Raw genomic sequence first — 72,089 nt, forward strand, 5'->3', positions numbered from 1 at the left:
AACTGACACTTTTTAAAAGGTCACAAAAATACGTTCAATCGTACTCCAGTAAAGGGTAGGCATAGAAAGTGGAGTCATTTCTCAGACAGAAGTGTTAGACTTAAATATGCACCAATTTTATCAAGCTGTGTACGACATTTGATAAATTTTGCCCAAATTACAGAGACACAGATGCAAAACTGACTTTAAAAGTTCCACTCGTGACCAATTCTCTCCTCCCCTCCAAATATTTTGCACCAGACAGGAATAATTTTTAATTATAGGGCAACTGTCTGAAATTCATCTTAATAATTGGGGGTCATTTCCAAAGGCTTCCAAGGTTTCTTATTCTTGTTGCCTTTTTACTAAGACTGGAGTGTGAAACGCCAATCTTTAGTAAATGACCCCCATTGTGTTCCTAATCATAATTTTCTTAGTATAATGTTCTACACTGACCAAAATTCTCTGAAACGCCTTTGGAGACAGCTTATGGTAGAGAAATGAACATTCATTGCACGGGCAACAGCTCTGGTAGACATTTCTGCAGTCAGCATGCCAATTGCACGCTCCCTAAAACATTGCGACATCTGTGGCATTGTTCTGTGTGATCAAACTGCACATTTCAGAGTGGTCTTTTATTGTGGGCAGTCTAAGGCACACCTGTGCAATATTCATGCTGTCTAATCAGCACCTTGATACGCCACACCTGTGAGGTGGGATATATTATCTCGGCAAAGGAGAAGTGCTCACTAACACAGATTTAGACAGATTTGTGAACAATATTTGAGAGTTATGGGTCTTTTGTGTATGTAACATAGTAACATAGTACATAAGGCCGAAAAAAGACATTTGTCCATCCAGTTCGGCCTGTCATCCTGCAAGTTGATCCAGAGGAAGGCAAAAAAACCCTGTGAGGTAGAAGCCAATTTTCCTCACTTTAGGGGAATAAAAAATTCCTTCCCGACTCCAATCAGGCAATCAGAATAACTCCCTGGATCAATGACCCCTCTCTAGTAGCTATATCCTGTAATATTATTACACTCCAGAAATACATCCAGGCCCCTCTTGAATTCCTTTATTGTACTCACCATCACCACCTCCTCAGGCAGAGAGTTCCATAGTCTCACTGCTCTTACCGTAAAGAATCCTTTTCTATGTTTGTGTACAAACCTTCTTTCCTCCAGACGCAGAGGATGACCCCTCGTCACAGTCACAGTCCTGGGGATAAATAGATGATGGGAGAGATCTCTGTACTGACCCCTGATATATTTATACATAGTAATTAGATCTCCCCTCAGTCGTCTTTTTTCTAACGCGAATAACCCTAATTTTGAAAAGAAAATGTTTCAGATCTTTGAGTTCAGCTCATGCAAAATGGGAGAAAAACCGAAAGTGTTGCGTTTATATTTTTGGTCAGTGTATATTATCTACAGTTTACTGGGATGGCAAGGGGGGAAACATTTACCACCAATTATGCAAAACATTTTGGGAGCTTCAATATATTTTGTACAGTGAAAGTAGAGTCAAGTATTTTATTGGATGGAAAAAGTGTATAGAGAAGGGAGTGTAAATTTGGCAGGAAAAAAAACATACAGAATGTTCTTTTCCATTCTTACTAATGCATGAATAATATAGATTTTACTCTTTACTTCAGGAAAATATTAACCTTTTTCTGTTGCTATATAGGCTTCTTATGTAAAATTTTTGTGTCATGCCACCTAATTGGAATTTATTATGTTGCAGTTATGTATGATAATAACCCATGGTTTAGATGTGGTCTAGAGGGGAAAAATTCAATTATTCACCAAATTGTCCTCCTTTGGAATAAAATATGCTGTACACAAGGCATGAGGTGGTATGAGACAGAAGTGTCTCACATACCTAGTAAAATGTACAAAATTTACTATCTTATATGGACTATTTGTAAATTTGGTAAAATTTGCTATATTTTCACAAATTAGGCAACTACCGTAATTCATGCAGCCTACAAAGGTATTAATAAATCTCTACCATTTTATACCAACTTGACCAAATCTGTCACTGAGAAAATTGACCAATTTGCCAAAGATAGCATATAGCCAGTACAATTATTGTAATACCCGGGGTTATGCTAAGATAGAGGATAAGCGTCTGATCTGTGAAGATCTGACTGCTGGGGCCCCCACCCTTCATGAAAATACTATTTAATGAAACTGTATATAGCAAGTTTGATGTTTCTAATCTTTTATTCAGTGCCTAGGGTTACGACTTTAAGCTTTCTGGTCGAGCATGCATAGTTCCAGCAACCAGGAGTAATATGAAGCTGTAACTAGGAAGTAATGTGAGAGGCTCAGCCAAGGAAATATGGGATAAGAAGAAATGCCTGAAGTAGATATCAGCAATGCCAGACAGGACCAGAAATCTGCTACCCACATGGGATGTGGCTGGAGTCACACCCTTTTGATGCATTGAGGAGAAGCACATAGAAGCAACAGTTGGACAAGAAAATGTAATTATACACCACACACAAAAAACTTTAGAATATTTGGCTTGGTGGTGAAATTTCAGGATGAACTTCTCTAAACTTTTGAATTCACATGTCCCACTGTTCATTGTTTCAGTACTTTTTGCACAACTTGCTGTTCTCTAACAAGGAGCTTAACGGTAAAAATCACAACAGGTGTTTGATCCATGAATCGCCCAATAAATTTCCTGGTTCAATTAGAATTGGTATTTAAACAGTCCTCCTCATCATCCCGTTCACATTTTGACATCAGGAGACCAAGACAACACCTAACAATTGATCAACAGTACCTCACCATTGCAATGCTTCAAGCAGGATGATCTCAGACGGAAGTGGCCACTGAGCTTAGAGTGTCACAGAGTGTCACCAGCAGGTTGCAACAGAGATACAGTGAGACTGGAAGAGTCACAGGCATAGAAGTGGACTTCCTTTGACTACATCCCACACTGATGACCGCTTCATTGTGAACAAAGCCCTGCAGAACTGGATTATGAATGCCACACAACTCCAGGCACATTTAAGGGAGGTGAGAGGCACTCAAGTGTCACATCAGACCATTGAAAACAATTTAAATCGGTGTAGTCTGAGTGCTAGAAAACCTGCAAGGGTACCTGACCACACCACCAGGCACAGTCATCATCGTCTTGCATGGGCCAGGGGGCATCTACGCTGGATAAAGGACCAGTGGGCCTCAGTGCTGTTCACTGATGAAAGTCGATTCACACTGAGCAGAAATTATGTCAGCCAACAATGTTGGAGACGACAAGGAGAGCGCTGTGCATCAGCCACTGTTGTCACCAGATGAGCCTTTGGTGGTGGTGGTGTTACAGTGTGGGCAGGTGTGTCTAGTCAATACATAACTGCCCTATACTTTGTGAATAGTACAGTGACAAGCCTAAACTACTTAAATAACATCATTTATCCAGTCATTGTGCCATGAACAACACAGGCCTAATTTCATCTTCATGGACAAACATGAGCCAGCTCATCGAGGTCGCATCATTAGGGAGCGGCTTCTGGAGACTGGGGTACCTCAAATCAAGTGGCCTGCACTTTCTCCAGACCTGAATCCTATTGAAAACCTATGGATCAGCTGAGTAGCTGTGTAAAGCCTTGTTACTCTGTACCCCAAAACCTCAATGACCTGAGGGCCGCCCTTCAAGAAGAGTGGGATGCCATTTCTCAGCAGACAATAATTCGACTTGTGAACATCATAAGATGTCGTTGTCAAGCTGTAATTGATGCTCAAGGCCACATGACAAGTTATATTAAAACATTGACATTTTGTGTGGGGGTATACCCACCACTGTTGTTGGCTTTTGTTTCAATAAATAGTATGAGATGAGGAAATCACCATTGCTGCTTCTACTTTATACTCTACTTTCATGATATAATATCACTTTAGCGTGAACTTTTTGCGTTTTCCATAAACTTCACCCAAAAGCCAAATATCCCTAACTTTTTGTGAGTAGTGTACCGTATAAAGTGGGGGGAAAATAGCAGTGCGTCTTATGGAGCGAATGCTGCGGCCGCTGCGGGGCCCGGTGCAGTCACTGTATTCTACTACACCGGGCCCCGTTCACAGTAGTATCATCATATCTAACTTGTAGGTATTGTTAAAGGGAACCTGTCACCGGGATTTTGTGTATAGAGCTGAGGACATGGGCTGCTAGATGGCCGCTAGCACATCTGCAATATCCAGACCCCATAGCTCTGTGTGCTTTTATTGTGTCAAAAAACCAATTTGATACGTATGCAAATTAACCTGAGATGAGTCCTGTCCCTGGCTCATCTCACGTACAGGACTCATCTCAGGTTAATTTGCATATGTATCAAATCTGGGTTTTTTTACACAATAAAAGCACACAGAGCTATGGGGACTGGGTATTGCGAATGTGCTACCGGCCATCTAGCAACCCATGTCCTCGGCTCTATACACAAAATCCAGGTGACAGGTTCCCTTTAAACTATTCAAATATCATCTTAAATCCAGCGCTTTACTTACTACTAACTTCGTAGCAGTCAGAAGGCTGGGTGGGCGGCAGCGTAGCTCACTACGTCATGCACCTGCTCCGCCCCACTTTATGAATGAAGCAGGCGACGCAGGTGCGTGACGTAGTGAGTCACGCTGCGAGCGCCCGCCCGGCCTCCTGGCTGCAACAAAGTTAGTAGTAAGTAAAGCGCTGGAATTCAGATGATATTTGAATAGTTTAACAATATCTACAAGTTAGATATGATTATACTACTGTGAGCGGGGCCCGGTGTAGTAGAATAAAGTGACTGCACCCGGCCCCGCTGCCATTACAAAACCAGATGCCGGCCCCCATTCACTACACAGAGACACTGTTATGGGGGATTTGTGGATGACACATTAGATAAGATGCTATATATGTGTCATCCACAGATCCCCCCATAGCAGTGTCATGCCATCCACAGATGCCCCCATAACAGTGCAATCCACAGATGCCCCTATAATGATCCCCCATAACAGTGCCATTCACAGATGCCCTCATAACAGTTCCATCCACAGATGTCCCCATAACAGTTCCATCCACAGATGTCCCCATAACAGTGTCATCCACATATGCCCCCATAACAGTGCCATCCACATATGCCCCAATAACAGTGCCATCCACAGATGCCCCCATAACAGTGCCAGCCCCATAACAGTGCCATCCACAGATGCCCCCATGACAGTGCCATCCACAGATCCCCCATAATAGTGTCATCCACAGACCACCATTAGTTCAAAACCCACCAAAAGCACACCTTTTGGTTCAAAATATTTTTTTTCTTATTTTTCTCCTAGGTGCGTCTTATGGGCCGGTGCATCTTATAGGGCAAAAAATACGGTATATGTTTAGAATGTAGCCTTAGTGTTGGTGCTCTGTGTATAATGACCCTACAGCCTTCACTGAAGTTTATTGGCCATATGGTGAAACACCCCTTTAATTGGGACACTCAGGAAGTATTATAATGTTTTATAGGGCACTCAGGGGGCATTTTTAATTTTTATGGAGCACTCAGTGGTCATTGTTACACTTTAGAGGCACTCATGAGGCATTATTACCTGAAAAATCACATAGAAGGGAGCACTATTATTGTCTAGGGCAATTAAGGGGCATTATTAGGTTCTACGGTACACACAGGGGACATTCATTATTACCTTCTAGAGGGAACAAATAGGTTATTATTGCTGTCCAGAGGGCACCTACGGACATGAATACTACATTCAGGGGACAACAATGGGGATTATTACTGTGTGAGAGTACAAAGGTGTCACTAATACTGTGCGGACACTGATGAGATTGATATTACTATTTGGTTATAAAAGTTAGCGCAATGACTGCTGGGGGCACCAAAAATGGCACTTGTATTGTATGTAGCACTATACCACTATGGGGCATTATCTACAGTACATGGCACCATTGTTTTTGGAGGCACTATGCATTAGCCACTATTATTTTTAGACATGCTGTCTATGTGCCACTATATTTAGGGGGGTAATTGTAGTCATGACAAAATTATTTCTGAAATACAGTATTTGGGGATACTGTGCCTCACAGCAGGTGCAGTAATAGGGTCAAGTGGGGCAGTAACAGTCACAGAATTGGGGGTATTAGCAGGATGGTGAGTTTGTATAGACTGGGGGAAAATAGGGTAGGAGGGAGGGTTGAGGAGCCAAAGATGGCTTTGCTGCAAACCTCATCACTCGCGCCTGGAAGAAGTTGTCATGGTCCACAGGGCTGATGGAAACGATGAGAAAATTGTACAGCTCCAATCGGAGAACACATGTGTCAACTGTAATTCACTGGATTTTACTGCACTATTATCACTTATATATGCATCATCTTGCTCAACCCCCCCCCCAACAAACCTATCTATAACAATCAATGGCTGCACACTCTGACACATGGTCAACCATGTCCACTGCCTTGGAGTAACCCTGGATTCTGCCCTGTCCTTCAATCCATACATCCAAGCCCTTTCCACCACCTGCCACCTCCAACTCAAAAATATCTCCCGCATCCGTGCATTCCTCAACCAAGAGTCAATGCTTGTACGTGCCCTCATCATCTCCCGCCTAGACTACTATAACATCCTCCTCTGTGGCCTTCCATCTAGTACTCTCGCACCCCAACAAACTATCCTCAACTCTGCTGCCCGACTAATCCACCTCTCACCCCGTTACTCCTCTGCCTCTCCCCTCTCTTCACTAGCTCCATTGCCCAGCGAATTCAGTTTAAAATACTAACAACTACATACAAGGCTGTCCACAACTTGTCCCCTCTTTACATCTCTGAGCTACTTTTCCAATATATCCCCACACATAATCTCCGATCCTCACAAGACCTTCTTCTCTTCTCTACTCTTATCACCTCTTCCCACAATTGCCTCCAAGATTTCTGGAACTGGAACTGTCTACCTCAACACATCAGACTCTAACCTACAGTGGAATCCTTTCAAAGAAACCTGAAAACCCACCTCTTCAGACAAGCCTACAACCAGTGACGCTGCTGCTGTTATACCACCATGACCAGCTTTACCCTCACCTACTGTGTCCTTCCTCCATACCAGATTGTAAGCCTTCGCGGATAGAATCCTCTCTCCTTCTGTACCAGTTTGCAACTCGTTCATGCTTAGTGTAATTGTCTGTATTATGTATGTGCACCCCTTATTGTATGTACAGCGCCATGGAATGAATGGCACTTTAATAATAAATAATAATAATGCAGTATCCATGTATACTGAAATATAGTCAATGTATGGTGGTGATTTTGGTCTTTGTTGAGTGTCCAGTTATTATTTAGTGGTATTGGTAGTGGAAATGCAGCTTGGCGATTCCTGTAGTGGGCCAAAGGACTGCCAGTCCGACATTGATTACATTCCTAGACGCAATGTTTCTGTTTAGTATGCGAATCTATTCTAGGTACTGTAAGCTGCATACGGTTATTCTATGTATTGACTAGCTGCATGTATGCATACTTATCAGTGATTACATACTGTATTTGCAATAACTCACAACTGAGACACAACGGTTGTAAAACCTTTTATTTGGAGACCAAAATGAGCAGAGACTGAACCATACAAGGGTCTTGGAACAACATAGTGCATTTCATTAACCCCACAGCAAGTGTCACAACCCATGGAATAATGGTCATAAAATACCATGTTCTTCATTTCCCTGAATATAGCACCAAAACAAAGAAAATTGTTTAACCCTTTACTTTCAGGGTGATTGTCTCAAACCCAGGTTTACATTTAAGATTGCACTGAGAACAAATGGGTTTCTGTAATTCTCTGTTAGTTCGAGGATAAGACATCATGGTCCCCGTGACACCTGTTTTGCTCTGCTTGTGTTTTGCGAAAGTAAAATGAAGGAGACATTGAAACAATATCCGGGTTTATTGGAGCAAAATTAAACCCACATTTGCACTATTTTCTTTAATGTCAATCTGATATTTTCATGTATCGTATATAAGTTTCTTCCAGCCCAGAGATACCATTGTGATTAGTGCAGGGGTGCACTGTATTCTGGTGCCTGGAGGACACAATGGCGCCTCTTCCACTTAAGGCAATATCTGTTCTATAAATGGGACATAATGGTTGGGAGGGTGGCATTACAGATTTCGGTTTGGGGCCAGAAGTGTCAAGTTATGCCGGGTAATTTTTTTTGAGTAATGGCAGAATTTTTGAACAGACCGCCATAACATTAGGAAGAAAATTACATTTCAGAGAGTTGCGGGGATTATAGGGATGTACCACATGAAATTAAACCAATACATGACATACGGTAATCTTCTTTGGTATTATACCGAATCTAGGCAATAAAAAGCAATGTTTTTTTGTTCTATGTTTGATTGTCATTCTTTGTATTATTTTTAAATGTCAAATAAATTGCTTCCACTTCCACAAACTTGTATCAAATGTTATTACTGCTGTGCATCCCTACGGCCTGCCACTACCTTATCTATCAATCTTATCACCTGCATGCTCTTTCTTCGTCTTCTATGGTCATCTATGCCAAAACTTATAAATAATGGGAGACATTTACTAAGATCAGGGATTTAGACATCGGTCTTTTTCCCTGTCTGCTGCAGCTCGGTACACCTAAGTTATGTAGAGGCACCGGCCTCTACATAACTTAGGCGCATGACCCCATGACCGTTCAACAAGACTAAATCTTCACCAGCTGCCTTGCTGGCATAGATATAATTCATTTTCTACTCCAAAAACAGGCATAGAAAATGGTGAATGAGGCACTCGAGAAAAGAGGCGTAAGTGACGTACACAGGGAAAAAGGTACGCAAAAAGTGGTGTATATTTTTTCATAAATGACCCCCAAAGTTTATTAAAACCTTATGTGAATGCCCTAAAATCGATTTTTTTTAATTATACATTATTGATATTTTAATTTTTTTTGCAATCTGTACTCTGGGCATATGGATCCCCCTGCGACATCATTGTACAGGGAGGAGCTCCATAGCACATCTCTGCTCCTGTCTGGAGTTCAGGTGCCAATAGCGCTTAGCAATCAGACCCCTGTGGCCACAAAGAATGCTGTTTAGGCAACAGCTTCACAGTACATTGCTGCACCTGTCTGTACCAGCGATGCTGTCTTAAAGCCTGGCTTTAGGAGAGCAGGCACAGGAAGAGGAGAAATGTGCTACACTGAACTCCTGCTCTGTGCTCCCTCGCTCTGCTAGACCCTGTACCATGCAAGGCTTTAGAAGAGCGGAACAAGCAGGCACAGTGCAGGATCTCAGCGCATCACTCTTCTGCCTGTGCCCACTCTGCTAAAGACTGGCCTAGCACATCTATGGCAGGCTTTAGGAAAGTTGCCCTGTTACAGAAAGGAGCAGTGATGTACTACAAAGCTCTTGTCTATACAGTGCTCTTCGAGGCCGCCGGGGTCTGATTGCAAGGGATATAGGCACCTGAACTCCAGGTGCCTAGATCGCATGGGAAAAAAAAAGAAAAAAAAAAGTGTTTTAGAAAAATCTTTTTAGGGCATATACGGTAGGTTTTCATAAACTTTATAAGTTTAGGTACACTTTAAGAATGCAGCATTTAGGATCAGTAGGAATTGAGTAGGGATAAGTCACATGACATACCGTACAATCCCATAGTCTAATAAGCTTACAAAATGGTCATGTGCATAGGTGACAGATACCTTTCTACAGCGTTGCTTCTTTGCATTTTGTTTTAAGGCACTCTTTGTGATACAGTATAGTGGTCCTATCTATTTAAAGTAGTATTCAAATTTACAGTGCTTCGGATGTCTTCATTTGCTATACAGCTAATTTAATGGCAATCTATAATTTTTTCGACCAAAAATTCACTAAAATATATTTTATTATATGCTGATATTTTCATCATTGGCCTCAACATACTGCTTAACTGTGTTTATGGCTTCTATAACATAGCTGCATTTTAACTTTCTTACAACGGCCTCGAGCCTCCAAACACCCCTAATTCTACTAAGTCAAACATGGCTCGCCATATAACCCTACCTATAGTCATCTAAAGTTGGTCAAAACTGTAGGGGGTCCAAATGTTAAGACTGTAATATGAATGCTAAAATGCTGCCATATTATGGTCATGTGAAGAATTCAATGTACTGCACACATACTTGTGCAGACATATTGCACACATAACACTTGCGGCACACCTCTCATACCTTTTAAAATATTGGAATGGAAATGAGTTTGAAATATCATTGATGTTTTATAATTCTAACTTGATGGCACCTAAGATTTCTCTGGGGTTTCAAAATGTGTGGCTGTTTCATTCCATATCTCTGGTGCAAGATACATCTAAAATATTAAGAGCAATTTGAAAGTGGCACAACTGTGATGATTTACATTTTTGAGAAAAGGTATGAGAGTCTGTGATAGGATTACAATCCAGAATGTAAAGTTGCACCCATTCGTTATTATCTTGGATCACAGCGCATATGGCCGAATGGCAATTCAGGCCTATTGTGTCAGGAAGAGTTGGGCTGTAAATTTACTGGCGTTTCAGAGATACCCTGCGGCTCACGGTCTTGAAGAAGACACCTTTAAGTAGAGAGGAATAATCAGGGATTCTGAACAGGCTTCTTTCACTGAAGGGAGCTCTAGAATCTGCAGAAGCACCAGTTAGCAGCACTCGTAGATTATCCTCATGTGGGCGACTTCCTACTGACAATACTGAGATCTCAATGCCTGCACCTCGAGCATCTTGCACAGCCTTTAGAAGAGTGTCCTCTGCTTGGGTGTTGCCATCTGAGAATAACAGTAGCTTCTTGCTTGATCCAGGTGCTGCATCCTCACGGAAAAGATCTGTTGCCGCACGTAGCGCTGCTCCAACATCTGTACCACCGTTGATGAACTTCATCTTATCGATTGCATCCACAACCTCTGTGTAGTTGGAAAGGAACTGTACCTCAACCTGTTGTTCATTTTGACCACTGTACTGCACCACCGAAAGACGCACAGAGTCAAATGCTGGACTTTCCGCTTCTAGGAAGCGTTTTGCGAGGCGCCTTACAAAGCCTTTGCTCATCTCGAAGTTTCTGCTTCCAACACTGGTAGAACTATCCACAAGAAGAGTGATGTCGGAAGGAACTTCAAATTTAACTATGAAAACAAAGGAAGGACATTATTTATCAGGACTTGACCATGAGAGGATAAGGTGGCCAGATAGGCCCATATCAACCTTTCTGGGAGCACATACTGTATATGCTTTAACCAGGACAAAAGCAGACTGTGTGAATTGTGAAAAATTGTGCACCTTGTATTTCGTAACCCTATGATAGCATAAATAATAAAAATAGGAAATAACATACTTACTGGCACAGGTGTAATCTGGGCATTTCTTTTCTGTAAGAGGAGTAAATACAGTTTTAGCACACATGTATAACTTCTATGGGTGGCACACTGTTTTGGGAGTGATTGGCATACTATACCTTTGCAGATATGAGCAGTGACATTCTGTAGGAAACCATCTTCCAGCAGCTCTGTATAGCTTGTCCTTTGTAAAGATAGTCCCTTTGAATATGTTGTTCCACCGCAAGAAATATCACCCAATTGGTCAGGGTTGGGAGGAGACTGGAAGATGTCTCCTACTCCAAGAGAAACCACCTGTTGAATAGAGAAGATATGAGCAAGGTGCCAAAATACAGCATGAAAACTATGGAGAACACAGATGGCTTCTTACCGGAGTAACATCACACAGGGTATTGAGTGGTGTTCTGTCTCTCAGGATATCAGAGTGACCATCTGTCAACACAAGAGCCACTCTCTTATCAGATGCAAAACGTTTCAGTAGATTATCTTTGGTAAAAGCAAGTGCCTCCCCTGTCCATGTGCCTCCTGCTATCCAGACCAAGTTCTTAATTGCCCTACAAAAAAAGAAAATGTACAAATGTTACAAACATAGATATTTCCTTCAGAGTAAAGGACCCTCGACCTGATTCTTTTTCCATTGCAAGTAAAAAACTGAGATTTATTGTAGAGGTGCATAATCTACAGTATCATCGTCTACATCTATAGTATGTTGTGTAGCATGTTACGATTAAACCTATCACACAGAAAATTTACTGCAGACTGCAGGCAACATGGAATAGAGCAAAAAGAGCTGAGCAGACTGATATACAGCTGTTCAATAGAACTAGTGTTTTATTCATTTAAAGGGGGTGTCCAAGAGTAAGACAGACCTCCAAGAGTGGCTGACACAAGGGGAGCAGGTCACTGCTGCAGCCTGGGTTTGGCTGCAGCGGTTACATGTCCTCCTGTCGAAGGATAATGTTTTCAACAGGGACAGGAAAAGCTGGACCAGGAGCCTTAGACACCAAAACCAGTGTCAGGGACCAGGTGAGTATGATCAGCTTGGGTCAGCCACTCTAGGAAGTCTGTATTAATCTTGGATAACACCTTTAAATCTTGCTCTTTTTATGCTTTAGTCCAGTGGTTGGTCCTAATCCTTACAGGGGATCTGTTGCTACGATCTCAGACTATTATCTGCAGTAATACATGAGCAGTACTGCAAATAAGGTGCCCAACCATTTTTATTTTCCTGCTGCCCCCTTTTTCCCCACTGTGAGCTGCACTGAAATACACAGTCCGGACTGCTGTGCAGTGCTCACGTAATGGAGAGGACTCCTGAGTTTCACTACCGTTTTGAGTGCTAACTCGTTATCTGCAGTACTACTGATGTATTACTGCAGATAATAGTCAAAGACTTCCGTATATGACTGAAAACAAAGGGAGCTGTAAATCACTGTGTAGGACCATCCACTGGGCTCCTAAGCCCAAAATGAGCATAGATTTAAAAGGGTTTTCCAGGATGTCCTTCAATATCTGATTAGCGGAAGTGAATAAGAGTGCTGCAGTAGCCGGTTATGTCTACTATGCAATGGATGGAGCCAGTTTTCAGAGCAAGAGCTACCCCAAAACAATTGATCATTAGGAGTGCTGGATGTCAGACCCCTGCCAATCATTTATTGATGGTCTATCCACCAGTAGTAAAACCATTAATAGTAAAATTCTGGAATACCCTTTTAGGTTATACTGATCTTTTCCAATAAAACTATGTGCTATTAGTTTATTTTATGTGTTAGTAGTTTCATGGGTTATTTTATATGTGTTAGTAGTTTCATGGGTTCATACTGTCTATATCAGGTATCAGCACCCTTCGGCACTCCAGCTGCTCTGAAACTATAACTCCCAGCATGCAAACATGACTGGTTGTTCTTATAACTCCTATAAAAGTGAATGGAGCATTCTGGGAGTTGTAGTTTCAGAACACCTGGAGTGCCACAGGTTGCTGATCCCTGGTCCACAGGAACTTTTATGGTGAGTGTCACTCACTCCTTCAGTTGGCCAATGGTGCTGATGTTGGGGTCTCCCATTGCTACAGATTCTTGAGTATTTCCGTGACTGTACTGTACAACTCCGACTCGAGATTCCCCAGTGTTAAACTGTAATCAGAGAAAATAGAAACTGTTAACACTGTTAGTCATGGAAAGAGTATACAGTGAATACATGAAACCTACTGGATGACTGTAAATTAGGTAATAGTGGAAATATGGAAAATGTTCTAGCCTAGTATATTCTAGTGAGAGCATGGAAACAGTAATCCTGACCATTACACTGCAAGGATCATAAGCACTTCTCCAAGAAACCAGTTCTCTAACCTTGACGTGTTCATCTCTGCTCAGTCGATCGATGACCTTTATGATAAACTCCTTGGCTATCTGGAAATTTGAACTTCCAATACTCTCAGAACTGTCAACAACGAAGAGGACATCAATGGGACCACAGGTGCATTCTGCAGGAGACATTTGTAGAGAAAGACAGTCAAATTCCATTAGGGAAGGGGTTGTCTCTGAATGAGAAATATGAGCCATCGATTATGTGCAATGTAAATTACAGTAGTATATCTAGCAGGGGCGGACATACCGCCTGTGCAGCTGGATCAGCTTACACTTAAAGGGAACAAGCGTACAGCTTAAAGGGAACCTGTCAGCACAAAAATGGACCATATACCGCCAGTACTGCCTTAAAGCTCTTGACATCTAACGATGTCTTTGTGTAAGATGTAGGAGGCCCATGATCGCTGTAAAACAAATTTTATTACCCCACAGGTCATAAGCAAATGAGGTTCTTGAAGTTAAGGGGGCAGCAGCTTTTACTGTCCTCTTCGCATTTGATTGATGGCCTTTTGGATTCTTTAGGGCGCGATTCCATCCTGAGATTTCGAGCATGCGCCGTACGTTTAAGACGCCTGAACATTGATCCCCAGTGTAGGGTATTTGCTTCATCGAGTCAATGTGCTGGCGCTCCTGATCCTTTGACTGATGCTGATGCAGAGTAATGTTCTCTGAAGCGCTTGCCCACGTGAGTCTGCGCCAGCGCATTGACTTGCTGAAGCCAAGTACACTACAGCGAGGATCAATGCACAGGCTAACTAGATCATACGGCACATGTGTGAAAGCTCAGGATGGAAACGCGCCTGAAAGATTCCAAAAGGCCATTAATCAAATGCGAATCCAAAAGGCCATCAATCACATGTGAAGAGGTGGGAAGGGGGTACGTGAGCTTGACTTAAAGCGTGAAAGCTGCTGCCCCTTTGACTTCAAAAACCTAATTTGCATACGACCTGCGAGGGAATAAAAGGTGTTTTACAGCGATCATGCACCTCGAATATCTTACACAAGATCATAATTAGAAACCTGATGTCAAGAGCTTTAAGGTACTGCTGGCGGTTTATGGTCCATTTTGGTGCTGACAAGTTCCCTTTAAGGACCTTTGATGATGTCATTAATGGGAGGAGCCAGACCAGGAAGACTGTACAGCCAGCATTGGTGTAGGGCAAGGGTACTCAACTGGCGGACCGCGGTCCAAATACGGACCGCGGCCGCCAGTTGTCCGGACTCTGGCCATCCTTCAGAGCGCTGCTCCTCTCCTGCACACTGTGCCGTGCAGGAGGAGGAGCTTACCGGCGCACTTCCACCTGTCCCACAGGTCAGTGAGACAGGGCTTCCTCCACATGTAGCGCTCCTCCTCCTGCACACTCTGGCAGCTCTGCTCAATACAGCGGCGGGCACAGGAGCTGATAGTTCTCAGCAGCGCAGGAGGAGTCTCTCCCTCCCCCCTGTGATGCTGCCGCCGCCGCTGCCAATAAGAAGAGACAGGAGGAGGAGGGGAGGGGCTGTGGCCACTGCGCCACCAATGAAGAAAACTGACCTGTAATACAAATACAGGAGGCGGGTGCCGGAATCAAATAGCCGGCACCCGACCTCTGTGACAGGGAGCTGCGATCAGCTGCAGTTGAGTTAGCCCTTCAGGTGCGGTACCTGAGGGGTTAATTGTAGCTGATCGCAGCTCCCTGTCACAAAGGTCGGGTGCCGGCTATTTGATTCCGGCACCCGCCTCCTGTATTTGTATAAGAAACGTTGGTGGCACAGTGCGCCCCCCCAACACCCCAGTATAAGAAACATTGGTGGCGCAGTGCGCCCCCCCCCCCCCTAGTATAAGAAACATTGGTGGCGCAGTGCCCCCCCCCTAGTATAAGAAACATTGGTGCGCAGTGCGCCCCCCCCCCCCCCCTTCCCCAGTATAAGAAACATTGGTGGCTCAGTGGGAAGTGCCAATGAGGGTTAAAAATAATAAAAGAAAATTAACTCACCTCCTCCAGTTCATCGCATAACTGCCGGTCTCCTGTTCTTACTTCTTTCTTCAGGACCTGTGGTGACGTCACTGAGCTCATCACATGGCCCATTACCATGGTGATGGATCATGTGATGAGCTCAGTGATGTCACCACAGGTCCTGAAGAAAGAAGTAAGAACTGGAGACCGGCAGCTAATCGATCAACTGGAGGAGGTGAGTAAATTATTTTTTAACCCTCATTGGCACTGCCCACTGCGCCACCAATGTTTATTATATTGGGGGCGCGCACTGCGCCACCAATGTTTATTATTTTGAGGGGGGGCGCACTGCGCCACACATGTTTATTATATTGGGGGGCACACTGCGCCACCAATGTTTATTATGTTGGGGGGCACACTGCGCCACCAATGTTTATTATGTTGGGGGGCGCACTGCGCCACCAATGTTTATTATATTGGGGGGCACACTGCGCCACCAATGTTTATTATATTGGGGGGCACACTGCGCCACCAATGTTTATTATTTTGAGGGGGGGCGCACTGCGCCACCAATGTTTATTATTTTGAGGGGGGGCGCACTGCGCCACCATTGTTTATTATATTGAGGGGGCCGCCAGACGAAAAAGTCGGACATGTAGTACTTTTAGTCTGGCGGCCTCTCACCGTGCTGCGCCGTAACTCTGCCCCCATCCCCATTATAGTCGATGGGCACAGAGCAGCGGCACGGCGAAGTAGTGGCAAGATGGATCTGACAGGGTGAGCAGCCTGTCGGATCCATCCTGCTGCAAGTGTGAAAGTACCCTTACTAATGAGCGCTTCCATCATGGAACGCCCATTAGTACAGCCGTTACCTCCACCGCTACTTGTGCTAGTAAAAAAAAATATATATTACGGCAGTGTTTCCCAACCAGTGTGCCTCCAGCTGTTGCAAAACTACAACTCCCAGAATGCCTGGACAGCCTTTGGCTGTGCGGGCATGCTTGGAGTTGTAGTTTTGCAACAGCTGGAGGCACACTGGTTGGGAAACACTGTATTACGGTACCTCCACCTCCATTTGCTCACGCTGTGGAGAACACTCCCTGCTGACTAGAAGCTCAGGACAGGACCTACAAGACGCCATCACGTTGGAGCACCGGTCCTGAGCGTGCAGTCAGCAGCGAATGTTCACCGCAGCCAGGTGAATGCTAATATTTTTTATTTTTTTTGCAAAAGCAGAGAAGGCGGGCACTAATGGGGGCAATACTCTTACTGGGGGCACTAATGGGGACATTATTCTTACTGGGCACTAATGTGGCCATTACTAATTCTGGGACTTACCCGGGGCGCTCCACTATAACGTCAGAGCGCCCCACGCGCATGTATCACATGATCGCATGGCATCTTTACTGTTGGCGTTCAGCTCGGACCTTCACCTGACTGCCGACCCAGGTATGTGGACCTTTAATAAAACTAGTTGAGTACCCCTGGTGTAGGGAGATGTGAATTTTTACTAAAGATGCTAAGTGTGTGTGTATGTAGCAGAGCTGTATGTATATAACTGAACTGTATGTGTGTAGCAGAGCTGCATATGTGTAACTGAACTGTATGTGTGTAGCACAGCTGTATGTGTGTAGCAGAGCTGCATGTGTTTAACTGAATGGTGCAGATAGCAGAGCTGTATGTGTGTAAATCAGAGCTGTATGTGTGTAAATCAGAGCTGTATCTGTGTGTAGCAGAGCTGCATGTGTGTAACTGAATGGTGCAGATAGCATAGCTGTATGTGTGTATAGTATAGCTGTATGTGTGTAAATCAGAGCTGTATCTGTGTGTAGCAGAGCTGTATGTGTATAGCATAGCTGTATCTGTGTGTTTTGAGGTCTGATCTGAAAGGAAGGGATTATGTATTGGTGCACAATATAAGGGGGCATTTTTTGTAAGGAGAATTATTACTACTGGTCGACTACAGGGGAACATGATTACTAGTATGGGCACTATGTGGGCATTATTACTTTCGGGCACAACAGGACATTATTATTGTTGGGGGCACTGTTAACACTGAGTGCACTCTGGCAGATAATGTTTTCTATTGGTGGGACTTTGAGGAGCACTATTACTATGGGGGGTAACCTGGCACAGTAGCAGCTTAGTGCAATTATTTTTGGGAGGCATTATGGATTATGTCAGAAATACTATTTCCTGGGTGCAGTTATTTTTATTTTGCTAGTTTGTTATTTTATTTATGTATCATCTTTTTGTTAAACTCTACAGAGACGACACATGGCTGAAAGAAGTCATCATGACAGTTAGGTCTGAATGGCAAAGATGAGGAAAGAGAATGACAGATAAGACATCACTGGATGTAAGAGGTATGTGGCTCTGTATTACCCTTTATGTTTGTAGTGCTGTATGTAATGGTTTCCAAGTATTTAACAGTAGGGCTGGAGGGAAGGTGCTAAGTTGAGAATTTGGCAAGGGGAGGGTGGCCAGCATTTCAATTTTTGCTTCTGGCAGCAGAAGGGCTAGGTGCACCCATGCCCCTTGCCACAAAGCACTGAGGGCATAGGGAGGGGGTGGCCAGGCACATTGTTTGCAGAGGGTCCATCTGTTGTCTTGTGGATATGAGACTGAATGATCTGAAGCCATTACAAGATGGAGCTGGCATCCAGGACCACTCCCCACTTATCTATAGTTTACATTCCTTAGCTATGCTAATTGCGCAGAAGTGAACATTTATTTTTGTATAATGACCAATGGAACAATGCCAGAGCCTCAGGGGACGCCCCCTCTGATGTACATATATGCTGCTTAACTTCCTCTAATAAACAAGAGAATTCGGCTTTGATCCTCGAGAGGTGTCAGTGTGATTTTCTTCCTTGTGCATGACTCACTAACAACTTGCAATTTGGGGCAGACAGTTGATAAGATAGCACAGCTTGTGTGTATCTATAACAGTCTGTCTCTGCCCCTGACATCTAGTCACTTAGGAGAAAAGATCATGCGAACAAGCAAGAATTTTTGGATGTTAGTATGAGAACTGTATAGTGTCCACATTTTGGAATATGAAAAGATCAGATATGGTTAAGCTTAGAAGAAAAAATGAATATAGATGTATACTCACAGGCATCAATGCATACTTACCACAGCAAGCTGAAAAAAATAAAGTTAAAAGGCAATTAAAATTAGCTCGTCATAAATAACTCCAGCATCAAAGATCCAGATGATAATAAACAGGCCTCCGATCACTTAGACATGAAGTATGCACAGCTACATAAAGAGCAGGACCCTTTGCACTTTTGAAAGACATCTCTTACTGAGAACATCCAGCATCAAAGGGAACAGATGGACATCTGAGGAACATTAGGACAATTCAAAGAACCCTATACATGTCTTTTTCAACTCAATATGTCCAGTGTAATTTTGGTGACTACTCTATCATCCATGCTAACAGTTTTAGAGGTTAGTAATGTGCTTTGTGGATGTCTCCAGTTAATGATAGGGTGGTTCTTTTATTTGCCATACTGAAAGGTTACCTGCTCAAACTTGAAATGATCACTGGCATTAGCAAACGTTAATATCTGATAGATAAATTAACCCTGTATTATATGCAAATTCTAATTTATAAGGCTAATTTGTAAAGCCAATGGTAACTAAAACATCTGATAGAGTAACTCAACCCTATATCAAATGTTATTTTATAACAAAGCTAAGTTCTAATTTGTAGGGCTAAGATTAAAGCCTATGGTAGCTAAAAAAAACATCTGATAAATAACTGAACCCTATTTTATAACAAAGCCAAGGTTGCTTTCACACTTGCACTTTCCCTTTCCGGTATTGAGATCTGTTATAGGATCTCAATAGCAGGGGGAAAACGCTTCAGTTTTGTCCCCATTCATTGTCAATGGGGACAAAAGTGAACGGAACGGAGTGCACCAGAATGTATTCCGTTCTGTTTGGTTGCGTCCCCATCGCGGACAGAATAACGATGCAAGCAGCTTTTTTCTATCCTTGATGTGGTGCGGAGCAAGACGGATCCGTCCTGACACACAATGTAAGTCAATGGGGAAAGATCTGTTTTCCCTGACACAATAGAAAACGGATCCATCCCCCATTGACTTTCAGTGGTGTTCATGAGGGATCCGTCTTGGCTATTTTAAAGATAATACAATCGGATCCGTTCGTAACGGATGCAGGCAGTTGTATTATCAGCTCAGAAGCGTTTTTGCTGATCCATGACGGATCCAGCAAAGATGCTGGTGTGAAAGTAATCTAAGCTGCAGCAAATTAGGCACACAGGAGTCCTATCCAGAACACTAGAGTACTTACTATAGTTAACGTGGAGCTTCTGTAGCCTATCACACGGCAAGGAGGCAACTTAAATGGTCATGGCATCAGATAAATATCCACACATGTCAAACAGAGCCAGGACATTTTCCTGGCTGGAACTCCTGCTTGCCTAATTTGCATAAACAGCAGGGAATACTTTAGAATATTAAATGGGTTATCCTATGAGTAATGTAAAAATGAAAATAATGCAAGTCTACATGACAACCTCTTTCTAACAAAGCTAGAACCAGCCCTGGACCTGACATGGATCCAGAATTCTCACTATTCATTACTCTAATTGTTCTGCAGTTACTCTTATTTCAATAAGCTACTGGCAGTTGAAGGATGGAACTGAGCATGTGCGGCCATTTCAGTGAGCAGGACAAAGAATTTAGAAAAAGAGAAAACAGCACGTGGCGCTATACAGATAGATTTCATTGAATAACTCAGTGGCTATAATACATTTTTAATTTCACGCAATCATGAAAGTATTCAGATCCAGGTGGTGATTTGAAAACTGTAGAATATTATTCATGGGACAACCCCTTTAATTACTCTAGTAAAATGTAACTTTAAATGCACACTATTGTTTCTACAAACTTTGCAATAATTAATAGTACAGGTGGGAGTAAGAAGCTTTGTAATATCTTTTTTTTAAGGAAAAAATGCCTCTTTCTTCACTTACCAGCCAATTCTTCTACTCCCCCCCCCCCCCTTCCTCACTGTCTGAACTGATCATTCACTCTAAATTCATAGCTAAAAATCGAGACAGATTATCAGCTCTCTGAGGAATCAGGTTAAGTGCCGCCCATAAAAGTCTTTGGAAAGGGGATGAGGAGGAAAAGGCAGCTACAGAACAGAAGAGTGGCAAAAAGACACATAACAATGCGTTCTAGGAAGGTTTCTATCTCAGTCCAGTGCTTCATTCATTGCTATACTGTTAATTGTCACTTTATATGTGGTACTTCTGCTTCTAAGGGTGTGCTACGTACTGACAGGAGAGCAACATCTCCTTTTGTGGTTGATTCTTAAATGCACCTATAATGACTGGTGTGCTTTATGTATTGCTTACTAGAATTGCACGCTCCTCAATATTTATTCATAAAATGAAGAAACTAGTCCTTACATAAGGGTCTCTATCTAGATCCCATGCTTGTTGGGTCACCCAGTTTCATGACTTATCCAGAGCCACAATGTTTTAACAAATAATAATTCATGTATTATTTATTCGGGGTCCTTCATTACAGCATGTACTTGAAGACCAATTAATACTTACAACACATTTTCATGATGATGTCCAGAATTTCACACTCCTGTGGATATAACAATAAGATGTTGTTTAAAGTGTAAGTAAATGTATAAAGCAGACATCCAATAAAAATCTCAAACGCTGGATAGCTGCCAGGCTCCTAATTTAGAAGCAGAGTGAGTCACTTGGAATACATGTTTCCTATGTCTTGTCATTTTTTGTATGGGATTTCCTAATGCCAACAACTGGTAAAGTAGGGTATGCAAGCCAAGTCGGAGTGGCTGCTGCAAGTTACTGAAAATCTGGTTACCACAGCCAGTAGTGACAGAATCTGTCTGTACTGGATAAATCATTTTAACATGTATATATGGCTATCATGACTTACATCTGGGCCTGGTGGTCCTGGAGTTCCAGGAGGTCCCTACAAGGAAAGAAAGTAAAAAAAATAACAAAAACAGAATAAAATGTAAATTTAACAAAATTGAAATTGCTGACTAATTGACAGTGTAACACCAAGAAAAACATCCGCACAAATATATGTGACTTACCAGTGGTCCTTCTTGGCCTCTGTATCCTTTTGCTCCCTTGGGCCCTACCACCCCAGGTACAAGATTCTAAATGAAGGAGATAAATAACATTTTCATACTGTTTTTCCTATTTACTTTTACAAAATTATATCATTTTCGAATGATATAAAAGCCATATATAAAATTCATCACAGACTATCAACAGCTCCTTTGCTTTCACATTTGCCTCCACATGGGAGATGTAGTATAGATAGAATGGGGATGGAACAGCGAGAACTGAAGGCAGAGAGGTGGGACAAAGATGGTGCAGAATAAGGAATGGAAAAATTACAGTGGTTAGCAGAACTATACCGTAATACTATGATACAAGTGATGGGGGGGGACTAGACATTTATTTTTTATAAATAGGAGACTTGCTGTCACACTTAATAGTCAGAAGAAAGAGGAGTTATGTTTCATTTTTGAACCATATATTTAACCTCAAAATAACAATCCATCTTGTAAAACTCTAAACAAACACCATTTCAGACTTATCTGTCATCATACTCACATCCGCACCAGGGTCTCCAGCATCCCCCTCATCTCCCTTAGGTCCTGGATACCCTTTTGTTCCCTATAGAAAAAAATAATTAGGAGCTTTAGTATTAAAAGGTTTCTTCCCTGACTCATTGTTCAAAAATAAGACGCTTAGAGTGATAGCTATATGCGTTAGCTTACGTTTACGCCACGATCTCCTCGAGCTCCAGGGTATCCCTAAAAAAGATATGAAACTGTTATTAACAAATTGTTTACATTTGTAAAGATTTCATACATATGGAATACTCTTAAGTAAATAAATGTCTTCTTCAAGTCCCCATCTGAAAATTGTTTGCTTCATAAAGTGTCAAAAGTTGGGTCTAAAACTTACTGACCACCAGCGTACTCTTCTTGATGACTTGTTTAGGCTACGCTGTCAGCCAGAGATATGGACACTACATTTGGGAAATAAACTTACCTGAAAGCCTGGAAAACCATCTGTTCCATTTCCTGGGAGGCCATCTTCACCCTAAGGATAAAATACTATTAGTGTATGATAATAAAATAAATTCAGTTATAGTAACAACCGAGATGATGTCCTGCATCGAGGAAATATTAATTCATAGAGTATGGCTTGTTTAATTTAAGTAAGATGTCTCCAAGCTTTTGCTGTTTGAGAGTAGCATTTAGGGTCCTTTTATACTGGCCAAAGCCTGGTCTAAATGAGCACCGATTGATGATCTAACAAGATGACGCCACTCATTTTAAGGGTTTTTTACACTGCTTGATGCAAACTGTATGGGGACAAACAAGATTGTTTGCATATTGTGCTGTTTACATGGGGAGATGTGCTGCCAAAAACGATGGTTCTTAGGTCAATATAAAAGATGCAATCGGCCCACAAATGAACTGATCGACTGATTCAGCACATGTAAAAGGGTGTTGATACTGGGCCACACTGAACATTAAAAAGCAAGCGCATACCTCTCAACTTTTTGGAAGGTCAAAGAGGGACAGGATGGCTTGGCGTTCATTGTCAGCGAGTTTTGCGGTGCTTTTTTGCAAGTGCGGGCGTTCCCATTTGCATGTCCGATTCAGGATGTTACGACATGCATTCCAAGGTGGAACGCACGCCGCCTAGTCCACGAGAGTGCGCATATTATGAATATCTAGTAGGTTTGGCCTAATTTATTTCACTTGTTTTTAATTTAAATCATTAAGAGGGTATTGAAAGGCAAGGAGCACAGTACTAGGATATCCCCTGAGTAAGCGAGAGTAAAACACGCGTTGGGGCTGAAGCTACTCTGTTCGGTACTTGTGTTTTGTTACCCATTGTGGATGGTGTCTATCTTGTACTTATTAGGTACTCAGTATATGGAGTGTTTCCCCTTGCTGAGCTCGTATCCCCAGAATTCTCTGTTGTTGCACTTGCACTTTACATGTGATAGGGATTTTCAGATAGGCGTATATCTGTGTCTGATGACAACATTGTTTTACCTATGCCATATATGGTGTTATACATAGGAATTACAGTCCTTGTGAGCTTCTGTTTTCTGTACATGCATGCTGCCGTTATTGATTTTTATATTTTTTATTATTTTGCTATGAACTAAAAGGAATACTGTGTGATTTTGATCATAATTGGGGTGTTAGGTTGGATATATGTTTTATAAATTTTTTGAGTCATGGATATAATTTTTGAATCAAGGTTTGTACTGACGGATGGAGGCCATCCCCATTTTGGCTTCAATCCTTGCCTCAATGTGTTCATCTTTATTAACATACACTTACGCATTTTGCCTTTGTGTTTCATAAATGAATATTGATGAACGCAAAGGGGAAGTTCATTAAGTTAAATGTGCCAGAAGTTTGGCTTAATTTGTGGTACAAAAATGAGCATAAATGTATTGAGCTAGATTTATTATTAAGACACTTTTTGCATGTGGCAAGTCAAGGAGTCTTAACATTCCTCAAATTGAGACAATATTGCTCCAAAATCTTGGTGCAAAATGTTGGTTCATTGTAAGCCAACCGAAAGGTGACATGAGGAGCAGTGTCTAACATATCTAGCAATTTGCGTCAAATCTATTCTACAAGGTGCATCACTATGATAAATTTGGCGCTGTGTCTAGTTTAAAGCTACCTAAATTTAAACATACAAGAGTATTAATAAATCTCCCTCAATATGTAAAAATACACTATGATGTGATGGGGGAAACTCCACCTACATTATGTAAGGCTTGAGAACCCAAAATATCTCATTTACCCTCTATAAACATGGACATACATGAAATTACATGACAATTAAGACAATCCTTGTTATGGTGGATTAAACGCCTTCCGTGTTTTTCACTTTCATCTTATAGATACCGTAAAACTGTACCAGATGCAATTTAACTGCAGCCTATGAACACTCCCATACTGCTCTCGCCGGCAGAATTAGCCATCTCCTTTTTACAGTTACGCTCTTACCCTATCGCCTGCCACTCCTGCCTCTCCGGGTAATCCTTTAGCTCCTCTTGGTCCTTTAGGCCCCTGAAGCAATAAAATTATAAAGGCAAAACTAAGAATAAATGAAAGGAAAAAAAAAGAATTTATAGCTAATAGGAAACAGAGGAGACACAGGAAACAGCTGCAAGTGATTGCAGCTTAGTACATATGCTAGAGGGTCCAGCGGGAATCAAAAGCAGCTCATCAATTCTCTTTCTGGACATAGGTCCCTAAAATTCTGGCTGTGGTCATCGACCACTGCTCAGCTTAATGTGGGGGAAACCCAGCATGTGACATGCAGCTAGTATGTAAGGCAATAGCAACAGTCATTCTTTTTATGCCACAGAATTGAGTTGGCTCATTTTCCCAGCACAGTACGATGCAGAGACCATACGTTTCCAATATTTTCTTCAAAGGGTAATCCTTGTCTGCACATGGCAGACATTTTGTGGATGCAGAAAGTATTCAAATGAATGCAGGCTGTGAATTCTCCAGGGACTGGTCACAACATAATGTTGCTAATATCATTACATTTAAAGGGGTTTTCTACACCAGTGCCTCTGTTCAAAGAAGCCATATACCTTGAGCTGCATTGAAGGCATCCCACCCAAGGTAAAAGTCCTCTGCTCTGTACTGATGAGGGGGCGAGAACCCCAAAACGGTGTTGTCTACAGATGGGTGTCTCTGGTTTAACTAGTATAAGCTAAATGTTTTTGGATAAAAGACATCTTGTGCCATTCATCTTTTATTCCTGCTAGAAGTTTATAAATAAAAGTGCAACTGGGTGTTACCAACTGGGATGTGTCCCTGCACAATCTGACACTGTCAGCACTGACTGAATAATGTCAGACACCCCCAACGGTTAACATTCAGAAGTACCTTTACTTCACACAGGAATAATAGAGGAATGGCGCCACATAGAGTCATAAGAATAAATGCCCCAGAATTGTCATTCATAAGGGTCCTCTTTAAGGGAGTTTTTCAGGGCAGCCCTTCCCCACGTGGCCCAACCTGTGGATGTCAGCATATATACCTGCTTCCTATCACTGGCTTCTGGCTCCTTTGCTCCCCTGCCGCCGCTGCCTCACTCCGGTCTTCTGGGCCAACATCCTATTTGAAGGAGGTCATGTATCCGATGCAGCAAATGACTGGCTGCATCTGTGACGTGTCCCCCTAATGCCTCACGTTACTCTGTGACATGACACATGGGGGACTCGTCACCGATTCAGCCAGTCATTGGCTGCAGCGACCACATGACCCCCATCAAATAGGATGTTGACACTCGGGGATCAGAGCAAAGCATCCCTGGTGAGGGAGTGAAGGAGCAGGGACCCAGCATCAGGGAGCAGGTAAGTTTTATATCCCTCCATAGGTCCAGTCACGTGGGGGTTTGGAAGAAAGGCCCCCCAAAAGGTGAACAACCCCTTTAAGGTCTCATACATGTGGTTGTATTACAACTCCATTTGGTATGGGGCCATAGTAAGAGCTTGGATGCTAAGCTTAGTTGATGGCTTACCAATGGGTTTCTCATATATACATCTGATCAGCTGTTCTGTGTAGCTCTGTCGCCAGAAGTCAGGCTGGAGCTACAGAGCATTGTCAACATTCTCTGTAGCTGCGGCTCCAATTTCCAGCAACTGAGCTACACAGAACAGTTGATTGGCCAGGATAAGTCATTACTTAAAAAAAGCTAGACAACCCCTTTAAATCTGGAGAAGTTGTACAATTTAAAGCTATAACATAATGAAAACTTAGTGGGGTGAAATAAAAATGATCTAGGTGAGTTTTAAAGGATTTAATAGGATTTATCTTGACTACATTCTTTAAAAGAGAAGGCCTTATTCTAATATATTCCAGTGGGCGCTATATAAGTAACCTAAAGTCTATAGAGCAGATTTATAAAAATTGTCTTAAAGAGAAACTGTCCTTCTTGCCCATTCAAAATATTTAAAAATATACACACCTCGGGACCGCTTGGTCCTTCATCCCCTCTGTATCCTTTTGCTCCTCCAGGCCCTGATTCACCCTACAAATCAATAAAACGTGAATGTTAATAGACAAGACACTATCACCGAACTTAACTCCACTAGTGAAGAAAGCTTGAGAGTCAAAAATGAATCTGAGAAAAAGGAAACCGCAAGTCAGACTGATAAGATTAGGATCCAAACATTTTTAAGATTCTCTAAGTGTATCTAAAGTCCAATAGCGGTGCAGCGTATAATGGCTAAGAGGTGAAAAGACGATGATCGGAAGTACAAAGCTAGAGAAAAGTGCAAAGTACAAACAAAAAAAAATCCAGAATCCAGAAAATAAGTGTCCTTGGAAGACATTAGTTCTAAGGAGCAACATACCATCTATATCAGAAAAGATAGCCAGAAAATTGTATGTTTTTCTGATCTTAACTGATCCTTCCTGATCCTAACAGAAGAAATCCCTGGTCATTGCCAAGAAATGCAGTCCTAATAGCTTTCAATATATCTTTCAAAAAAGACGTCCAGACCTTTTACATCATTAGAGAGATGTCGGTTTTGGCCTTTGATATATTTATATATAGTGATTAGGTCTCTCAGGTCTTCTTTTTTCCAAAAGACATAACCCCATTTTTTCATTCAATTTATCTCCTCAAGTCTTTTTTTCTATACACTGGAGTCCAAAGCTGTGCACAATACTCCATGTGTGGTCCAATTCAGGGGCGTAGCTATAGGGGAAGTGGCTGCTTTGGGGCCCAGACTCAGAAGGGGCTGACCCAAGAGGAGAAATAAAAGATTTTATTGTCAGGGCCCCCTATATACAGTGACATGACATACAATATATATATGTGTGGGAAACTGACAGGGAGGCTGCTGGGCCTGGTCTGAGAGCGCCATCTTGACTAGCCGCAGGAGTGGGAGTTGCAGGGGAGGAGGGGGTTTCAAAAAAGCTGCTTGTGAGGGACGGGAGTCCGTTCGTTGCTGTGGACCCAGTCATTTCTAGTTACGCCACTGGTCCAATTTGTATAGAGCTATTTTTTTTATCTATGACCCTTTTGATGCATACTATGATCTCATTGCCTTGGCTGCAGCTGCCCGGCACTGGTTTCTACAGCGTTTACCATTCACTTATATCCTCATTTAGCATGTACTGTAATGTTAACATTTGCTTTCCCATCCAAATTGCATAACCACTAGACCAAATTGCATCCCAGAGTATGCTCAGTACCTGTCACCACTGCTCTAGACACCAATTTAAAATGTTTTGGAAAGTAATTATTGCCCTCATGCCATATTCTTCACCTAGTTCATGATTATGAGCGAATTATTGAAAAAAATCTAATCGGCTGCTTCACCGATTTTTACAAAAATTTGCTTTGTGACGAATTAGTTTGTCGCGAAGCGCATTTTTTTGTAAGTAGTGAGTGCAATGACAGGGAGCGGCGATTGCACCGCGCCCCGTCATTGTATCCCTCAGATGCCGCGTTCATACATGATCATGGCAGCTGAGATAAATAATAGAGTGTAAAACTGAAAATAATAAATCATACTTACCTGATCATTTACATATGGATCCAGTAAGTATATATTTTTTGTTTTTTTACACTATTTCAGGTTAAATCGATTCGCTACCACGAAGCACAAGGAAATTCTGCTTTGCGGCCAATGGAATTTATCCTGAAATTCGGATCGAAGTCGCTCAACACTATTTACGATGTCTGGAGTGAAAAAAATCATTGCATATAATGATTGTTCCTCTTCACACATACTATGACTAATTCTAGAAAAGCATCTACCTCTGATCAGTGCTTTATCTCACATATCTACAGCACCTTTGGAAATATTAAGAGAAATCTCACTTTTATACATTTATAGTAAGGAAGTCCTGGCACTATGTAAAAACTTACACTAATGTCACCAATCTCAATCAATGTCTCATATTAAATTTTTTTTCAGAAGTGATAAATGGTGGCTTGTGTGTCTTAAAGGGATTATACCATGATTGATGTAAAAAACGAGAATCAGACATCATATAGCACTTGACAATTTCTTTCTAACAAGGCTACAACCAGCCCTGTACCTCATGTGGATCCATAGCTTTATTGCTCCAATTTCTCTGCTACATTTATTTGAATCTGAGAGCTCATGGGGTGTGTCTTTTTCCCTGTCACAGCTCAGGGGTGTGTCTGTCCTCGGGGGGCGGGGGTGTCCTTTGTGATGCCATTCTCTCCCTGTAACTGTCACAGCTTCTAAAGATAAATACAGCTGGTGGCAGCTGAAGGACAGGACTGAACATGTGCGACCACCTCAGTAGGTGGATGTGCACATTACTATACAGATTAAACTCCGTGAGAACTATTATAATAAAGTAAAGAGAATATCTCACAATCTTTGTAACAGAAAGTAAATGACAAAAGTTGGGGTGCCTGTACAATCTGACATTACCCAATCAGTGCTGTCATTGTCAGACTGTGCAGGTACACCCCCCTAACTGGTTACCCCCCTCTGTACCCTTACTGAAGGCTAATAGCAATTCATTCATAACTTCTAGTAGAAATAATACAGGGACGACACTACATAGAGCCATAAGAATAGATGCTCCAGAATTGTTATTACATGGGGAATGCATGAAGCTATTAAAACAGACATATCAGGGGTGGTGACAGGTCCTCTTTAAGTCCACTCCACTTTTGCAGCAGAACCAGTTTGCTTGTCTTTGTGTGTCTCATTTAGTTCCTGCTCACTCCTTCCCCTCTACATAGACTTGCATTGACACAGGTAATATGTGCTCATATTATGATCATGCTCTGGGCTTGTAGCCAGACTGGGATCACATGACACAGCTAGTATTCCATAATAAAAGGGCTCAAAATATATGGATACAATTGAGCTGGGATGAAACAAACTACTCTGCTAGAATATTGCTGAAAAGTTAGCATTATACAGTTGCAAGAAAAAGTATGTGAACCCTTTGGAATGATATGGATTTCTGCACAAATTGGTCATAAAATGTGATCTGATCTTCATCTAAGTCACAACAATAGACAATCACAGTCTGCTTAAACTAATAACACACAAAGAATTAAATGTTACCATGATTTTATTGAACACACCATGTAAATATTCACAGTGCAGGTGGAAAAAGTATGTGAACCCTTGAATTTAATAACTGGTTGAACTTCCTTTGGCAGCAATAACTTCAACCAAACGTTTCCTTTGGCAGCAATAACTTCAACCAAACGTTTCCTGTAATAACTTTAACCAAACGTTTCCTGTAAGGAGTAATTCTTGACCATTCCTCTTTACAGGACTGTTTCAGTTCAGCAATATTCTTGGGATGTCTGGTGTGAATCGCTTTCTTGAGGTCATGCCACAGCATCTCAATCGGGTTGAGGTCAGAGACTCTGACTGGGCTACTCCAGAAGGCGTATTTTCATCTGTTTAAGCCATTCTGTTGTTGATTTACTTCTATGCTTTGGGTCGTTGTCATGATGCATCACCCATTATCTGTTAAGCTTCAGCTGGTGGACAGATGGCCTTAACTTCTCCTGCAAAATGTCTTAATAAACTTGGGAATTCATTTTTCCTTCGATGATAGCAATCCGTCCAGGCCCTGACGCAGCAAAGCAGCCCCAAACCATGATGCCCCCACCACCATACTTGACAGTTGGGATGAGGTTTTAATGTCGGTGTGCTGTGCCTCTTTTCTCCACACATAGTGTTGTGTGTTTCTTCCAAACAACTCAACTTTGATTTTATCTGTCCACAGAATATTTTGCCAGTACTGCTGTGGAACATCCAGGTGCTCTTGTGTAAACTGTAAACATGCAGCAATGTTTTTTTGGGACAGCAGTGGCTTCCTCTGTGGTATCCTCCCATGAAATCCATTCTCGTTTAGTGTTTTACGCATCGTAGATTCGCTAACAGGGATGTTAGCATATTTCCAGAGACTTTTGTAAGTCTTTAGCTGACACTCTAGGATTCTTCTTCACCTCATCAAGCAGTCTGCGCTGTGCTCTTGCAGTCATCTTTACAGGACGGCCACTCCTAGGGAGAGTAGCAGCAGTGCTGAACTTTCTCCATTTATAGACAATTTGTCTTACCGTGGACTGATGAACAGCAAGGCTTTTGGAGATACTTTTATAACCCTTTCCAGCTTTATGCAAGTCAATAATTCTTAATCGTAGGTCTCCTGAGAGCTCTTTTGTGCGAGGCATCATTCACATCAGGCAATGCTTCTTGTGAAAAGCAAACCCAGAACTGGTGTGTGTTTTTTATAGGGCAGGGCAGCTATAACCAAAACTTCCAATCTCATCTCATTGATTGGACTCCAGTTGGCTGACACCTCGCTCCAATTAGCTCTTGGAGATGTAATTAGTCTAGGGGTTCACATACTTTTTCCACCTACACTGTGAATGTTTACATGGTGTGTTCAATAAAAACATGGTAACATTTAATTATTTGTGTGTTATTAGTTTAAGCAGACTGTGATTGTCTATTGTTGTGACTTAGTTGAAGATCAGATCACATTTTATGACCAATTTGTGCAGAAATCCATATGATTCCAAAGGGTTCACATACTTTTTCTTGCAACTGTATGTCCTCTGAAAATTCCTGAAGCTCATTTTTAACTAAGCTTTATTTTGTCTAGGTGTCTCAAACTAAAGATTGGTAGTTGCAGGAACAAAGCTATGCATACAGAACTAAGGGCCACACAGAACTAACCAATTATCAGTTACTTTATTTAGCTGACACCAAAAGTATACAATGGGGGAAATGTACTATCAAAAATACACCAAAAACTGATGTCCATGCTTTGTACATGCTTTATCAAGTGTTTTAGACATTTTTCTAAAATTTTTACCCCTTATCCGACAGGGGGCATGGCTTTACAGGAAAGAGGTTGTGGCTTAAATGTGCCTCAGGGGGCAAAAATATGCAAAAATTTTGGAGTAAAACAAAGCCAAGTTATAGATGATGTAAACCTAAACTAGGCAGTCTAAATATGCTAAAGATTTATGATCCTGCATCAGCCATTATGATTAATCTGGCGCAGTTTAACAATGCCTAAGTTTACACTGTCGTATTTTTAGACTATATTAGCAAATTTTCCCCATTATTCTGTCTAAATAGTCCCCTCCCATGTCTACAACTCTGGCTGGCTGATCAAAAATGTAGTTTGGTAGATTCCCATTAAGCACAACAGTTTGCAATCCCTTTATTTAAGAAAAGTACAAAAAATAGGCAAATCACTGTGAAATTGATAGCACATTTTTGTAACTATAGTATCAGAACAAAGCACAGTTTACATCTTTAATTCCATTTGGCTAGAAGCACATACCCTCTTTGTTATTATAATGGAAAACCTCCAAATCTTTACTCAGAGCCGTCTGCAGCCACGTCTGACTTATTTTCTGCTTAATTTCTCCTCCATCTTTTGCTGTTACATTTTTTAACTCTAAGTGCAGAGATCTTTTCTGCCAATGTTTATATAAAATAACCTTCACATAAAAATTATAAAGAGGAAATAAAGTCATAGAGAAAGTATTCCATATTGTACAGTAGTGGTGCACAGTATTCATGTAAAACATTATAAAGATATAGCAAACATTCAGCTTGCTTTACACAACTAGGTTTGAAGGGAGCCTAAAGAAGACTGAAACTGCTTAAAATAAAAGCTTTATATATTTTTACTGTTACTGGCAAGGATTGTGGATCCACTGTGCCAACCAACTGGTTTAAATTTGGGCTAGACCTAAGGGTGTTATCCTAGGGGTCCTCTGGTATTCACACTTTAAATGGTCACTAACTTCACACAACTTTGCATAAATCAATAGTGCAAATGACCACAAGAAGTTCTGTAATATTTTTTATCAGTGATAAATGTCTAGTTCTCCTCTATCAGGTGTGTACCAGCTCCCCCTCAAAACAAAATTGCTTTTTAGTATGAAAAATAACTTTTTCCCATCCAAGATGGAATCATCTCTGATGGTAGATCATATTACATATATTAATGCAAGTCTATAGAAAGGGGAGGAGGAACTAAGGAGACACATATAAACAAGCAGGACTGCACAGCTACATAAGAAGCCTATAGCTCATCAAAAGTGCTTCATTCACAAAAATGCAGGTCAGTACTTCTCTGTAATGTCTTCCATTATCCTCGAGCTGTTTCTGACTGTGAGATGGTTAGGAAGGATATTTTCCTCTACTTTCTGTGTGTGCAGTGGATGGCAGCTAGTCTCCACCCACTGTGTCTGAGAGAGGTATAATAACTGATAATAGCTCTTTCAAAGGCTCTAGATAGCTAGAGAGACCTAGCATGATCTGTAGAGGCTAATTGCACAGGCAAGGACTAAAGGAAACAGTCAGGTATATATAAGAGCAGCTGATCAGCAAGTAGACACAATCATGCAGCAGCTCACAGAGCAGGAGAAGATTAACCCTAGCAGTGCTGAAGACAGAGGTACTGTACAATGAATACAGTACAAGACTTAATTCATACACAGGAAGCCAGCACCTGTGCGCACAGGACAGCAGAGGTCATGAACCGCCATTGTGACATTTACATTTTGTATTTTTGTATTTAATATTCTGTAGTCATTTATTTTATAATATTTTTTTTTAAATACACAGAGCTCTCAATCCCCCGTATAGTCATAGACAACTTTATGTCTATTTTTAGCCACTACAAAAAGGAATTGAAATTTCATTTAAAAGTGACCTTCTAGTAAGGAGTTCAAAAATATGTAAGTCGGTACCTACAGGGGATGATTAGCATCTATTTTATGAGGACAGAGCTCTGATTGGGGGTCACAGTGTAGCTACAGTGCCTACAAAAGTCTGATGTAGCCACAGTTCCTGTCTCATTACTGGTCCAGGTTGTAGAGGTCTGAACCAGTAATGAGACAGACATTGTTTTAGACCAGCTCAGTCTCCCTGTAGGTACTGTAGGTAAACATTTTGAAAATGCTGTAAGCTATAAGATATATAGATCTGAGAATAAGTCTAAGCAGTAATATCATCATAAACATTGATTCTTACTGGATCACCAGATGAACCAATAGGTCCATCTCGACCTTGGTCTCCTGCTTGGCCGGGATCTCCCTAGAAACAGAATTGAAAAAACAATAATTTATAACAGATACATAATAAACTAAATGTAGTGTAAGGTTATACATGCTTAAACTGATTGAACCCTAAATATATATGTTTTAAATGTTTTAAACCTTTAGTCTGGGTTAACAAAAGCACCCCTGCAATGTGCTATTGTGCCAAAAATTGGAGCTGTTTTCAGACTGATTGTTAATGACCATGTCATTTGGCAGGTAAACAGCAGATTTACTTGCAATATCACAAAGCCATTAACAACCAATTTGAAAGCCACACCATTTTGCAGAAGGATTGTATATCGGCTCTGTTTTTGTTTTAGCACACCTTAGCCACATTTAGTGTCTCCAAAATGGCTGCCTCCAGGTAAGTTTTTAAAAGTAAATGATAAATAGCTACAACATCTAAAACAACTAACAATGATATTTTTATTCTACATAGTTTGTGATAGAACTCCCCTTTCGTGATATCTACCTTATCTCCTCTGGGTCCCCGTGCACCAGATAGCCCTGGAGGACCACGCTCTCCTTGACCGCCCTGTAAAAAAAAAAAAAAAGATTGGAAAAATTATATAAATTGTTAAGTGTATAGTTCATTTCGGTATAAAACTGTTATCATTCAAGAGCCTATCATGAACGGCTGAATAGGCCATTAATATCAGACCGATGAAGGTCCAACTCTCTGCACTCATGTTGATCCGCTGTTTGAATGGCTTCTTTATGGTTTACATTGTTCCTTAGATCTGCAAGTCAGATACTTAGTAGCGGCAGTGCTGGTATTTCAATCTGTTCTCATATCGATGAATAAGACTCTTTATAGTTTACATCAAGCAGATGAAAATCTTTCCTGATTATGCTACTGTGCGTCAATTGCATAATCATGACATATTTTAAACCCCCTGGGAGCAAAGAATGATACTAGTGATCATCAATAGGCCAAGTTCCCAACATACAGCACGATTTTGGATATTAAAACTTATTGGTTAAATGGTGGCCAAACAAAGTATTAAAGGGGTTATCCCATGACTAATGTAAAAAATGAAAACCAGACCTCATATAGTACATGACAATCTCTTTCTATCAAAATTACAACCAGCCCTGTACCTCACATAGATCCAGAGATCTCCCCATTCATTGCTCTGCTAGATTTATATTAAGGTGACAGCTCAGGAGGAGTGTCTTTTCTGCTGCAGCTAAGGAGGCGTGTCTCAGCTCTACCTATCACAGCTCAGGAGGCAGGTTAAGGATGAAACTGAGCATGTGCGACCTCCTCAGTGAGCAGGACAAAGCAATAAGAAACAAAACAAACAGCAGGTGGAGCTATACAGATACATTTTATTGAATAACTCAGTGGCTATGCTAAATTTTTTATTACATACAATTACAAAAGTATTCAGATCCAGGTGCTGGTTTGAAAACTGTAGAATATTTTTCGTGGGACAACCCCTTTAAGTAGGTGCTAATAACAAACTGTCACTAATTGTATTAGTAGTGAATTATTTTGAATGTCAGGGACAGGGTATATTTACTTAGAGTAATTGTACTTTTACACAAGATCTGTCTGCATCCACCTGGAAAAAGCTGTAAAGTCAAGGCCACTAGGGGTCTCACTTCCACTACCTGTTGTATAAAGTCCATCCCTAGTAACAGATACACAGTAGATGGGAAGTGGGGGCATGTCAGAGCTAGCTGAGCTCCTGAGACTGAGAGAACTGCTTCTACATTGCTTCTGAAGAGCAGAGAAGCTTATGTGTATCTATAAGTCTGACCCACTCCCTCCTTATCAGCTTTCTGAGCCCCTTAGAAGAAAACAAACATAGTGAGAAGTAAGGGAAGTGAGGTCACTGCATAGAGTACTGGCAGATTCCACAGAAGGGAGACATCCCCTGCTTGTGACAGAAATGCATCTAGATGTGCAAGTGACACAGGGAATAATAAGGCTGAAGAAAACAATAGGGAAGCCCAAAAAAGACCTGCTTCTTCACAGTTATGATTCTACAATAAGGCACAGCCATTATACACTACTATATTACATCATAAAAACCTTAGCAAATCCATATGGAAATATGCAACAGTGTTACCACATGGTGTACAAAATTCACAGGCAAATCCATGGATTTTTACGCAAATCTGCAGTATGCTGTACATGTTGCAGATTTATACCAGATGTGTGCCACAAATTTCACTCCTGACTGTGAAAAACACAATCATGAGCATACAGTACCGAAATAAAGTAATAATACTGCATAGATTTGTAGCAGCTCTTACCCGTTCACCTGCTGGCCCATCAGGTCCGGCATCCCCCTGTAAAGACCAAATAAAATATACTCAATTTGTCTAGTAGGGATTTTACATTTATAAGAAATATATTTAATATTTATGGTCACAGGTTCATTTGGTTACTTACCTCATCTCCAGATTCACCTTTCTCACCCGGTTGGCCACCTGCTCCTGGATCTCCCTGTAACATAAGTAATCAACATAAGATACCATAATCCAAAAAAGTAGGTAATAACGTGAGTAGTAATCTATACAGTATATTATAGCTAAAAACGCAGGCTGGTTTCTTTGGTTTCTTCTTCATAGGTACGTTTTTTGGTATTTTTAGATTTATTAGGTAATATTAGTTCAGCTACACACATTATGTTTTCACTTTGCATATGTTTCAAAATAGCAAAATTTTCACCCAAAACATTCACATCATATCAAAACTTTAACTTCATAGTGACCAATAGTTTAAAAAGTTTTGGTCAACAGAATCATCCCTATTACACCAGGCATAGTGTCTGATAGAGTTGATCCTGCAGAGCTTAAGCAAAGCTTTTTAATGCAGACCTGTTGCAATATTAAAGGGGTCTTCCCATCTCAGAAAATGGGGGCATATCGCTAGGATATGTCCCCATTGTCTGATAGGTGGGACACGCACCTACACTGAGAAGGAAGGCCCAAAAGTTGCGGAGGGCGCAATGTGCATGCACAGCCACCCTCCATTTATTCGGTGGACTGAGAATAGCCGAGCGCTGGCTCGCCTATTTTCGTCGACCCCATAGAAATGAATGGGAGCGGTGGCCGCGCAAGTGCGGTGCGCTCCCATTCAGTACTATGGGGAGAGTGCTTGGTGGTGGCCGGACCCAAGGTCCTCCGGCCACCACCTTCCTCGCTTCGTTCTCAGGTTAGATGCGGGTCTCAGAGGTGGGACTCACACTTATCAGAAAATGGGGGCATATCCTACCATTTTGGTTTGTTTCACGTAAGATATTTGTGGTCCATATTTTACCACTTTTTTAGTGCATTGATTTTCATGAATGGGCCATACACCTCCCAGCAGCGATATGTCACTGACTTAAAACCTCATGGTTATCCTTTGTTCAAAACCACAATCAATAATAAAAAGGGTCTTTCAAAATCTTACCTTGTCTCCTATGACACCAGCATTACCAGGTTTCCCTGCAGTGCCAGGACGTCCAGATTCACCCTAAAACATAAATAACATACTGTAGACACCTTTGTACTGTGTGACTAGTGATCATGTAGCAGGTGTCATTAAGATCTGCAAATGATCGCATTTTCAAGCACCTAGCTCCAACCTGTGCATATGGGGAGGGGGGTACATAAACGATTGAAGGACAGATTGAAACCAACGTTTTTTAGCTTTATGAAACCTCAAAAAAATTGGATCAAGTTACATGGGATAACGTGCCAGCTATCACCACTTGGTGGAAACTGAGAGGGACAGTAAACTTGAACTGAGAGAACTTCGTTTATTACAGCAAGAGGTGTACAGAGGCAAACCTTTACATGGATGGATTGTCAGATTAGAAGAATGCCGTGTAGTGATCCCAAGTGAAGTTGGACATCACATCCAAAGCCAAGGGCAGCATACATTGTCTACCCAAACCATCAGAAGGCTCATAGCCATACGTCCAGCTACAGGTGTTTCACTGATCTCACACCACCGCTCTCAAAGGCTATCATGGTGCACAGCAAGATAGCACTGGAGGCTGGAATGGAGGTCTATCCTGATAGACAGAGATTCTTATGGAGACCATCTTGTCAACACCATGAAGAGGCCTTCACAAGGGCAAACTGGTCCTACTTCCCGGATTACGGTGTGTGGTGCCATAATGTACGTTAGCTGGACTCCTCTAGTCTTTAACAGCTCAGCGTTACATTGATTTGCTCATGGAACCAATAGTATGGCCATTTCTTCAAAGTGTACCAAGAGCCACTTTTAAACAGGACAATCCCAGGCCATGTGTTGTTCATACTACTGTGAGCAGAATGTGTGGCCTAAATGTGCTACCATGGCCTGCAGCGTCTCCAGACTTGTCTCCCATTGAGCACATCTGGGACATCATTGTTCAGCAGTTGCAAAGGGAGCTGCTAGCAGCGGATCTTGATGATTTGCGTGCCTAAGTGCATTCAGCATGGTAGAGTGTTCCTCAGACAGCTATTAATAACCTCACTTATAGCATGCCAAGGTGTGTAAGTGTGCATATTCCTGCTCATGGTACTCATAATCAATACTGGATAAATTGAGATGTTTTGAATATCCATTTTTTTATCATTAGCATGTCGATCCTGTGATTTCCATAATTCCTTGACTTGAGGAGTGTATCCTATTGTATTTCATGGAAGAATAAATAGAGTTACCTTATTTCCTTTTGGTCCATATGAGCCAGGATCTCCTTTGGGCCCAGCAGGTCCAGATTCTCCCTATGAGGACAACACATGAGCAGTAATGAGATTAATTGAAGATTTAATCAGGACACACTGGGTTCAACAGGTTTAGTGGCTTAAATATAGCAGAGCTGTGATCTGTGACTCCAGTTTAACCACAATGCCTACAGGGAATCTGAGGTAGTCAGAAACACACCTCTTGCCTCATTATTCGTTCAGATTGCTACCCTTCCTCCTTCGTTCAGCTCTGCCACTTCAGAGCTGTTTTCTATTACAGCAAGGCCAGATTGAATATAATGTAGAGACTACTTACCCATCAGTGAGAAAAAAAGACAACTATCAGGTAACTGCAACACACACACTAAGGGGAAAAAGCTTATGGCTGGCCATGCACATTAGATAGAAGATAGATAGAAGTTGGTTGAAGGCTGAACATCAGTTGAGCAATCATCTGGTGAACGTTTATTTTGCAGACACGGCCATACACATTTTTGTTCATATTGGCCGTTACATTTGTCCAAATTGCTCATACATGTTCAATTAAATCAGGTGATGGATGAAAGATCTTTCTGGGAACATTCTTTCAAAGAAAGCTCTTTCATTCATGAACAATCTTTATTCAAACAAAAGATCTTTCTTCCGACAAACGACAATAGTCTATCATGGGTCAGCTAAAACTATCATTAATTAAATTATAACCGACAAACGTTTGTTTTAGTTGAACTCGTCCATTTTTATCAACTTTAGATTAATGTGTACAGCCACCTAAAGGGGTTGTCCGGGTCCAGAGAGTGAACCCAGACATATCCCCATTTTCACCCAGGCAGCCCCCCTGACTTGAGCATCGGAGCAGTTCATGCTCTGATGTTCTCCTTTGCCATACGCTAAATCGTGCAGGGCAAAGGCATTTTCTGGAGCTCTCCATGGGGCTGCCAGGCGGAGGCTTCCACCCAGCAGTGAGCCCGGTGACGTCACCGGCACTGATGAGCGGGCTTTAGCGCTAAAGCCCACCCATCAGAGCCGGTGACGTCACCAAACACACTGCTGGGCGGAAACTAATCTAGCAATCTAGGGGGGGGGCTGCCTGGGTGAAAATATGGGTATGTCCGGGTTCAGCTCTGAACCCGGACAACCCCTTTAAGTGAGAAGGAGTGTGGAGGGTCACTTTAAGCTTGAATTTATATAAATAACTATTACATCTCTTTGGTACTGACCTCAAAACCAGGTGATCCTTTGCAACCAGCGAATCCATGCTGTCCATCCTCTCCCTGTTGGAAATAATAAAATGTCATGTATGTTACAAAACCCAAATTATTCGCAGATTTCAGTAAAGGACTACCTTTACTAAAAAAAAAGATCAAGAAATTATTTACTACAAAAGACATTATAAAGGAATAGTTGTTTTCTATCTCATTCTCTCCACTCATCTGTAAAATGCTGCCCCCATTGTGATTGACAGAGGGCAGAAGTAAATACTCACTTAAGTGGCCAACATGTTACATTTCCCCTACAGAGGCCAATAATTGGGCTGTTAACAGCTAATTGTTGGAGTCGGCTTTATAAAGGGATTCTCTTGGCGAAACATCCCCCTTTAATAGTTACACTCATTCTTTAAGTAATTTCAAGTTTGGCTAGGTCTTCAAATAAAGGCTTCTGACTGATACTTTATGTTCACTCACCTTTTGTCCATCAATTCCATCGGTTCCTCTTTTGCCTTTGTCACCCTGTGAAATAAAAGAAACATGTTTAAACATGGATAGCTACCGGAGAATGAAAAAAAAAAAATCTTAAATTAGAAGTGTGGTTCATTTAGTCCCTCATAGCGAGACCTCCTTCATAAAGCTGGAAATGAGGGCCGCTACAAAGAGCATCTTCATCTCTGGAAGAACAAGTCTGTCCATATGTTAAATGGACAGCCCATTGATATCAATGGGCACTATGTACTACACTTCTTAATTTACCCTGTGTTTGCACTGTAGGGGAATTTAGCACTTTTTATCAGGCACTAGTGTTGATCGCGAATATTCTAACCGCAAATTTTTATCGCAAATATCGGCACTTCGAGAATTTGCGAAGATGTAGAACATTGTGCTATATATTCATAATCGCAAATGTTCTCGATTTTTTTTCGTCAGTAACCTCCCTTCTTGCTTGTGGGCCAATGAGAAGGCTGCAATGTCTTTGTCTGATCTTAGCAACATCCCTAGCAACCAATAGGAACGTTGCCTACCCCTTACTATATAAGAACCTCCCCAGGAGCTATTTTCTGCAGTTTTTTTTGCAGTTCTGAGAGAGAGCAGTGTCATTGCTGTGCTCTGTGCTTTTATCTGGATCCTATTCCTTATCCAATTACATTAGATAGTTAGCTCATATATATAACACAAATAGTTAGTGGGAGATAGTCAGTGTAGGTTAGATAGTGATACAGTGTAGCTGATAGGCTCCAGTGCAGGGTGTTAGGTAGTGTGATAGGAATTACTGTTTCTCTGCTGTCCATGCATACAGGCTACAGACATAGTGCTGTGATGTCACAACAATACTTAGTGCACCAATCAGTAATATCTACTCAGACCTGATAAAATGTGAAGTTGCATGTATTGCGCAAAAAATATGCGCATCATTAGTGCCGATTTGCGCAATCGCTAAAATAATGACTGGAGATCACGAATTCTAGAATTTGCCAATTTATTGCGAATATTATGCAAAAAAAATTGCAAATTATCACGGAAACGAATATTGCCTATGCCGCTCATCACTATCAGGCACCCTTTAAGATTAAAGCTGATTACTGACAATTCCAGCAGCAGGAAAACAGGTGACTAGTTTATCATTTGGGAATTCTTCTAACAAAAGGTATTGTCTAAATCAGGTCACATTTTTAAGAGGAAAATAGAGTTCTTAGCTATATCTAGTGTGACTATATAGGCAGTTGCTAATGTAGACTGTAAATACAGTTCTAGAACTGGATGTGGATTGAGAATGCACAGATCCAGTTATGTGAAACACAAATAGAAGATTTAAAAAATGTTTCACGTGAGATCAGAAAGCCCATTATATGTTAAGGCCAGACGAGGGCTACATAGAGAGATGGGCATACCTCTTTAAACAATTTTTTCTTAAAACTGCAAAACAACTTACCTTTGCCCCCTTTGCTCCTCTTGCACCCTGCAATAGAAAATCAGATAGTTGTAGCAAGGCAGTTCATAATATTAATGAATAGAGATGGTGAGTTGGCCTCCAAATTTTTTTTACTGCTACCAATGGTTTTCACTAAAAGCATGCACATACCATAGAGACAGTCCCTTGCAGCTGCTTTGGGGTCCTTGGAGAAAAGGGATCTATTTGAGTTGGTCTCATCCCAATTAAAATATGCAGTGAGAACCTGCACAGGGATGTTGTCTCCAAAGCTTAACCTATCCCTTGGTTGAACTTGATGGACTTAGGGACTTTGGGGCCTCTGTTCTCCTTAAACAAACGTCAAGGCTTTTGTTTGAGGCCTCATAGTTTATGATGATAATAATAACAATTAATTATTTCATTAGTTATCGGGGTGGACTGGCCCTAGACTCTACAGGGAAACTTCCCAGTTGGCTGATGCCCAGGGGACCATCTGAGCCCTCTTTACAGCCTCCAGCCTGGTAAGTAATGATCTGGTGCCTGCCTCCTGAACTCAACTCTATGGCAATCCTAAGGCAACTAAAGTAGGAGGACAGAATGTGGCAGCTGGGCTGGCTACCACAGAGGGGCAGTTTTTTGGGGAGATATTTTGTGCTGCTGGGGCATTATTTTGTCATGCACTATGGTATTTGGCTCTGCTAGGGTGGTTTAATCCTGCCTACTTGTGTTGGCCCTGACTTCTGTCAGTTTGGACCTAATGACAAAATGGGGCCACTTAAAAAAAAAATTCAGGGACGCTTTAAGTTCCCAGTCTGCTCCTGTTAGCAATATTTAACTGTTCATAACCGTAGTGCTAATATATTCTAATTCTCTACGATCAAAAGTTACGCAATTACAGGACTTCCAACATGGTCGGAATTCTATCGTAAGTCATCTACTTCCTCAGTAGGAAAATATCAAGTTTCTCCACAACCATCTCATAACAGTTTACTAATATACATTATGTGTGCACCTAGCTCCCTGATACTCCCAAGCCCAGCTAATTTAATACTGAAGAGTTTCTCATGCCTACTTACCTTTTCTCCTCTGGTTCCTTGGTCACCCTATTACGAGAAATAAGAAAAGGCAATTTAAGATCAAGATCAATGTGAACATCAAACAGCACAGTTATCATACCATAGGTAATATGTAAACGTCATCAAATTTACCTTCATTCCCTGATATCCTACAGGTCCAATGTCACCAGTGCGGCCCTGCAAAAGTTAGACATTATTAGCAATGAACACTTGGAAAACTGTGAGAAAAAGTGGCAAAAATGAATCTTATATTTAAAATCGAATAACTGGTAAGTAGAATTGAGGGGGTTTCCTGGGACTTAGATATTGATGACCTATTCCCAGTATATTTGTATTGATATAGTTGAAGATGGGCATTATACGACTGTCATGCACTTAAATCATTATGCATGATTAAGGACGTGTGTGCTTCCAAAATGTCACATGGTGGATTGGATTAATAAATGGAAGAATTTCATAACAAGCTACGAACAAGCGGTGAGTCAGTGTATGAAAAGTCTGCATGTGTGTGCATTATATCGACTGAAGAATGGAGCCTGGTTAGCTCCGAAGCAGGTGTGGGTGGTACTGAATTATGTGGTTAAGATACACAATTGACTGTTTGGATCTATCCTTATAGTAGGTTATCAATATTAGATCAGCTGGGGTCCGACACTCCCACTGATCAGCTGTTTCAGGCAGCCGCTTGCGCCCAAAACTATGCAATGGATGGAAGGTTCCATCTTCTTATAGTTTCCGGTGACAGTGTGCTGCAGCTGAGTTCCCATTCATTTGAATAGGAGCTGAGCTGTAGTACTTCAGCATGGCCACTACACAAAGGATGGAGCCTTCTGCTTCCTTCTTCATCCACTTCCTGAAATGGTTGATCGGTGGGGTGCCAGGTGTCAGACCCCCACTAGTCTGTAACTGATGTCCTATCCTGAGGCCAGGCCATCAATATCTACATCCTGGAAAACCAATTTAATTATGTCATCTAAGCCACAATTCTGCACTAAATTAAATCTAATAATTAAAAATGATTGTGAAAAATTTAGTTTCTGTGATAATTACATCTTTTTTCTCAAAAACTGATAAAAATGTGCAGTAATCCCTCAAAGGTCCTATAATGCCAATTGAATAACTTTGAGGGCAACTGTTCTTGAGTCACTTAGGTTATGCGATCATCTGAGGCCAATGAACTGAAGCCTAACCATGTAATATTGGAGTAAGAGCAACATTTTAATTTATTCTGGATAGTTTTATGTTTCCTACTGCAGTGAACAATCCGCTAACACTGGCAGAAACAGTTTACACAAACCAGGTACTCGAAAAACATGATGAACCTTTTACAAGATAGAAAGTTTACAAGAAGTGGAAAGCACTTTTTGGCAGACCGCCATGATAAAGCTCACTGAATAATTGAGCGGCATGATAAAATGTCACAGGGCTTTCTAATAGTAGCACTGACTTCAAGCAAGTATGACTAAGCCCCCATGGAAGAGTCAGTTAGTCATTTGGTCTAGTCATGAATGGTTTAGTGGAGTGGGTTATTGGGGGTTTCTTCTGCATAAATATATTGCTAATTTAAAGGGTACAGCCAACTGTGGAATAACGTAACTGATGAGAGAGCTCATATGCAAAAGGAAAAATGTAGGTATCCAGAAACCAAGACTGTTGTTCATCTAGTGCTACATTTTCCCATTGTCAGCTTCAGACATGGAAGTCTGCCTGGAGACAGGTCCACCTAGGTGTATGAAAGTGGTGTCACTGCACTAATAGCACCAAGTAACATGCTTGGAGCCAGGCAGCAATGTGTATTGGCTGATTTAGACAACAAGGAAAATGCTGGAAATCATGTGTATAATGTTCTTGTAGTTTTCCTGAATAAATCATAATTTTACCGTAATTATAGGGAATCTGTCACCAGCAACCCCTCTATCAAATTATTTCCATAGACACATAGTAGTGGTCCACCTGATTAAAACACACTTTTTCTTTTGTTGATCCATAACTTTGTTACAAAGTTATGATACTTTTCCTTAATATGTAAATTAAGCCTTTGGTGCAATGAGGGCGTTGCTTTTATTGTACCCAAGCTCTGCTGATTTCTGTGGCCAGCCCCTCCCTGGCTGCTTTGCTACTGCCTAACCCTGTCAATCAAGGCAGCGAAGAAGAGGCTAGCCACAGAAATAGGTAGAGTTTGGGTGTAAGAGCAATGGGGACACCCTCATTGCACCAAGGAAATAATTTGCATATTAAGAAAAAGTATCATAACTTGCGTACGGGGCCTCGGATCACCAAAAGAAAAACAGCATTATAATCAGGTGAACCACAGCCTCAGTATGTGTATATGCACAAACTTTGAATGTGTATATCCTAAGTGTGAATTTAGCCCATGGATCTGATCTAAAAGATGTGTGATGCACAATATTACATATATAACATTTTTGGATGTGGATTTAGCCTACTCACATAATTATTTAGCAGAAATAATGCAATAAAAAAACATGACATCTAATGTTCTCAGCAATTCAAAAGGTGCACTATGCTATTATATAAATGTAATAAAATATTGAATTAAATGTCCACTTTTTAACACAATGATATTTTAGATACTAAATTCTACGCTGATTAATTTCTTATTGTATGTTTAAAGCGGTTGGAACATCAATTTTCTGATACAGAACTCAAAATCATCTGCATGGACAAAGAGTTAAATTATAACTCTATGTGGCCACCACTAGGGGGAGGCTCTTAAATGTTTACTACATACTGTTACATATTAAAATACATAATAAAACATTATGCAGTAAGCTCAGAAGCTCCCTCTAGAGGTGGCTACAAGTAGACAGAGTTACATCATCTGTATGTGTATGTGTAGATTATCTAAAGCTCTGGAAAGTTCTACTCTAGTCACTAATATGATAATGAAATTGTCTTGGAAATTTTAACACTAAAATGGTGTTTTAAGGTGGTGTTTAACCTGCATGTTTAACTAGTTTACATAAATCTTGAATTTACATTTTTTTTATACTCATTATGGCCACAGATGCCTTGTTAATTAAATTCTTCAAGAAAAGTTTACTTACAGGGTCTCCTGGAGGTCCACGATCTCCTGGAAGTCCAGTTTTACCAGTTTCTCCCTATGGTTACATGAAAATTGTCAGACAGAGTTTACTATGTATATCAATTATTTTACTCACCTTATAGCAGCCCTCACCTCATAACCAAGGGGACCAGGAGGACCTGAACTTCCTCGGGGAGGCTAAGGAAAAACAAGAATATAACAGTTAAAGCATTTCATAGAATTATACATTTTTGCAATATTCACAATTTGTGCACATCCCACACTACAGACATCCCTTACCTGACACTCATAGGAGCAGCACTGCAGCATTAAGAGAAGGGAAAGAAAGGGTTAGTAGTGACTCCATACAGCATTGTATAGCAATGACGTCTTCAGGGTTCATTAACATATATGTAATACTCACCCCGTGTTCACCGTTAGCTTTCTGTAATAAAGGAAAATTAAAGTTATAAGCCTGAAACCATTTTAGCAACTCTGTTCATAGAATTACATAGTTAATATGTATAAAAGAAAATGTTTACAAATAGCAGATATCTGACATATTAATAAAACACCATAATTAAGTGTATACATTGTATCAATAGACCTGACGACTAAGCCTGTAAATTTTTGATTCTTGTCTGTATACTACAGACATAAGTCATCTCATTTTCCATTTTACGGTGAGTTGCAGAACTCTTTAAGCCCTTAATATTCAATCGAGGAAAAAAAAGTATATTTGTCACACAGTATCAAACACCTCTATAGAGTGCAAAAATGTATTAAGACTAAATCACCTTAAGTGTTACAATTATATACATATAGTATAAACTTACTTTATCCTGGTAGACTTTTTTAACTACTATTGCCACTTTTAAAACTACTCTACAGTATAGTGTACTGTATGCACTATGAGCTGAAATATCCATTCTTGCCAATGTCCTTGCTGAAAGGACACCTGGGTCGCTAATATAGTTTTTATAATTCGCCATGACTGAGGCATTTTTCCTTACTAAGGCTCTGTTCACACTTGCATTAAAGGAGTTGCCTCAGGTGACAAATGTCTGATCACTGGGACCGCACCCCTGGGCCACCAGTGTTCACTAGAATGGAGGTCTGCATGTCCCTCCCTGTTCCTCCATACTGTATGACCGAGTTTGAACGGAGCAGTGATGTAGCCTGTGCCCTGCCACTCCACTCGATGTCTATGGGGCTGATGGAAACAGCCAAGTACAGTAGATATACATTCTTTTAATTACTCACAATAGTGTCAATTATGGAATCAATTGTGTTTTCTAGTTCCACTTCAGACAAGCCAGCAGCACTGGTGGCTGTGAAGTTCCTCCTGTAGTTTGGATCAGAGGCTATAACACTGAGACGTGGTTCCTGCACATAAGAAAAGAGAAAGCATTAGATTAGATGCGGCTGTGCATTTATTTGCATGTTATCTACATTGAATCAAAGAGATTCCATCTTACCAGGTGGTTTGGTGAAATGGCAACAGAGAAAACTTTAATTCCAAGGTGTCTGGCTTCATTTGCAGCATCTTCCAGACCACCACATGGCTCTTTGTATCCTTCCAAAGGATGACCATCGGTCACCACAACTAGATATTTGTTCTCCCTTTGGTGGGATCCTCTGTAACAGGAAGTCAAGTTATATGACCATAGATAGATCAATGTGATCAATGTAAAGAATTTTGGTGATTGATAAACAAAAAGATAGATAGATAGATAGATAGAATGTATATTATACAAATCATACCAACCCAATCAAGATCTCTTCAATGCCTCTTTTGATGGCACAGTCAGTGTGAGTACCTTTGCCTATGTACTCAACTGTATCAACTCTACTCTTCAAGGTATCACGGTCTTTTTCTAGGTTGAGCAGAGAGCTAATTAAGATGATTTCATCACTATAGTGCAGAGCTCCTGCATTCCATACAAGGTTGCGGTCACACCGGTAATACCTAAAATCAGAGAGATGTTTAGGGCTAAATCTCAGTACAGCTTAAATAAATGCTTATGACGTGACTCTAGAACGTTAGGAGTTATACATTCATCAGAAACATTGTTTTTAAACATTCTTTTAGGTCATTCTGTAGGATTTGTCATGCCAATGCTTTGTTAATGACAGTGGCAGCTAACTGTTTCTCACCCCTTAACCTCTATACAAGGATCTGACCTTGTATAGAGCCACCAGGTTGCCACCTCTTGGAATAATCCTGGGGTGGTTGGCAGCTGACCCACTGGGCACAGAGACTCTGGTGTAAAACTCCTAGGGATCAGGCAATACTCAAAGTCAGGAAACAGACTGAGGTCAGGGCAGGTAGCGTTCATGCAAATCTATAAAACTAATCCATGGTCAAAACAGGTAGTAAAGGGTCAATACTGTAAACAAGTTATGATCAGAGCAGGCAGGGGAGGGTAAGAATCAATAAGCAGGCAAAGGTTGGTACATGGGCAGACAAACAGAAAAGCACACGTTCACTTGTCACTGGTAACTAGAAAACCTCCTAGGGGAAGGTGCCTTTAATAATTAGAAGTGTCCATCCATTAGCTAGATGAAACTAGGAAGCACATACTGGCCCTTTGGGAGTCAGGAAGCATGTGTGTGCCTTAAAGACAGGACAGTAGGCCTTCACTTAGAAGCGCAAGCTGCAGCAGCTATGTGGAACATCAGCATCTGGACTCGCTGCTGGTGGTCAGTGGAGGACAAGCCGGTCTGGAATGCCAGCAGGGAAGAGGATGGCAGGTGAAACACATGACACCTGTGTCCGCTAAAGGGAGCTGGACAGTGGCAGACACGGGCCACCACTGCAACGTGCTTTACATGGATTGTGCACTGATTTTAGCAAGAAGACATTGTACACAGTGGAAAACTTTTTTAACGTCAGCAATTTTTTTTGTGTTTCTGATAGTTAAGGGATTATATACATTGCAAGTGAAAAATAAAAACTTTGCAAAGGTGCCCATAGACTACCAATGAAGACTAAAACTGCATGAAGCAAATTAATGCATAAAAAAAATCTATGAAACATATTAATAGGCTTTAAATACAAATGTTATTAGGATCATGACAGCATAAATATACAGTACTTAAATGCTGCTGAAAAGGTTTCAATGAGTAAATATTTTTTCTGTATTAACAGTTGACTGTATTACAAGTTCTTCACCTAGACATTTACTGGACCCACACCCTTGTGTAATCTTTTTTTTTAAATAGATATGTGTCCACTTTATGTAAGTATGGGGTAAAAGAATTGTATGGTTACCTTGCAGTGAGCTTATCTATGAACCTTTTGGTAAACTCTTTGACTTGGGTCACAAGAGTCTTGAATGGTTTCACACGGAGAGCAACACTCTCTGATGTGTCCAGCACGAAGAAAATATCCACAGGACAATCTGAAAACAAGTCAAACACATACATCTATTATAACCACATTATATATGTTAATATACTGGATGCTACTGGAGAAATATATTTAGCTTTAAGAAAAGAGTCAACCATCTCATCGTCTACAGTTTGGCAATATATTCCTCAAATAGTTGCATGGCTACAAAAATAATAGATCAATTATAAATGGCCATAGGTTCATCATGCATGCTTACTAGGTATGATCACTATAGAGAATGGCTTGTTTTTGATCACTAGAGTACAGCCTGGATTGTCAACACATTGATTAGGTAGATGGTGAACAGAGTAGATTGCTCACCATCCTTCTTCTTGGTTGAATTATTTGTAGTACTGAATTAATACAGAGTTTTCTGGGACTTGATGAGTGGTAGAAAGAAAGGTTCCACTGTACTGTCACTATTAATGGAGGTCTGTCTGCCTGTAGGTCCTGTAGCTGTCAATGTTGTTTGGTTTCTTGTGAAAGTGTGTACAAATTCATTTCAAGGCATTAGCATTTTACATGAAGAGGAAAAAAAGCACCTACTTTGGGGCTTCCGTCATTTAAGTTGCACCACCGCTCCCATAAATTGTCTAGGACAGTCATTTTGAACTGACTGATTTGGAAATTTTCAGCATTTTTGTATGGAAAAGTAATTGATTGGTAATCCTAAGGTATCCTCAATGCTATTATTAATAAAAATATATCATATGTACAAATGCCCCTATCAAAATATTTTGCCAATGGTCCAATCATCAACCTAATTTGCTCCCTGCATGCAAAATTTTCTAGGTCAAAGAACAAGGTACAGTAGGTAGCTCTGACATATGCAAAATAAAAAAAAACACAGATACAAGGAATGCTAAGTCATGAGAAACTACAGTGTAGTCCTAAAGTATGGAGACACCTGAAAAAAATGGAAATCACTGATTGGGAACGCCATCCTGTGTGTGGCAAAGCCACCAACTTGGAACCAAGTCGATATTTTCAAATGGGAAGGGTGCCTGTGACAAATGTATCTGATTTTGAATTTGATGAGAAATACAAATCTGTGCTTAAATATGATGTAACTTTATTCATGGCAAAGTTTTTAAAAAATTTCTATTTGTTAAAGATATAGATATGCAGATGTAGATTTGGCTGCGAGATTAAGACACAAGGTGAGGACAGCGATTTGGCTGTTACCCAGGGAGTGCAGAAGCCAAGTCATGCTAGTTGATTTTAATGCTGAACAGACTGTTTTGCAAAACAGGTTCTATGATGGACCTGCCAAAAGTAGAGGTAACAACACAGATGATGCAACAACAATGGTATCCTTCAGCAAGAGCCCACATTGTCCTACCCGGCGTCTGTCACAGAAGAGCAGGGTGAGTCGAACCACCATCCAGGGGATACTGGCTAAGCACAAAAGGTACCTTTACAAGATCCAGTTGATGCATCATCTCAATGAGGATGATTCCGAACACCATGTTGAATCTGAGGAATAGGTGTCACAGCAATTGCAACTGGGCCCATATTTCACAGAAACAGCACTGTTCAGAAAACTTCTACATGAAAAGGGAGAACAAACAAAACCTTCAATACTGGTCTGACACAAATCTGCACTGGACAGACCGCTCCAAGATTGTTGGCGCACAGAAAGTCAAGGGGTGGTGTGTGGGGAAAAAAGATAGTAGGCCGACTCTTTATTGATAATAACCCTACTGCTGCCAAGTATATGCAATTGGTACATGACACTGTGTTTCCGTCACTGTGCAACGAAGATGGCACATTCCCAGTGTTCTTCCAGTAGGATGGTGCTCCCCATCCCCTACAACATTATGGATGTGATGTCCGCAAATTTTGGATCAGCAGTTTCTTGGGTAGTGGATTGGACATCTTGGCCTGGGCCCTCGATCCCCTTGGACTTCTACCTGGGTGGTGATGTCAAGTCCAGGGTTTATGCAGTGAAATTCCAGAGTGTGGTGCACATGCAACAGCGGATCCTGGATGCCTGTGCAAGCATTTCTGCTGAGGTGTTGCTCTCAGTGTATCGTGAATAGGAGAAGAAAATCACCATGACAATTTGAAACAACTGGGAGCACATTGAGCATTTCCTGTAGCAGATCATCATGGTGTTCCATGTCACGGAAAAATTGCTAATAACCTTGGCAGGAATAAAGCACAGATTTGGATTCCTCATCAAATTCTTTATTGGATACATATGTCACATGTACTGCTTCCTATTTGAAAGTATTGACTTGGTTCCAAGGAAGGCATCTTTCAAAATGGCCGCTGTTTTGATCAACACCCCTCACAGATATGCCCCCTTCTCTTTAGCAACATGCCACACACAGGATGGAGTTCTAACCACCATTTTCCATTTGTTCAGGTGTCTCCATACTTTTGGACCAGCCTGTATTTAAAGTGAAGTAACTATGGTAAGTGCAGCAGTACAGTAGAGGTCAATCAAGCGCTTTGGTGCCTGAAGGGTCCACAGACCAGTATGTTGAAAACACCAGTATTATAAATGGTACACAGTAGATAGGGACTCTCTTACAGGTTTAGAATGGTTCCCAGGAGCTTCAGGTTAAAAGACCCGGCCTGGAGAGTGGGGAGCAGCCACCTACCCAGCAATTTGGCTAGTCCCAGTAAGAGCCGGCCCGGATCGGCTTTACGGCCATACTAACAACAGAACATGTCAGTCAGCACTAGCTGCTACTGACACTTAAAACTACCATCTCTTACCAGTGGTGTCGCCGGGAAGGGGGGGGGGGGGGCCAGAGGGGGCCACGGCCCCCCCTACATCACGCTGTGCCCCCCCAACTAAAATGCCCCCCCAAGTGAGCCGCCTCAGTCGGGCACAGGGAGATGAGCGCTTCTATTGCGCTCATCTCCATAGTCATCTGCCTGTGCTGGGCAGGGGAGGGAGAGGCGTGTCCCTTCCCCTTCCTCTGATAGGCTGCAGGCACTAGGCCGGCAGTCTATCAGAGGCCAGCGCAGGCGGTGCAATGACGTCATCGCGCCGCCTGAGCCATACAGCGCGGGACACAGGCCGGAAGAGGCCTGCATCGCATCGCTGACATGGAGGTAAGTATAAGTGTTTTTTTTGCAATAGTTTTACAGGCACATTAGGGGGGGTCTTGTTACTGGCACATCGGGGGGTTTATTACTGGCACATGATGGGGGGGCTTATTACTGGCACATGATGGGGGGCTTATTACTGGCACATGATGGGGGGGGGCTTATTACAGGCACATTGGGGAGGCTTATTACTGGCACATTGGGGGGCTTATTACTGACACGTGATGGGGGCTTATTACTGGCACATTGGGGGGGCTTATTACTGGCACATGATGGGGTGGCTTATTACTGGCACGTGATGGGGGCTTTTTACTGGCACGTGATGGGGGGCTTATACTGGCACGTGCTGGGGGCTTATACTGGCACGTGATGGGGGGCTTATTACTGGCACGTGATGGGGGGCTTATTACTGGCACGTGATGGGGGCTTATTACTGGCACGTGATGGGGCTTATTACTGGCAAGTGATGGGGGGCTTATTACTGGCACGTGATGGGGGGCCTATTACAGGCACGTGATGGGGGGCTTATTACTGGCACTTGATGGGGGGCTTATTACTGGCACACGATGGGGGGGCTTAATACTGGCACACGATGGGGGGGCTTATTACTGGCACATGATGGGGGGGCTTATAACTGGCACATGATGGGGGGCTTATTACTGGCACATGATGGGGGGCTTATTACTGGCACATGATGGGGGGCTTATTACTGGCACATGATGGGGGGCTTATTACTGGCACATGATGGGGGGCTTATTACTGGCACGTGATTAAGGGCTCTTGTTACTGGCACGTGATGGGGGGCTCTTGTTACTGGCACGTGATGGGGGCTTTGTTACTGGCACGTGATGCGGGGCACTTATTACTGGCACATGATTGGGGGCACTTATTACTGGCACGTTATTGGGGGCACTTATTACTGGCACGTTATTGGGGGCACTTATTACTGGCACATTATTGGTGGGCACTATAGGGGCATCTACTGAGGCCACAAAGAAGGGGTATTTTATATGGGGGGTTCTGTACAGTAGCATTTTATACTGGGACACATTATGGTGGGTACTATGGGGAAGGGGGGAGAGGAGTACTAAGGAGTCATCTACGGGGGGCACTAAGAAGGAGTATTTTATACTTGCAAATTATGGGGGACACTGAGGGCATCTACTGGGGCACGATATATGGGGCATTTTATACTGGTACATTATGGGGGCATTAGGAGGAAGGAGGGAGAGGAGCACTATGGGGGCATTTACTGGGGGCACTATATAGGGGTATTTTATACTGGCACATTATGGGGGACATTAGCTCAACTGGGGGCATTACAAGGGGGTATTTTTTGCATTGTCACATTATAAGGCCGAATGCACACGGCCGTGTTCCGTGGCCGAGAGCGGTCCGTGGTATGCCGGGCTGGATTCCTGTTCAGAGCAGGAGCGAACGGCGTCATAGCAACCAATGACGCCGTGCGCTCCTGCTCTGAACAGGAATCCAGCCCGTCATACCACGGACCGCTCTCGGCCACGGAACAACGCCTTGTGCATACGGCCTAAGGAGAATTATTTCTACTGGGGGGGCATTATGGTGGGCTTTATTACTCCCCCATGGTATGACCCCCTAGTAGCAGCACCAGCCTCCTGCTATCCCTCTGCCCCTTCTCCAAATCCTTATTATGAAATCTTTCTCATTAGGATAAAACACAACATCAGCTCCGCCGAGCCCCCGGCCAAAGTGGTGAAGTGGCGTCCAAGATCCCCAAGGGCCAAGCCAAGTAATTGTAAGTTTTCATGTGAAATATGTTTATGTTATACACATATAGCATACACTGTGCCACACAATGTACAGTATACCTCTACACTGTGCCACACAATATACAGTATACCTGTACACTGTGCCAAACAATGTACAGTATACCTCTACACTGTGCCACACAATGTACAGTATACCTCTACACTGTGTAGTCTGTTCTATAAGCACCCTTGTTCTGTGGCAGCGGTCAGAAAATAATCTGGAAGTGCCCCTCCCGAGACCAGGCTCTGGCTCCGCCACTGGTCTGGACCGCTCACAGGAGTGTACATTTCTTCTAAACTGTAATCAGTAACCTCTGACCTGCAGAAATCAGCGCTCGCTCGGTAACAACTAACAGGCAGTGCCTGTAGGCTGTAGCCTGGCCCTGTTACCGAAGCTAGCCGAGTGGTGTAAGGTTAAGGTATTAGTAGAGATGAGCGGCCGCTGAATCCTGATTTAAAGTTAAAGTTACTGAAGGATATGGATTACAGTTTAGAAATGTCAAATGTACACTCCTGTGAGCGGCGGGGAGGGGGATCTGTGGATGACACTGTTATAGGGAGGGGGATCTGTGGATGACACTGTTATGGAGGGGGAAATGGGGATGACACTGTCATGGGGTGGATCTGTGGATGACACATATAGTATAAGATGCTATATACGGTATGTGTCATCCACAGACCCCCCCCCCCATAGCAGTGTCATCCACAGATCCCCCTCCCTATAAAAGTGTCATCCACAGGCAACTAGGACCTGTTGAAATCTGAGTGATTGTTTTTTTTTTTTTAAACCATAGACAGCAGGACTTTTCTTCCCTGTTGTGGTTTTAGGTATTGGGTAAAGTATCGCAGCATTTCTAAGCATACTTGTGTAAATGTATCGTTGTTATAGCTGCCCCCCCTACTTTTGTCCTGGCCCCCAGTGTGCCCCCCCAAAATTTGAAAGCTAGAGATGCCACTGTCTCTTACCTCACCAAGGTCATGAATCTCGGTGACACATACCTTCCATCAATGATGGCCCCTTGCGCCTTCCTACAGTATGCAGTTCCTGGATATTTTAGCATATGGCCAGTTTACATTTTAAAGGGGTTGCTGACCTCTGGGGGGGCCATTCTGCCAGAACCCCTGTATGGATCTGTTGGGGTTAACAATATTGACTCTGGCCTTGAAAGATGCTAGAGGAGGGGCTTAGATCTGCCCCTAGTTCAGTTAGTAGTGTGTTCGATGAAGGCGTGAGAAGAAGCCACATGTTCTCACTCCTCAGAGAACTAGGCCTTCATCCCAGAGAATCTCTGAAAAAGATAGAGAGGAGGAGTACTACAACCCCCATACTTGCTTATATCCATAAATCACTGTATGATAATATTAGCACTGTGAATTATTTGGAACTGTGTTTTGATACAGTTTGAAGTACTACAATACCCATTTTGCGCTTTAGTAACCCCAACTACCATCAGGCAGAAGCTCCACCATCAGGGTGTGCCCAGAGGAAAGAAAGAGTACACCCTCATATTACTTCCCTGTCCCTAGGGTGCATCGGTGTAAGGATTGCCACTGTGAATAAGTATTGCAGCCAGAGCCACTACCACTCCCATCCTCTGCCTCGCTCCTCTGGGGTTTGCAGCATTTGTATTATAATATATAATTGCATTGACTCCCGACATTCCCACTGATCAGCTGTTTCATGCGAACTTCACTTCCTGTTCATTACCCTGCACTTTGTCTCTGAAGTGCAGTGTAATGATTAGTACTCGCTCCATTCACTTGTAATTACAATACACCGCTGCTCCACAGGAGACGACACGTAGTGTAATGAAGGGGAAGTGGTGCTTCCATGGAGCGCCGCCAACTCGTTAAGCAGCTGATCAGCGGGGTCCCGGGTGTCGGACCCCCACCGATCTGATATTGATTACCTATACTGAGGATAGTTTATCAACATAAATCACTGCACAACCCCTTTAACTATACAATGAGACATTCATAGAAAAAAGACAACCAAAGCTAAAAGAAAACTAAACATTCTAGTAACAATACGTTCTGCTGGGGAACTGCATGGCAGTGATCCAATGCAATGCTTCACTGTATATGCAAATTGAACTAAAGGAAATTATATTGGCAGTAGGGTGATTAGATTAAAGGGTTTCTACCACCAGAAATACTGTTTTTTAGCGATGTGCTAATGTCAGCACTACATAACAGTATGTTTTTACCCTTCTCCCTGCAGCCGTTCTGATAAAAAAAAGCACTTTTATAATATGCTAATGAGCCTCTAGGTGCTATGTGGGCGTAAAATCAGCACCTAGAGGCTCAGTCTACTCACCCTTTATCCCGCCCAGGTCTCCTGTTCTGCCTGCCCCGCCCCTTTTGATTGATGCCACGGTTCGCAGCATCGCTTACGAAATCCCGCGCCTGCGCCGTTCACTTCTGTACTCGGCGCAGGCGCAGTGAGTGAATGATGCGCTCCTGGTGCCGGATTCCTCACTGCGCCTGCGCCGACTACGTCACAGTGAGGAAGACGGCATCAGGAGAGCAGCCTTCACTCACTGCGCCTGCGCCGAATACAGAAGTGAACGGCGCAGGTGCGGGATTTCGTAAGCGATGCTGCGAACAATGGCATCAATCAAGAGGAGCGGGGCGGGCATAACACTGGACCTGGGCGGGATAAAGGGTGAGTAGACGGAGCCTCTAGGTGCTGATTTTACGCCCACATAGCACCTAGAGGCTCATTAGCATATAATAAAAGTAATTATTTTTTCAGAACGGCTGCAGGGAGAAAGGTAAAAAACATACTGTTATGTAGTGCTGACATTAGCGCATCGCTAGTATCAGTCAGCTACATAACGGTATTTCTGGTGGTAGAAACCCTTTAAAGGGGTTATCCCATGATTAATAGGAAAAATGAAATGAAATCATATAGTACATGACAATTTCTTTCCAACAAACTTAGAACCAGCCCTGTACCGCTCATGGATCCAGAGATCTCCCCATTCATTGCCGCAAATGCTGTCAGATTTATTTCAAGTTGGCATCTCAAGGGGGTATGCATTTTCTCAGGGGGCATGTCCTTTCTACTGCAGCTGGTGGAAGTTGAAGGACCCAACTGAGCATGGGCATCAATCTCAGTGAGCAGGACAGAGAAATTAGAAAATGAGCAAACAGCAGGTGGTGCTATACAGATACATTTTTTAATAAATAGCTCAGGGGCTATACTCAATTTTTAATTACATGCAATTATAAAAGTATTCAGATCCAGGTTCAAGTTTTTCGTGGGAGAACCCCTTTCAGTATTGATAGATTAGCGTTTAATACAGGGATTTTCATCAAGTAACCCTTATTTGGTTATAATCACATCATATTCAGAAATAGTAACAATTCTTAAGATACATATTTATAGGTTGCAGTATACTGGGTCACAATACTGCGATATAGAGGAGAAGCAGCTTGGACTATTGCATATCCCAAATCAGATTTTATCCATGCGATCAACATAAAGGCAAAGATCTAGGAATGGCATACAACACAAAATTAGTGGCCACAGACAATAGATTAAAGCTGGCCAAACCCGCCAAGTTCAGCGGCACTGGTCGTCCAGCTAATGCAGGTATCAGATCTTCAGAGGACATTTGCTTAGCAGGGCTGAGCTGAGCAGGCATGTGTATGGGAAGATCTGGAGGAACAGCTATGGTCAACAACTTTTGAAGGTGTACGTCCAGCCTAAAAGTCGCCCGAACTGTAGCACACAGCCAACTATTCCTCTGGCTTGATACAACATATTGCTAGTTTTCACTGTACCGATATATACAGGGCATCTTTATTTCTATATGGAACCTTTGACGAGTATTTGGTGACTCCTCCCACTCTTCTGTTTTTAGTCGCCCCTCCCAATTTTATCTATCGTTACAGATGTGGGGGGAGGAGGGGGGTTTTGTTACGTATAAACGATCTATAGATACTTTGGTGCTAAGGGATAAAAGAAGGTCATTGGTGGCCATCAAATTATCTAGAGTCTTGAGAAGTGGTGAAACGTGTAAAGGAAAAGTACATTTGGTAGAATTACACCTATCTTATAATATATGGTCATAAATCATAGGATACATTACATAGGGTACTGAGGGCGGGTATCGCCTGTAAGCAGAAAGAAGTATGGTATATACGATAGAAGATGCCAGGCTATGAATTCCAGCACACCCTGCCAGGCTCTGATTTGTATTTCCCAAAAAATTGATCTCCACCTTTGATGGGAAAGACGCAGTCCATTGCAAATACTAAAGCCGTAAAAGATAAAAGAACAGCTGTAGAGGTAAAGCTGAAAGCCAAGCATCATGTAATATTACCTTGATAGGAAGATTTTCTGTCTGATGGGGGGAAGATGATCTCAGTACCACCTCCAGTGCCAGGCTGGTTACCATCCTTAATGGGGATCTGACCCTGGCCCTGCTGTCCTATGCCACCTCCTAATAGAAGGAAGAGGTGCAGCAGGGTCAGAGGGAGGTCTCCCCACAGCATCTTCATGGTGCCCCTGTATCCCAGACAGGAGGGGAGTTGGAAGTTCAGCGAGTGCCTGACAATGCTGCAGAGTGCTGCGCTGGAGGGAATGCAGAGCTCAGACACACACTACACAGAGAGGGGCAGTGCTGCTGACATTCACAGGGAGGGGAGAAGCACTTGGAGAGGATGGTCCTTGTGAAAAGGAGGGTCACCCTGGAAAGTTTTCATTGTAACATTGACAGGGGATTTGTACAGTGTATCTCCTGCTCAGGTTGAGAGGGGTGCAGGGAGAAGACAGAGGGTGATGTAGAAGAGTTGAGAGGGGTGCAGGGAGAAGACAGAGGGTGATGTAGAAGAGTTGAGAGGGGTGCAGGGAGAAGACAGAGGGTGATGTAGAAGAGTTGAGAGGGGTGCAGGGAGAAGACAGAGGGTGATGTAGAAGAGTTGAGAGGGGTGCAGGGAGAAGACAGAGGGTGATGTAGAAGAGTTGAGAGGGGTGCAGGGAGAAGACAGAGGGGGATGTAGAAGAGTTTCATTTGGGAGTAGTAGAATAATATTAGTCACCATGAGCATATTTAACACAATACATTAATACGACTGAATGAGAAATGTAGTTACATTGTTTATCTATTTATTATTGATGTTATTGACACGATCACACATTATCACTCCAGATCTGATACATGTACGGAGGCAATTGGCAGGCGACGTAGTGCGAATGAGTTCTAAGCAATCACATATACAGTATATTCTGTCTGGCTGCAACTAGAATAAATAGTTTTGCGCTATTGTGCACTTCCCGTGTGATCCATGTATTCCCATGGACTGCAGGGCATGACTACCTGTTAGGTGGCCCTACACGCTCAACAGTTGTCAGCTGAAAGATCGTTTGGCTGACAACTTTCTCTCCCGACTCCCTCCTACACATATATGAAGGGGGAAAGCTAGAGGACTCTGGTGGCAGTTTATCTCCCAGGAGAACAATAGGATGGGGTGAAAATATTCACTTTGTTCAGTACTTCTGTCCGCCGACACCATGTTCTATTTTTTTGCGGAACGGAAGTACGGATCCGGAAGTGCAGATCCGCAAATGCGGATGCGGACAGCACAATCCAGCCCCATTGTTCCGCAAAATTGTAGAACGGATGCCGACCTATTTTGCAGATGTGTGAATGGACCCTTATAGTGTATTGCCCATGGACACAAAATATAGGGTGTCCCATGTCCCAGCAAGAGGACATGTCCTGGAAAAAGAGGACGTATGGTCACCCTACAGAACTGATAGAATAACACTACAAATCAGGTCACATCCTGGGGAGATGGTTTTCCATGGGGTCAGGAGCCAAGTGAATGAAGGAGTAACCAATGCCAACAGGGACAGTGGCGCCCTCTGCAGTGCAGACGGGTGATGCACCATGTGCAAATGCACGGGTCACTTACCCCTAAGGCTGACTATGATACCACATTTAAATACATATAGTGTCTTTACTGGTGGCATAGTCTATTGGTAATAATAAGCACAATGAAAATCATGATATAACAGTTAAGAATAGGAATTCATGCATTAGTGATGCATCTAGGAAGAGTGAATAAAACTGCCATACGGTCACATTTCCCATACTCCTCCATATGACACAGGCCCTGTTAAAACAACAGCAGGATTCTGCATATGTGGTTACATTCTGCTTTTTGTTATGTTACTGTACAATTATATCATCTAGTCCAGACCACAAGTCAACTCACTGGTATACAATCTGACGCTATATGCCAGACAAATACATTGAAGGAAGGCTATAGACATCTTCACAACCGCTTTTCAAAATTGTGCCAATTCATCTAAGTAATTTTGTAATAGGTCTTCATTAAAAATGTCCTATTTTGTGTTTATACAGCTCCCATGGAAACCTGTGCATCTCCATGGTAACAGACAACGAACCCTGTGTAGTCTAATCCTGCAGTTAGAGTTTATTTTTTTTTCCAACGGTCCATTACTTCTTGGTAACGTACTGAACTAAGCTGGGAATAGATGGAAGAAAGTAGGACTGCATGGGTTAGGCTACTTTCACTCTGGCGTTTTGGGTTTCCGTTTGTGAGATCTGTCATGGGTTCTCACAAGCGGTCCAAAACGGATCAGTTTGGCTTTCCGTTTGTGAGATCCGTTCAGGGCTCTCACAAGCGGTCCAAAATGGATCAGTTTTACCCTAATGCATTCTGAATGGAAAAGGATCCGCTCAGAATGCATCAGTTTGCCTCCGATCATTCTCCATTCCGCTTTGGAGACAGACACCAAAACGCTGCTTCCAGCGTTTTGGTGTCCGTCTGATAAAACTGAGCCAAACGGATCCGTCCTGGGACACAATGTAAGTCAATGGGGACGGATCCATTTTCACTGACACAATCTGGCACAATAGAAAACGGATCCGTCCTCCATTGACTTTCAATGGTGTTCAAGACGGATCCGTCTTGGCTATGTTAAAGATAACACAAACGGATCAGTTTTGAACGGATGTGGACGGTTGTATTATCTGAACGGATCCGTCCATGACGGATCCACACAAAACGCGAGTGTGAAAGTAGCCTTATATAGGGCATGGAAATGCATGGGTCTGCACAGAGCTGTAGATCCACAATGGTTAGACCAACTGCAATGTTATTTGTAATTTTAGATGCATTGGGGCACAGCCTTAAAACTAAAGATCTACTTTTTATGTCATCAGTAATTATCTGCTCTGGCATTAGTGTAATATTTAATTCTCCACAAAACCATCTACAATACACATGCATCAGCTATCTCTCACGACTCCCTGCCGCCTCCCCCATACACATACAGCGGAGAAGCCGCTGCTGGACCCTTTTTGCGGTGGCTTATATCCCGGGAGAAGAAAAGGATCGTGTGAGAATATCCATTTAGCCCAATCCATTCTCGGCGGGTTTTGATGACACAAGACTAATGTGTATGGCCAGTTCAAAATCAGAGGTGGAAGCTAATCACCCTACATGTTGTCTGTTTCCAACAGGGCTTGAAACGCGTAAGCCATGTCTAATGCTGACTTGGTGGTTTTTATGTGAAGAAATAAAGGGTTCCTTTCTGGAGCAGATTGTGGCACAAAGGTCCTTAGCGCCGCAGTCTGCTACTTCTCACCCGCTCATGCCACAAAAAAAGTGGGCGGGGAAGGGGACGGGCCTGTTTTAGGCGTAGAAAACGGTCTAAACGTAAGACAGCGGTCTTACATTTAGAAGTGGCGGAGGATCCGCTGAAGTTATGTATAGGCCGCCGGCGCCTCTTCATAACTCTGGCTGATCCACCACCATGTATAGGGCTTATTAAGACCAGCGTTTACAGGTCTTAATAAATGTGCCCCAAAGAATATTATATTTTAAGACCCTAGAGCTGGACTTTCACTTATCTCCTGGGTGTCACTTGCCTACAAGATGCCCCTTTGTGCCCTGAAGATGCTTTGCTAATGGCTGAGCCGTACCGATATTCTTATTTCCGGCCACTCTACTGTTTTGCATTCCTACAACAATCCCAATAGTAATATTTTGTTCCATGCATCCATCTTCCCAGGCCTGATGCGTATACATATGTGGATGTGTACGGCTATGCTCTGTACCTTAACACGTCTAGGATTATATTTGCGCCGATCATGGATTCGTTTATGCACAAACAGACAGACAAATATCAAGCATCTGCCTCTTATGTGTTGTGTCCCCGGGGGGGGGGGGGGGGACTTTTTTCCTTCCACAAATGGAACTTATGAACAGAATCCTCTGCACCTCACATTTTTACTTTCAAGAATCAACTGCTGCAATAACTCCAAGAAAGGGGGGCTGACAAAGGCAACTTCTGCAGTCAATCTCTCTCCATATATGGCTGTTCTGCCACATCTGGGAATGATCACAGACACATGCTTTTAAGCTGCCAAACATATCCCTGCCAAATCCTTGCATATTCGCCTAATGGGCTACAGAATGAGATGGAACCACATTGCCACCTGGTGTCCATGTCTGGAATTGCCTCACTTCCAAGACCATCCACCGCTCATTCAACTAAATAAGATATTACACCCCCATTATCCACTATATATCACCCTCGTCCACGCGGCACGACCCTTCCTCCTCCTTAATTGTGTATGTCTCCAACCCCGCCTCCACTTTACAGTATTTGGCGGGACAAAGCTTACACACCCAACCCCTCCATAGAGCCCCTTTCCTCGGCCACTGTAACACTGCGGCAGCCGTTAAGAGCTGCAAAGCACGAAAGTATAACCCTCTATATGGCTCACTTCGCATGCATATATAGAGCAAAGGTGGTTATTCGTGAAAAGTTATAAGGTGGCGGGCCACTCTTTTGACTTCGCCCTTAATATGTAGCCCTGAAAGGGTGTCTGCTCCTTTCTTACTGTTGCTGCACACATCTGCTTACAATATTTCTTAAATAGCTGAGACCGTGGGACACATTTGGCCACCGCTCATGAAAAGGGGGTAGATGATAGAATATAAGAGAGCGGGGTGGGAGGGGGGGAGATGAGCAAAAGCAAGAATTGGACACTTGAGCAAAGGACTCGTGATCCACAGCTAGGGAGGGGATGGTGGGCTCAAGCATCTGGCTCCCAGAAGCTATGACCATGAAACATCTGCATGAGATATACAAAAGAGAGAAATATTATACTAAGGGTCTAAAGGGAAAATGACGCAGTAGATCAGACATGGGATTAATCTGCGTTCCAAGTGAGGTCCGATCAGGTCCATTTGAAGTACATTATCCTATTGTTAATACGGAAAGCTTCAAATGCTTATGCTGGACCGTGATTGGGTTTGATTAGGAGAGGTTTTAGCCAGAGATTAACGAATTTGAGATCTTACTTTGATGGTTTCAAAAAAGCACAAGGCTCATTATCTTTTTACATGGAGTAATCCCAGGGCGCGTGGTCAGACGGAGAGTACATGATATGTGGATAATGATTTGTGGGTAATGGACTGTTTTTATTTCAACATCTGTTAATCACGGAAACAGGATGCTTTCCACGCTGGCTCGATATCCAAAAAGCAAGGATGTCTGCAACTCCTAGGAAGGAGCCTTCAGTACCACTGGCGTGCCCAGATGGGGGGTGGGGGTGAGGGTGGCGGTCTGCCCCGGGTGCCGGCTGAGCCGACTCTCAGGGGGGTGCCAGAACAGAAGCAATGAGCGCCTCCATCAATACAGATGGAAGCAGACTCCTTACTTTTCCCTTTATAAGATGCAGTGCATCTTATAAAGGGAATACTAGTGAGGGAATACTAGCGAGCGCTTCCATAATGGGAGCGCTCACTAGTCTGCAGGAGGAGGGGGAGAAGCGCTGTGAGCGCTGCACAGTACTGACAGTTTCATCTTGTCAGTCCACGGCAGGGCCTGTCAAGGTAAAAAAAAAAGTCAGCCCTGCATGCAAACCCCACAAGCCTCCATTTCGTAGACAAATAGCAGCGCACAACTCCCTGAAAGGGGTATTTCCAGCTGGACCCATAGGTGCAGGTGCCAAAGATCTTGAGAACGGGGCCCGATTTTGTGCCGTCAGTAACAGAAAGGTGGCTGCGCATGTGCAGCTTTCTCCATTGAATTCCATGGGAGTTCAGAAAATAGCCATGCATTGCTCAGCCCCCTCTCCATTGCAGACTGAGCCCCGTTCTCAACATAGGTCCTGTGGATATGCCATCAATGACCCTTATATAAGTAAATCACTTATATAATCACAACACAAGACGGGAAATTAAAATGGAAAATAGCAATAACGAATCATACAGCTAGGGACGGACGTACACGCAAAGTGTACGCTAGCACAAGATAACACCAATATAGTAAGTAATACCCCTATTGCGTGACCATATAATGGTCAGATGCCAGGCTCTCTGCAGACTATACAGGAGAGTGCAGTACTGATTTCATGCAGTCACAGGCAAAATACAGAACAATTAAGGCCAAGTTCACACTTCAGTTATTTGGTCAGTTATTGCCGTCAGTTATTGTGAGCCAAAACCAGTAGTGAAGCCTCCACAGAGATCAGGTGTAAGGGCTCATGCACACGACTGTATGTATTTTGCGGTCTGCAAAAAACGGATCCCCTGTAGGAACTTTTTTGCAACCTCCTCCTCCCGTGCAACCCCCACTCCTGTGGCTAGTCAAGATCGCTGTCTCAGACCTGGCCCGGCAGCCGTCCCAGCCAATAGTGTCTCTGTATATAATATCATATTATAATACTCTTGAGGGGGCCCTGACAATAAAATCTTTTAGTCCTTCTCCTGGTTGGGCCCCTTCTGAGTTCGGGCTCCAAAGCAGCCACTTCCCCTGCTTCCCGTATAGCTATGCCCCTGCTGAAGCCTATTTTCTCATGTACAGGTGAAACTCGAAAAATTAGAATATCGTGCAAAGTTCATTTATTTCAGTAATGCAACTTAAAAGGTGAAACTAACTTATGAGATAGACTCATTACATGCAAAGCGAGATATTTCAAGCCTTTATTTGTTATAATTTGGATGATTATGGTTTACAGTTTATGAAACCCCAAAGTCACAATCTCAGGTACCCTTTGCTCAGGGGGTATGGATTAATTAGCTGACTGGAGGGTGACACTTTGAGCCTAGAATATTGAACCTTTTCACAAAAGTCTAACTTTAAGCTGCATTAATGCAATTCCTTTTAATTTGCATTACTGAAATAAATGGACTTTTGCACGATATTCAAATTTTTGGAGTTTCACCTGTACATTTTATTGTAGTGTAGTTCCCCTGTTATTCCTCCTAGAAATGTGTGAATAAATTAACAAGTGGGTATTATTATTCCCCTTGTCAAAGCATTGTGTCCCTAAATGCTGTCATTGTCCTCTCGTTGCTGACAGAGATACATCCTATTGACAAGGTGAATGATAACAGCAGTCAGCATTGAGGCCTGGGATATTAGTGATTGCACGCACTCAGTATATGGCTGCCTACTGCATCTGTAACTCCATAATTTAAATCAGTAAGTTGCACCCAAAAAGCCTTCATATAGGCCAGGCCTATAGGGGAAAAGAGGAGAGACACAACAGAACAGAAACACATGAACATGGAAAATAAATTGGAGATGAGAACCTAACCTTAAATTAGTAAATGTGCAAAGATTATACTTTTATACTTTATTCTATTAAAGGGGTTTTCCAAGTGTTTTTTACTGATGACCTTATACATACCAACATTTAAGTTGGTAAAATCGGGGATATATAAACCCCAGACCCACCCAAAAACAACCATTTGTGGGCGTGGTTTGTGTTAGCCTCATCGATTTTTAGGGCCGGGACAGCGCAACTTTGCCTGGACTGTCTCTGAAAATCAGGGAGAGTCACAGCAAATTCGGGACAGCTGGCAGCTATGTGACCTATCGTCTGGATTGGTCATCAGTTTCTAATCAGTGGGGGTCTGACACCCGGGACCCCTGCCGATCAGCTGTTTGAGACGGCCCCGGCGCTCACAGTAGTGCCACTGCCTTCTCCAGCTTTTCCTAGGTCAAGTGACGTCACGTTCATTGGTCACATGGCCTAAGAGCAGTTCAGCCTCTTAGAAGTAAATAGGGCTTAGCGCCATACCACGCGCAGCCACTATACAACGTATGGCGCTGTGCTTGGTGAGCTGCAAGGAGGCTGTGACACTACTGCGAGCACCAGTGTCTTCTCAAACAGCTGATCGGCAGGGGTCTCGGTTGTCGGACCCCCATCGATCAGATGCTGATGACCTATCATCAGTGGAAAACCCCTTTAATATATTAATACATGATACATTGTATATTACTCTATTATGAGGGTCTAATTGTTTTTCATTTTTGGTTTTGTTTGGATGGGTTTAAGGCATCTGTGTTTTCTAGGTATCTCTGTACTTCATTTCTACATGTCTTTTGGGAAGATCTACTGTATATTTAGTACATTTTATACTTAATATATATACCGGTATATATATATATTTACTTTATTTTTACAGTACTTTTAATTCAACTCACACATGTTTTTGGGTTGTCGTGGATACTGAGATCATGTATATGATGAAATCGATGCTAATGTGTTCTACAGCAAGTGTTGATGGCATAGAAATAGTGAAAATTTCATTTCATTTTTAATAAGTATAGGTCAATGAAGAAGACATTACCAAGGCCAAAGGCCATAATTCAGAACTAATGAGTAGCCAGCTCATGTCTACACTCTAGTATCTCCTACCTCAAAGTATGAAGATGACTCAGAAAAGAGAAGGGAAACCTTAATTTTAAAGGTGGTTTCCTGGCTCTTGATATTGATGACCTGTCTTCAGGATAAGACATCAATATCCGATTGGTGAGGATCCAACCCTGGCACCCCCACCAATCAGCCTCTTGTGCCAGAGCTAGCACTTTGCACAGAGCCAGAGGCACAGCTTAATTGAAAATGTAATGGCTGTGCAGGGTCACTATAATATTCAAGTCAATAGGAGCTGAGTTGCTCATGATTTTTAAGATCTTCTTAACTTACATTCGGTGTCTAAATATCTGCTCTAGTCACGCTTTTATAGGAGAATATCTGTGTACAGTAGAATTCATATAGAATCCAACAAAAAAATTAATGTGCAGTCAAACAGAAGTACAGTAAGGCCCAATAGATTTTTTATTGGTGTCATATTACAGCTTTGTACAACCTAGAGGTACTATGAGGCCGATACACAGTGATATTCCCTTACTTATAAAGGTATCCTGCGGGATTTCAGTTTGGTGATGACATGTGATGTACACTATGGGGCAGATTTATTATTGCTGTCTTTTATATATTTTAGAGATGAGCAAAAAAGCACTCACCTCATCCACTTGCTCGTGCATTAATGATGACGTCACCACGTGATCACACTGTAAGCGCACAGTGACGTCATCACGCTCAGCGCAGGTCTTTCGGGAGGTCTTTTCCACTCAAGAGAGGAGTGTACTGTCTCTGCTTGAGCAAGTGGATGAGGTGAGTATTTTTCTTTTCCGTTCTTTCTACCACAACTCTTGCCGCCATTTTAGGAAAAATGATTTGTTACCACCAAGCGTGAGTAAATTCGGCTTCATGACAAATGAAATTTTTCCTAAACTTCAGATCGAATTCCACTTCGGATGCTTCGATTCACTCAACACTAATATAGTTGTCAGTGTTACAATTGTCATTCACACAGTAGTATCTATTATATACTATGTGTAGTAAAGATATTATTTTGATACACCGAATACAACTAGCAAATTCTTTACATATCTTATTATCAGAAATACTGCCATTACAAGTAGGAGCATTTTAATAAAAAGGGTGTTAAGTAAATTAAGAAAAAGGTACATCAAAGCATTTTCCCCTAGAAAGAAAGGGAAACGAAAAACAGAAGAGAAATATAAAAAAAAAATACAGATAAGTGCATTGATTCTAAACAAATTAAATTAAGGATTTCACAAAAATTCTGCTGCAAAACGAATCCAAAGTTTTCATGATTCATTAGAGATGAATTGCGCAAAACAGCATACATGTCATTTTGCAGTGAAAATAGGCAGAGGAAAACAAGTATAAAGATTAGGGGAATTACATGACCCTGGGAGGAAGGGAGCTTGCCCTGATATGCTCAGAGGCTGACAGGCAGCCTGTGAGCTAATCAGGGGCAGGATTTTGGAAAGTCCTTCAGCCCCTGGGCTCAAAAGACGCCATTATAAGTGCAGCTTCGGATCTAAGAGCATGCGTGTTGGTTGTATATAATAAAAAAAATCTCTTACAGACATAAACCAGTAATATAGCTGTGGTAGGGAGATTATAGGGACAGTATAGGGACATACCTAATTCGGTAGAATAGGGTTTTGTCAGGGAAAGCATAGGGAGAGAGGAACTGTTCATATAGCTGCTGGCGATTGAAAAGTTCATGTTGCACCTGTAAAAGGACAACCAGACAGTCTTTTTTGCAAAAACCTCAACCTATAGTCCATAAGTAATTTATAGGCCTATTGTCAATACGTCCAGGTTCAATAGGATATATTCTGCTGCAAACACAATATACTGCATCAAGATACCATGCATTTTTAGTAAACGCAATGTATGCCATAAATCCATTTATATACCAGTTTCATTCCATGGATTGTATTGTTTCAAGATGCTGTACATTATTAGTGAATATGTTGTCCTGCAATAACAAAATTTTTATACCACTTTCATTCCACGCATTGTATTGCATCAAGACACCATGCATTATTACTGAATATGTTGTGCTGCATTGTATTACCATTATACATTATCAATACCAGTGTGCATCGTGTTTGCAATATGGAGGTATGTATAATTGCATTTCTGTCTTTAAATTACAAGGAAAAAGAACACTTGCAATTTTGCTAGTCCTGTTTAATAATCTGTGTACCAAACCTGTGACTTTTCATATATAGGCCTCATAATAAAATGTCTGGTAAACAGAAGAGTGGAATATGAATGACTCGCACCTCATAATCCAAGAGATTGAATGTGGTTGACTGTAGTAGTGCAAACAGCAGTAGCAGCACCAGCCATTCAGCCAGTAGTAGTAGTAACAGCAGGTGACAGTTCTTTCTGGCTTCTCGTGCCACACTATTATTAAGGACAAAGAAGATGAGATTGTGGACTGGATGGTTCACACCTCCTTTCACTCACAGCAGGATGATGACTTGGTCAACTCTGAGTCTGATTCATCCTGCGCCTCCTACTTGCTGCTCCAAAAAAGCCTTTCAGCATCCATCTCTGTCTTCACTGCCCCCTCCTATTGAGGCTCCTTTTTTCCTAAGAAGAGACAACAAAACACCATGTGCTATGGAAGATACAGTACTTAAGAGAGCCTTCCTGTTGTGAGAAGCATCAGCTTTAGCATTTGGACTGCCATGAGAAGATGAGGGACTCCAAGCAAAGTTTTGTTGGTAGTGGTGGTAGTAGCAGTAGTAATACTTTTAGCTACGGTGGTGGCGGTAGGGGCAATGGTAGCGACAGTGGACAAATACAAAGGGCGTTGTGAGGGGGGCCAAGGATCCCACAATGACATATCACTGCTAAAAGTGAAGGGGAGGGTGATGACTATGATAATGATTGTGCGTGGGACAGGACCTAGGACAGTGACAACAATAAAGTTCAGAGGCAACATATGGCCAAAACTGCCAAAGAAAACAGCCAGGGTCATATCTGTTTCTATTGTGGTCACTTTGGGAACTAGTGATGCCGCTGATACTATGGGCCCAGACTGAAAGCATGCCAGACCAAGGCCAAGCTCAGCTGCCTCTAGCTCGGTGTGACCAACTCCCTTATGGTGGTTATTCTCCCCAAGGTGGGTGTCACAGTGCTGGTTGCTTGGGAACTAGTGATGCCGCTGATACTATGGGCACAGACTGAAAGCATGCCAGACCAAGGCCAAGCTCAGCTGCCTATAGCTCGGTGTGATCAACTCCATTATGGTGGTTATTCTCCCCAAGGTGGGTGTCACAGTGCTGGTTGCTTGGGGCTGTGTGCTGGCTGCAGTGTTCAGTGTGTGAACTGTTGCCTGTGTTTGTGTCTCCCCACATCCATATCTCTGTGGTTCCTGTCACCGGTGCCATGCAGGCTGGCTGCATGCACTTTGTGTACTGGCTGTGGGTGTTCCCATGTATGCTGGTTCAGCGATGCGTGCTGGCTGTAGTCTTGTGTGTGAACATGGTCTGAGTATGGATGCATTTGTGTTTGTATCACTGTCAGGTTCTGTCACTCCTTGTTCTTGTGTAGGCTGGCTGCCTGTAACCTCGTACTGGCTACAATTATCCAGTGTATGCTGGTTGTCGTTTGGCACGTGCTGGCTGCAGCATTCTGTGACTGGTGTGAACTGACACTTGTGATTGTATTGTTTCTTCTTTGGTTCTGGTTTCTCCTGGTTCTGGTGGGGTTAACATTTCCTGGTCTGTTCCTGGGTTTGGCTTTGCAGGTGCCCTCGTTATTACAGCTATTTCTATCTGTGAGCTGTGGGGCTTGGGGTCAGTTCTGTCTTGTGCCTTGTTGGGTGTAGCCCCTTGCTGCTGCCCCAGGGGGTTTTGTCATCTGCCCTTCTGTGTGGTGTCGCCTGGTAAAGTGTTGTTGTTGTTGTTGTATCCTTGTCTGATCTTCTGTACCTGTTCTGTGTCTTGATCCTGTCTGTTCCATGTATAGCCTTGCAGTTAGGGTGGCCAGACGTCCGGTTTTAGGCCAGACAGTCCGGTTTTTAGACTCCTGGTCCTCCGTCCGGCTCAAGACCAGGACGGACGCCCAGAAGTCCTCCTTTTTTGTGGTTATTGGCGACTCCGTGGTGAGGGGCGCTTTAAATCACTCACAGTCTATGTCACATGATCCGGATCATTGTCAAAAGCGCAGAGCGCTCAGCGTACTGATGTCACACGCAGCGCTGCCCTACAGATTTGCGCCAGTCACTTCAGGCACAGCGGGAAGGGAAGTGGAAGACAGCTTCTGAGGAGCGCTGCCACTGCCAGCCGAATGCGAGCGCAGCTGCGCAGGTAGTCGTAGTATCTTACTGGCGAAGACTGTGCTGTTGCTGTGGCCGGGCCGTGGAGGGAATGGAAATGGATTGCTGAAACTGAAAGGGGGGAAGTCTGCTGTGAAACTTCAAGTTGAAAGGGGGGAAAGACAGTCTGTGAATGGTTACTGAAGGGGTTAATTATAACTACTGTGGGAGCAAAGGGGGGAATAAATAACTGCACTGAAGAGGGGACTGAAAGGGGTTAATAAATACTGTGACTGGGGGACTGCTGAAAAGGGGGAATAACTACTGTGAAGGTCTTTCAGCAGTACCCCTTTCACAGTGTTCATTAACCCCAGCAGTCCCCCCTTCACTGAATGAGGGCGTGGCTTAATGGAAGTGGGCGTGGTTTAACGATTTGGGGGCGTGGTCGGTGAGGTCCAGCTTTCTGGGGTGATGCCGGTGGCCACCCTACTTGCAGTGCTTAACTGCTTCTGATAGCCTGGCAGTGCTCAACTGTTTCTGATCCTGTCTGTTTCATGTATAGCTTGTGTAGGAAGGCACAAGGGGCAGTCATTGATGGAAGGTATGTGTCACCAAGGTTCCTGGCCTCGGTGAGGTAAGAGCCGGTAATTTCAAGGGTCAGCGGCAGCCAGTGCTGATTGACACTGATTGCTGTTAGTATGGCTGTAAAGCCGCACCGGGCCGGCTCTTACTGGGAGTAGCCAAAGTGCTGGGTGGGTTGCTTCTCCCCACGTTCCAGGCCGGGTATTTACTGGCCTATATTAAACCCAGCCAGCAGTCTCAGCTGGGTGTGGATTACTCCTCTCTGACAGTGGAGCGCTGTCAGTCTCTGTGTGTTTGGGAACTGAGAACTTGTGCTGTGCTAAAGAGCTGAGAGACGCTTGCTGGGAAACAGGCCCTAAAGCCTGCTGTGGACTGTGGGTGGAAAAACTAGTGACAAGGTGAAGGCTTGAAACCGTTACTTTTTGTTTTTCATTATGTGTGAATAAAACACTGAACTGTTTAAGATAAAGACTTTGTGGTTGCCTCTGTTCTGCGTCCGCTAGCCTTTCTACCAGAGCAAATCCCCACTATATATATATATATATATATATATATATATAATCGAATAGAAAGCAGGACTGCACTCCAATATGTGATGAAAAAATC

General features: G+C 42.5%; 1 protein-coding gene and 1 long non-coding RNA gene across 2 annotated transcripts; one reads left to right on the forward strand and one right to left on the reverse strand.

The window, feature by feature from the left end:
* The first annotated feature begins 7,525 nt into the window (after positions 1-7,525).
* On the forward strand, positions 7,526-8,302 carry LOC121007352. The gene is made up of 2 exons (XR_005780399.1): positions 7,526-7,964; positions 8,097-8,302. It is a non-coding gene; the product is annotated as an uncharacterized LOC121007352 (long non-coding RNA).
* Positions 8,303-9,852: 1,550 nt separating this feature from the next.
* Positions 9,853-58,594, reverse strand: COL6A1 (collagen type VI alpha 1 chain). The gene is made up of 35 exons (XM_040439224.1): positions 58,295-58,594; positions 48,994-49,123; positions 47,488-47,688; positions 47,198-47,357; positions 46,983-47,105; positions 46,144-46,164; positions 46,020-46,040; positions 45,873-45,917; positions 45,742-45,795; positions 42,806-42,850; positions 42,674-42,700; positions 41,619-41,645; positions 40,160-40,204; positions 39,695-39,748; positions 38,454-38,516; positions 37,213-37,275; positions 36,208-36,261; positions 36,069-36,104; positions 34,276-34,338; positions 33,736-33,798; positions 26,685-26,747; positions 24,704-24,766; positions 22,710-22,760; positions 22,433-22,468; positions 22,266-22,328; positions 21,737-21,802; positions 21,574-21,609; positions 21,216-21,252; positions 18,755-18,763; positions 13,662-13,795; positions 13,336-13,445; positions 11,684-11,867; positions 11,433-11,607; positions 11,317-11,346; positions 9,853-11,103 (listed from the first exon to the last, which is right to left on the reverse strand). The coding sequence occupies exons 1-35, from the start codon at positions 58,470-58,472 to the stop codon at positions 10,493-10,495; spliced, it is 3,141 nt and encodes a 1,046-aa protein (XP_040295158.1). The 5' UTR covers positions 58,473-58,594; the 3' UTR covers positions 9,853-10,492.
* Positions 58,595-72,089: the final 13,495 nt, after the last annotated feature.

This window comes from Bufo bufo, chromosome 7 (assembly GCF_905171765.1).
Source record: "Bufo bufo chromosome 7, aBufBuf1.1, whole genome shotgun sequence".
Taxonomy (NCBI): Eukaryota; Metazoa; Chordata; class Amphibia; order Anura; family Bufonidae; genus Bufo; species Bufo bufo.

Excerpts from the sequence above, each read along its gene's own strand:
- COL6A1 (XM_040439224.1), bottom strand. The coding sequence starts at position 58,472 with ATGAAGATGCTGTGGGGAGACCTCCCTCTGACCCTGCTGCACCTCTTC. Across the intron at positions 41,646-42,673 it reads AAGGAACCAGAGGAGAAAAG|GGTGCAAGAGGAGCAAAGGG; the intron begins GTAAGTAGGCAT and ends TTTCTATTGCAG. Across the intron at positions 22,469-22,709 it reads ATGGTTTTCCAGGCTTTCAG|GGATACCCTGGAGCTCGAGG; the intron begins GTAAGTTTATTT and ends TATCTTTTTTAG.